We start from the raw sequence: 72,089 nt of genomic DNA on the forward strand, positions 1-72,089 counted from the left end.
TATTCGTGAAAAAGAAAGATGGAACCATGAGATTATGCATTGATTTAGGGAGATAAACAAACTAACAGTCATGAATAAATATCATCTCCCTAAGATTGATGATTTATTTGATCAGCTCCAAGGGACCCACATTTACTCTAAGATTGATCTGCGGTCAGGATACCATCAGGTGAAAGTTAAAGAAGAGGACATTTCGAAGACCGCTTTTCGTACCAGATATGGGCATTACGAGTTCTTAGTGATGTCATTTGGGTTGAGTAATACACCAGCGGTTTTCATGGATTTGATGAATTGAGTGTTCCACCAGTATTAGACCAATTTGTGGTTGTGTTTATTGATGATATACTGGTCTACTCGAGGAGTAATGAGAAGCATGAGCATCATTTGAGGTTGGTATTGCAGGTACTAAGAGAAAGGAAATTATATGCAAAATTCAAGAAATGCGAATTATGGTTAAAGCAAGTTACTTTTCTCGGGCATGTGATCTTAGAAGCAGGAGTAAAAGTTGATCCGAGTAAAATAGAGGCAGTGGTGAGTTGGGAAAGGCCGGGAAATTTTCAGGAAGTCAGGAGTTTTCTAGGATTAGCAAGTTATTACCGGCGCTTTGTGGATGGTTTCTTCATGCTATCAGGTCCATTAACACGACTTACAAGGAAGAATATATGTTGACCTTATTGGTCATGCCCGGTTTTGATTATGACAAATACTCATTGTATCTAATGAGTGTTTGAGTTTTTATGCAGGAACTAAGACTGTTAATATCAAGATGTGCACAAAGCAAGCAAAGATTGAAGACCTAATTACGTTGTGTTGTAATATGTAATTCATTTGAGTAATTGATCTGTAATATTAATTAGGGCTATCTGGTTTGTAATAAGCTCACACACATCACATGTATGATAATACGTAAGCTCAAACAAACCATGAATGTAAAATGACCTTAGCGTGACCTTAGGGTTTTCCCTTCGGTCGACCGACACTGGACTTTTTCGATGTCTTCAAATTAGACCTCAAGTGACCCTAGAACACACATATTTACACATATGTTTGTTAGACACTTGAATAGGGCTTATTTGTTTCGAAACGGAACTGAAATGCACACATAGTGCACTTTCGGTCGACCAGAACATTTAGTTCATTTTGGCCTGATCGACCAAAACTAGGCCTGGGTCAACTGTTGACCAAGGCCCTGGTCGACCGAACTAGAATAATTCAAAAAGCCTCGATCAACCGAAACCCTTTTTGGTCAACATTTTGACCACCTGATCGACTGAAACCTCTCTGGGTAAAAAATTTGACCATCTAGTCGACCGACTCTTTTTGTACTTCAACTACCTGGTCGACCAGAGGGTCCTTGGAAAAATTCCCAGTGGTCTGGTCGACCGAACCAGGCAGTTCAAAATGCCCTGGTCGACCGAGCCTTCAGTTCAAAAGTCCCCTAGTCGACCGAAGCATATGAGACTTGGTCGACCGAAACTCTCGGGTTGCCCTGATTTTTTACCACAGTTAATATTTTTTAAACGGGGTTAAAAAACTTTAAACATCATTAAACTTTCCTAATAATACCCAATAGGTCCTCAACGGTCATATTTTCTCCCATGCCTATATATATGAGTTCATTTGAAAAAATTAGGGGTGATTAGCCACCTTGATTAGGAAAAAATTCTCTGAAAAATAAAAACCCTATACTACTCATTTTCTTACTCAAATCACTCAAGCTTACCTTCTATTATCGCCTACATCATTTGTAAGTGGATTGAGTTTGTGTTTGGGAAGGCTTGCTCTCCGTATTTTATTTGTTAGATATAATTTTATTTGAGAGCAAAACCTAAGGATTCTTAGGGGACTTTGTTGATAAGTCTACCCTAAGAAGACTTTGTTGGATCTTTCAAGCTTGCACCTTCATTGCAATATCCTGAGAAGATCTTATAGTATTTTGTTTGCAAAATCTTTTCAAAATCATTTTCAAATATCTAGTGTGCTTTATATTGATAAATATATTTGAAGAGATATTTGTTTATGAGATAGTGGTCTTTGTTGCAATATTCTTTCACTCATATATTATTTGCTAAATACAAAGATTACGCATCTTTTGCAAACCCAGCATATACTTCATTTGATATTCACATGCTTGAAATATATTGAAATACTTGAGACTAGACATTTTGTGTGAACTTATTTATTGAACATATCTTGTGATACAAAGACCGTTTGTTTGTCACTCTCATGTACGCATTACACTATAGAAAATACCTTTGAGAGTTGAACCATTTAGATCACATTAAGCTTACATATTGAATCATATTTGTGGTGTATGTTATTGCGCGCATTTGGGTACATATCTGCTTTACATGAAAGGACAATCACTGTACCATCTGATTATATACACATTTGTTGTATATTCTAGGCACGGGCCTGAAAAGGAAGACTAGCCCTGGAATAGTCCCGGATTGGCTTAGACCCGGTTAGGAAAGTTAGGTGCGTCGTCCTATTAAGGCGTGTAGGTTGAGGTCAGCCCCGCTAATTGACCTGGTTAAAGTTGAGGTCAGCCCTGCGCTAATTGACCTGATTATAAATGGTGCCGCTCCACCCTTAAGTGAGCTATTAGTGGAATCCTCTAACTTGCGAGCTAGAGGCGGGGACGTAGGCACAATTGGCCGAACCCCGATAACATATCGTATGCCTTGTTTATATTTATGTTCTTTACATTTATCGCACATGTATGTTTTGGTGTGAATGATGCGTTTGATTTAATTTCCACATCATTTTTATCTACGCATTTGAAATCGCATAAAAAGATCCTAGGTTTGTGTAATACTAATTGTAGGATTAGTTGAACCTAGGAAGAAAGTTTAAAATTCCAATTCACCCCCCCTCTTGGGAATACACCAATTCTAACAATATAAAATTTGAATGGACTGATGACTGTGAGCAGAGTTTTCAAGAGTTAAAGCAGCGGTTAGTTTCAGCTCCAGTACTGGCTATTCCTTTAGGGGAGGATGGGTTCGTAATTTACAGTGATGCCTCTTTGAAAGGGCTTGGATGCGTGTTAATGCAGTACGGCAGGATCATTGCATATGCGTCCAGACAGCTTAAAGAATATGAAAAGAATTATCTTGTCCATGATTTAGAGCTTGCTACAATGGTGTATGCTCTCAAGATCTGGAGGCATTATTTATATGGTGGAAAGTGCGAGATTTTCACGGATCATAAGAGTTTGAAATATTTATTTACTCAGAAAGAGTTGAATATGAGGCAAAGAAGGTGGCTAGAACTTATTAAAGACTATGATTGCACGATTAGTTACCACCCAGGAAAAGCGAACGTAGTGGTAGATGCTCTGACCAGGAAATCAGGGGGATCCGTACTGGCAGCTATGGAGATTCAGAACTCGATTCTGGTGGATTTGAAGAGGCTCAGTATAGAATTGGTGGAGGAGAGTCCTCAGGCAGTTATTGCCAGTCTAGTGATTCAGCCTATGCTTTACAAGAGGATTAAAGCAGCTCAAAGCGATGATGCAGAGTTGGCAGAGGTGATGGCTAGAGTGCGGGATGGTTGGGGAGAGGAGTTCAGCATATCAGATGACGGAACTCTGTGATTCCGTACTAGGCTATGTGTTCCTGCAGATACTGAGATTAGGAGGACTATACTAGAGGAGACTTATAGATCCTTATACACGGTCCATCCTGGTAGTACTAAAATGTACAGGGATCTGCGAGAGTATTTCTGGTGGAGTGGAATGAAGAGGGAGATAGCCGAATTTGTTCAGCAATGTTTGACATGTCAGCAGGTTAAAGCTGAACACCTGAGACCAGCAGGACAGTTGCAATCGTTATTTATACTAGAGTGGAAATGGGACCACGTTTCTATGGACTTCGTTACGGGGTTGCCACCAGTACGACAGGGATTGAATGCGATTTGGGTGGTTGTAGATCGTCTGACAAAAATCGCTCATTTGTCCCTATTAAAATCGGCTATTCCATGGATAGGTTGGCAAAGATATATGTTCAAGAAATAGTTTGTGTTCATGGAGTACTAGTATCCATAGTCTCGGGCCGAGATCCTCGGTTTACTTCACAATTTTAGAAAAGTTTTCAGGAGGCTATGGGTACACAGCTAGCTTTTAGCACCGCTTTTCATCCCTAGACATATGGTCAGACTGAGAGGAAAATTCAGACATTGGAAGATATGCTTCATGCTTGTGTACTTGATTTTGGAGGCAGTTGGATTCAATTCATGCCGTTAGTTGAATTTGCTTATAATAATAGCTATCAGGCGAGTATCGGCATGACTCCGTACGAGGCATTATATGGCAGGAGATGTCGTTCTCCTCTTTTCTGGGATGAAGAAGGTGAAAGGCGAATTTTGGGTCCAGAGATAGTACAGAAGCTTGCGATAAGATCTGACTGATTAAAGAAATAATTAATACAGCACAGAGTCGGTAGAAAAGTTATGCAGACACTTGCTGCCGAGAGTTGGAATTTGATGTGGGAGATCGTGTATTTTTGAAGATAGTTCCTCTGAAAGTAGTTATGAGGTTTGGAAAAAAGGGCAATTTAAGCCCTAGGTATATTGGCCCTTTTGAGATACTTGAGAGAATAGGATCAGTTGCCTACAGGCTAGCTTTGCCGCCAACTTTGGCTCGTATTCATGACGTGTTTTATGTTGCCATGTTAAGGAAATACGTCTCAGACCCATCCCACATCATCAGTTATGCAGAGATAGAGCTTAAGGATTCATTGGCATATGAAGAAGTACTAGTACAGATTTTGGACAGGAAGGTTCAGACTTTACGTACTAAAGAAATACAGTTAGTTAAAGTTTTGTGGAGGAATCACGCTATAGAGGAAGCTTTTTGAGAGCTCAAGGAGCAGATTAGATAGAGATACCCGCAGTTGTTCCAAGAGGTATAAAGGTACTCAGGTAAAGTATAATAGTTAGATAGGTTTCTTTTGCAGGTACATGTATTGATTTTGGTTAGTAGATGGTTTTGGTTTTATATGTGTAATTTTTCCAAAACGTAAATGTAGCCACGGTATTCCTCCGCCACAAGTGAGGGCAGGTAATAAAATAAGTAGACCTTTTTTTTTTCCTTCTACGGAATGATGGAGTGTATAGATGGGGATACATATAGTAAATTTCGAGGACGAAATTTTATAAGGAGGGGAGAATGTAACAACCCAGAATTTTTGTGCAGGATTTCATCGACGAATACAGGGGATTTGTCGATGAGTGCATAAGGAAATTCGTCAACGAATACAGGGTTTCGTCAACGAGAAAATACCGAGAGAGGTTTTGGGGCAGTCTGAATTTCGTCAACGAATACAGGGATTTGTCAACGAATTTACTAAAGGATTCGTCAACGAAGTGACGTGTCTCGTCGACTAAGGCGGCAGTATAAATAGTGAAAAACCCAGATTTTTACCCATTTTCAATGCTCTTCTCTCTCATCTCTCTCTCTACAACCCTCTCTCACTTCTCTCTTCGTTTTCGGGTCTGTTTCTCGCCGGATTGAAGATCTGAGACTACCACGACACTCCTGGCGAAGTTCTTTGCAAGTCTACCGGAGCTGATCGTTGGAAAAGTTGGGTTGGATATCGTCCCAATCTCAGGGTAAGGCATTTTATTCAATATTTGCCTTTCACTCAGTTATGAGAAATGTTGTAGGTAAGAAAATACTGATATTTTGTTCTGGGGAATTGTGTTTTCAGGATGTTGAGTTAGGAACCATGCGGGTATAGAGCTAGAATTTTATAAGGGCTTTTCAGAGTTAAGGTAAGGGAAATATGCTATGCTAGAAGTTTTCATAATGTTATTAGAGATTTCATAGACACATATTTATTCTAGTTTATTATACAGTATTTACAGAATATGAATTTAAATGCTCATGTGGCCTGAGTAGATTTTCATGTGATGAAGAAATTATACAGTTTTTATAATATATCATACTATATTGAGTACACAGATATGGACAATATATATAGTTTATATAGTTTTTCCTAGTATATAGAGGTATACAGAATATACAGATATAGATATATATTCACAGAGATTATACAGAGAAATTTACATGCATATACAATTTTTATATGAGTAGTTTCATAAAACAAACATATATATATATATATATATATATATATATATATATACACACACACACACACACACATATACATCTACATGTATACAGTTTTATTCAGATCAGTATATATATCATAGTTTTATACAGAACAGTATATACAAAGTTATAGTATGTCATGTTTTCTATTATCATAACATACAGAGTATACAGACAGAGTATATAGACAGATATATAGAGGTAGCATCAAGATGTTACAGATACAATATACAGAGATTACAATATTTACGGTACAGAAAGATAGCGTTATGGTAATTTTGGAAACATGAAGAAAACAGTAAAAGAGTATATATGTATATATGTATATAGTATCAGATCCCTGTGGAAAGATTACGGACAGATACAGTACAGATATAGAATACAGAGCACGATACCGTTACTAGATACAGATAAAGTGCAACCACATATCTCAGATAATGTGTGGGTGCCGTCAGCCGTGCTCAGAGAGTATGCAGCTCCCCAATTCACTGGGTGGAGGGGGTCGGTTTAATGAGGTAGTAGCTAGTCCCGAGCTTAGGAGAGGATGCAGCTTGGTCGAGCTGAGGTAGTGTAGAGTATATTGACTTATCTAGAGGGCCGACCAGATGAAGTCCCGCCTACGAGCCACACAATCCTGTCATGAGGGGTCAAATCATGATGTACAGAGTCCCAGGGATAAAGCACAATTATGTATACGTATACAATTTTACAATATATGATGAGTATAGTATGATATTATCAATATGAAAAGTAGAAAATACAGACGATACAGTATATTTTAAATTGTGAAAGAAAGATATGTTTTACAAATTATTTAGTACATTACAGTCCAGTTACTATTTAAAAGTATCCTTAACTTAGTTGTCACACACTAGTAATAGCATATTTCTACTTACTGAGTGTCGACTCACCCATTACCTTAACATTTTTCAGGTGAGCCAGTTAAGCGAGCAGATCAGGCTCGCGGATAGAGAGTGTTCTGATTACCCTAGTTATAGGGTGAATTTTTGATAGAGTTGTGTATATTTTGGGTAGATTATGTTGAAAGAGTATTTTTGTATGGCTATAGTCTGTATATACTGGATTCTGGTATTGTATTGTATATATGTGAATGGTTATATGATATGTGTTCCCGCTGCTTAGGTATGGATATGGATACACTTATATATATATATATATATATATATATATATATATATATATATATATAATGGTAAGAATTTTGAGGATGTTACAAGAAGGATGATAGCTTTGAAGTTCATCCCAATAGCCTTTCAATTGAGTATAATACTAAGTAATGGAAAATTGACCTCGAGATAAATCCAAGATAGCTTTCTTGAGTTGAAATATGCGAGGACTACTGCTGTGAGAAAAATGATCATGAAGTTCCAACCAAATTGCTTGTGGAGTGGTCGCATAGATGACACTGGCTACAATTTCCTTAGAAATTGAATTGAGAAGCCATGCTACAACCATGCTATTACAGCCGCTCCATGGATGGTGAATAGAATCAGAAATTGGTGGTTAAGGGAGAGATCCATCAATGAAAGCTACCTTATTCTTTGCATTCAAAGAAGTGAGCATTGATCGGCTCCATATATGATAGTTATCTTTGGTCAAAACATGAGAAACAAGAACATCACATGGATGGTCTGAGGTACTGAGACAGTATGGATTGATAAAGTCATCAATGGTTAATGAAGAAGATGAAGGAGAAGAGAAAGCTAGGACTTCGGCCATTAGAGAAGCTTGAAAAAAATATTTCAAAAACAGCTCTAATACCATATCAAATTTCTGGAAGTGCTTCAATTTTATTATTGAAAATAGTTTACAACATAATCTATTTATGTACAACAATTCAATAACTGAACTACCAACTCTAGAACTGAAAATAACAACTAATTAGAACTACCATATGAACTACTTAACTAAATAACTAAATTAACAATTAAATGAACTAATTAAATTATGATTGCAGGTTGCTGCTACTACTAACTGCTGCGGGCTACTGCTGCTAACTCTTGCAGGAGATGAGCTGCTGCAGTATAATTCATAATATCAAATCTCAAAAAAATTGAATTCGTTGTCTTTGATATTTTTGGAAGAAATTATCTACTATGGGTACTTGATGCTGAGATTCATTATAATGCTATGAATCTTGGAATTTTTATCCATCAATCATCTTATATAGAAAAAATCTTAAAACAATTTTATATGAATAAATCTTATCCATTAAGCTCCGCAATGGTTGTTCGTTCACTTGATGTGAAAAATGATTTTTTCCATTCTCATGAAGATGATGAAGAAATCCTTGGTCCTGAAGTACCCTATCTTAGTGTAATAGGAGCACTCTTGTGTCTTGCAAATTGCACTAGGCCAGATATAACTTTTACGGTAAATTTGCTGGTAAGGTTTAATTCTACACCAACTCAGAGACATTGGAATGGAGTAAAACATGTTCTTCGTTATCTTCGCGGCACATCTTATATGAGTTTGTTTTACCCAAAGGGAGTAAAGTCTGTGTTGAAAGGATATGCTGATGCTGGATATCTTTCTGATCCTCATAAAACTCAATCACAAACAGGTTATATTTTTACATGTAGTGATACTACTATCTCATGACGATCTATAAAGCAAACGATCACCGCTACCTCTTCAAACCATTCAAAAATATTGGCAATTCATGAAGCAAGTCGTGAATGTGTATGGTTAAGAACTATAATCCAACACATTAAAGGGATAAGTGGATTATCACTAGAGAATGACATGCCAACAATATTATACGAGGACAATGCAGCATGTATTGCACATATCAAAGGTGGGTACTTAAAAGGTGATAAAACTAAATATATTTTACAAAAGTTCTTTAACACTCATGAACTTATAAAGAAAGAAGATGTTGACATTTGCAAAATTCATTCAAATGACAACCTAACAAATTTATTCACAAAAGCATTGCCAACGTCAATTTTCAAGAAGCATGTACATAACATTGTAATGCGACAACTTAAGGACATTTCTTAATTGATTGTATTTTTTAGGGAAAGTATGAATATTGTACTCTTTTTATTTCGTTAAGGTTTTGTCCCATAGGGTTTTCCTTAGCAAATGTTTTAATGAGACATATTCATAGTGTATAGTCATCCAAGGGGAAGAGTTGTAAAACATGTATATTTATGTGGATGACTATCTAGATAATAGGTTACAACCTTTGGTATGCTCACGTAATGGTTCATTATGTGATTAACTTTTGGGATGCCAATGTATTTTCCTATATAAGGATATGTTTTACAACAAAATGAGTGAATAAGATAATTAGCAACATTTAGTTCCTGAAGAATTAAACTATTGAATTTCTATAGTTCCAATTTTTTTTTTGTATTCTTATTTTTATTTCATTTACAACAAATAGAAAATTGTAGGGAAATTTTTAGTTGGGAAAAATTATTTTATTTTTGTTATAATTTTTAGAAATTTATAAAACAATTACTTAATTTTTTTTATAATATTTTTATGTAATAAATGATAACAATTAAGTGTTTTGGGACTATTTGCTTGTGTAAATAATTTTATTTTCTATTTTTAATGTTTTGCATAAATATAAAAATACCATCATGTTTTTTTTATTTTTTTCAAATTTATATATAAAAGTTGAAAAATAATTTTTTTAAAAATTTTTTCTAGATTTCTAAGTCATTGTGTTTGAAAATATAGATTTTGAACTTTCATTTTGAATTTGTATTGATTTGCACAAAATTTTCAATGCAATTTTATATCACATTTTATTCAAATCTATCTAAATTCAAATTTAATGTCTCTCTCAATCATAGGTTACTTTGCCTATAATATATGAAATTGGGATTTTAAATTTTAATTTGCATTGGTTATGTGTAGATTTCTTTTTAAATTAAATACAAATTTAAATATTCAAGCCAAAAATTCATGATTTCAAATATGGTGATATCTTTTAGAAATTTTAGAAAAACAAAAAAAAAGTTGTCTCTTTTGTAATTATTTGAAATATATAAGTAAAAAATAAGAAATCATGTTGTACATTTAAAATACTTTTACTTTTGAACCTTTTTTTTCAAATCTCAAAAAAAAATTAAAAATCATTTTTTAATAATTCTTTAAAAAACTAAAAGCAAAAAATGAGAATTTTTCCACAATTAAACATGCCCTAAAATTACTTTTTTTGGAAAAAAAAAATTACATTAAATTCTTTTATGGTTTGATTGAAATAAGGAACTTACAATTACTAATTTTCTTTGTGTTTTCCAAAATTACACCATATAATTTTCTATACTATATTATCATTAAATTTTGTTGATGATAATAAATATTTTATTTTATTTTATTTATTTTTAAGATTAAAAATAATAGTATAATAAATCAATACTCATATCACAAGTACATCATAATATTTAAGATCTAATATTGTTTTAATTTTTATATAAAATATATTATAATATTTAAATATCAATAATGATTAATATTATTTTTTAAATTTATATAATATATACTATATTAATAGAAATTATCATATTATAATAAATATTGTATTTCCAATAACCAGAATTTGATTCTAGAGTAAAAGTCATGAATCAAAATGTAGGCAAAAGGAGAAATCTTGTTCCTACATGGTGTGGAAATTGGAATGAGATTACCGTAAAACAAACGTTAGGAATGAAAATCAATCATTATGATTCTAGTTCCTAGAGTTGATTATCAATTACCAAACACTACCTAAATATTAATTCTTCTATTTTTTATTAATAATAAGTTTTAAAAGACCAAATCGTTGACACAAATAATTAATCGGAATATGACATAATTGATTCGATAACTATTTAGCATTTTGGAATATAGAATTCATATATTAAATTTTAATTTATGTGAATTTGGAAGGTGAATAAATGTGAATTTAATATTTCATCTTTTAAATCCACAAAAATCAAATTTAAAACCCAAAATGCAAGCTCTAAACAGTACACAAATTTGTTAAGACTTAAATAACTCATTCACATTCAAGTACGTCCCATTGCCAACTAAGGTCATCTGGTTATCCACCAATATATCAATAGGTCTATTACTCTTTAAGAACTTGCCCATTGTCGCTGACAAAGTCATTCACCAATGAGCAACAAGCTCACATGTTGGATATGTAGAGTATTGATTTAACACACTTAATTGTTAGTGATTAAAAGAAAGTAAGCTTTAAACTTTGTATTATAATAATCAGATTGATTGATATTCTAATTTGAATAATTGTTTGTGTGATTTTTATAATATTTTTTGTTAATAAAAATTAATGAGATTGTCATTCATATTGTTTTTTAAAAAGGCACAATGACACTTAGCACTAGTAATATAATCACATGACACCTCCTTGTTCTTGAATCAAACCACAAAAAGGGTGTATGTAATTTTATTTTTATTTTTTTCGCATATTAAAAGCCTACATTGGGTCGTGGATACACAACAAGAAATAAGTCGTTTCTCGTAACCCTTTTAACATATCATGATAATCGAACTTGAAATTTCCAGTACAAAAGTTTGAACTTCAACTATTTGAGATGTTTCTTAAGGGTGTATTTGGTTTGTGGCTATTGAGAATTCCACTTGTGAGCTTGTCCCACATTGAAAATTAGAATGGATGATAGGTGTTTATATACATGGTTGGATCCAAGACCCAATAGGCTTAAACTTTTGGGTCAAGTTGGTGTTCACCCATGTGTATCAAGCCCACCCATGAGCTCCTCCGAGTCCTAACAAGTGGTATCAGAGCCGACGATTTGTAACTCTAGGTGTGCGACATCATAAAAAGTCGAGACGTGAAGCTAATTCTCCTGACGTGCTAATAGTTGGAGGACCAAGTATGTGGCTGAAGGCCAATAAGGATCATCTAAGTTGCGGATGGATCCGAATAGGGTCAAGACATGAGATGTAGGATTGGTTTAGAGGTACGTGGAATGCAATTCGACGCACGTAAGGCACCAGTGGTAAGGCCCACTTGAGCAATTGTTGGGGAATCGGGCTTGCTCCCAAAAGGGAGACGATTTTCGTTCAAGGGGGAGCGGTTGGAACTCACAAGTAAGGGGGAGATTGTTGAGAATTCCACTTGCGAGCTTGTCCCACATTGAAAAATTAGAATGGATGATGGGTGCTTATATACATGGTTGGATCCAAGACCCAATAGGCTTAAGCTTTGGAGTCAAGTTGGTGTTCACCCATGTGTATCAAGCCCACGCATGTGTATCAAGCCCGCCCATGAGTTCCTCCGAGTCCTAACAATGGCACCTTCTCATTTGTAATACAGTATAGTAGGGTTGACTAAGAAGAAAGATGTTGCCCATTTACATGGGATAAGGCTTGTGGTTGGCCCTCTCAGCTAGGGATTGGCCAACCTAGTGACAATTTGTGTAAATTGGACATATTTACCAAACCAATTCCACCCCACCCCCTCCCCACCTCAACACCTAAGGTTACTCCATCTCTTGTTTGTCTACTTCTCATGAGGAGTTCCTCATAAAGAAAAACTGAAATATGAAGAACCAATGGTATTTTTATTGGAATAACTGAATCGTGAATACTAAGTGCTTAAGAGGATACAAGCAGGGGTATTTAAACAAGATTACATGATATAAGATTTCTTAAATCTCATGAAATATGAGATAATATGAATCCCATAGAATCTGAAATATTCACAGATTTTATTAGGAGTCTATAAAATCTGCTTTGTTGACATATATGCTCCTTAAAAAAAAAAAGTTTGAATCAATAGGCTCTATGTTGTTAGCATATATGATTCTCAGACAATTGACTTTGGATCTTTGACACTCCTCAGACTTTATTGTGATGATTTGCCTCAGATCTTCGGCATTTAAATCTGTAGCGGATAAAATCGTCTACGGTTTGGTGAAACCATTGATGTAACTGTCAATGACATCACTCTCATTGAGTGTGTCGAGCTGTGATGTATTGTTAACATCTCACATATAGAGCTGCAAACAAATCGAGTCATTCACTAGTGACTTTAGGAGCTTGGGTTGGTAAGGGCTCATTCGGGCTCGTTTACCATTTGATGAGTGAGTTCCAAGTTTAATTTTTAGACTCGATTTGCAAATGAGCCAAGTGTGAGCACATTTGAACTCGACTATTTTTGACTTATGAGCAACTTAATAACTAGCTCGAATGGGCTAATTTATTACTCTTTAAAGAGATTGGTAGTAAGCTCCTTAAGTTGGTCTAATCCCAAAAGTCAAATACTAATCAAATCACCCAAGAAGAAAAGCACATATCCCGACTCAAATAAAAGTAGGCGGATGAAATTGTTTTTATTAGATCATTTATAAAATTTAAGCCCAACTCAAACCTAAGCTTACAAATGAGTCGAGCCTAAGCGGAGCTCTCACTCTGCCAAGCCGAGCCCAAGCATATTGAAGCTCGGCTTGGTTTGACTTGTTTGCAGCCTTACTCACATCGATCACTTGGAAAATTGTTGTTGTGTTCAACATGTGCTCTCTCTCTCTCTCTCTCTCTCTCTCTCTCTCTCTCTCTCTCTCTCCAATTTGTGCTCAAATCCAACCATGAATGGCATATTTTGTGATTACATATATAAAGCTTGTTTCGTGAGTGGTTAAGCAAAGCAAAGTATATATACAAGCACACCCACATACACACACACTTTATACTAAGATTTAATGTCTAATATAAAACATCAAACTTTAACTATTGAAATATCTTGCAAGAGAATTAAATTAGTTATTTCAATTTTCAATATATTGTCTTTTGACATCTTCAATTGTTAAATTTTATTTTTAGGTTAAGTTAAGGACTCTTAATCCATGTTTAGTCTAACACATCAATATGATAAGAATAGATAATAAGGGACTTTTGACTATTTTGTGTAAGATAAAGCTAGCCAATTCCCTCGTTGACTAGCTTGAGCTAGTTGAAAGAATAAGTTAAGCAGATGAGGATGCCCCCCATTTGCCTTTTTTCGGCACATCTCCCATTTGTCAATTGCTACTCCCTAATGCCTTTTGGACTTCATCCTTAACTTCCAACTAAAATAATGAAAGGAGTTCTAGCTTTCAATCCTATTCAAAGTATTATAGAGAATTTTGCTGTTAATCAAAAGTTTGACAACAATTCTTGTCGTTGAAGTGGTGATGCTTATTATGTAGGAATTACCATTTAAATATGGGTCTACTAATAACCATAACCAATTTAGTCTAGTCCAATCTAATCTCATAAATCTTAACTAGTGAACTAAATGCATCCTTATGACCCTCAATACAATATTTTTCATTGAATCTATGCCCTTTGTGTTTTTATGTTTGATGAGATTACTATCATTTTACCTAACCTTAGATGAAATATGTGAACATTTTAAAATCTCAAAAGAGGTAAAGAATTTATCCATTAACCTTTAAAGTATAAATTTTTAAAACTCGCATTTATACAAAAATAGTGTATTTTGTTAAGTTAATTTCGATTTCATTTCAACCTTAATCATGCTAATCACACATAAGTATGATTTTGAATAGAATCAAGTCAACATACTGAACTCAACTTGGTTAAAAAATGTTAGACTCCAAATTCAACTTGAATTTGAACAATCTCAAAATTGTTAATTTCGAACTCAACTTGATTAGATGTTTTTAAAGCTCGACTTGATTAAATTTAATTAGATAATAAAACAATACTACATATAAATGTATATATATATATATATATATAATGTACCTAAAATATTAAATATATTTAGAAATATATATTATATGACAATAATAAAATTAATAAATATGATTAAGTTCTTCAAAGCTTGATTAGAGTTTATTTGGGTACTATTATTAAAGTTGAATTCAAAACTCAAATTATTAAAAAATACTCGAATAGATCGAACTCCAATAAAACCAGTTCGAATTGAGTTGGTGCACGAGTTTAATCCGGCTAACTCGCAAGTAGATCAAACTAACTGAATTTCAGTTGGCTGGCAGGGATGACCGTTTTCTCTCCCTATCATTTCTTGACCAGAAGAAAAGAAGAAAAAGAGAACAAGAAGAATAAGACGACGACGACGGCGACGAAGTGCACGTAGCAATCAATCACAATGGAGATGGCATTGCAGATACTATAGTCTACAAGAGGTAAGGGGAGAACCTTTTTTTTTTTTTAATGTTTCTCCATGACATTGAACTGTTTTATTTTCAGTATTCCGCTGCAATGCGTCAATAGGTATTTATTTAGATGGATTTTTGGGGGTTGGTTTCTGACCCTCGTATGAATAATAGCTGTTGGATTTTGAATCGTCGATTGTTACTGATATAGTTATTTTTATCGAACGCCTGTTGATTTGTTGGTGAATTGAACCTACTTGATCAACGATCCTCTCTCTCTCTCTCTCTCTCTTTCTCTAATTGCGATGAAGTTGATATTTGTAGTCTTTTTTCCAATCATTTGATTTCGGACAGCGAAGGAGTTGTGGTTGACTAGTTTTTCTACCTTGCTTGCGCGCGAGGTTACTTATGCGATTCATATTCCTTTATTATAATATGATTGTGATGAACGTGGACTCTTATTCGCGTTTGAGCTTTCATTTCTCGGAATACCTCTGTATTTTGGGAAATTTTCTGCGGGCTTTCGTAAGTTTCGCATTGATGTCAATGAAAGATACAGAAGTAAACAATATTCTGCGAAAACTTCAAGAACTTGAAGGTCGGCGCTTGTTGAATGGGTCCTCCCAAGCCGCCCTTTTTTGGTCGTTGTTTCATATTAATTTCTACCTATGATTTTTCTCTCTGTACTGCTTAAATACCCGGAAAACTATATCTGGAGTGCATGTTTGTGAATATCTATATTGCCTTGCCACAGATATCACTTTGTGATCCGAAGTTGGAGAAGCTAAGCCAAATTTTGCATTTTTTTTTTCGGTGGTGATTTGAAGTCGAGTTGGCTTGATTTGGTGGACTGGTTTGTTTGTGTTGGACTGTTGGTGTAGTTCATTGGGGAGGAGAGGGACGTAGTTTGTTAAAATCTAAAGGATATCTGTAGATTGCATAGCTGATGGGTGGGAAAGGTTCAAAGGGTACAGGTCGGAGACAATTTTCGTCATTTGGTTCATCTTCATTTAATCATCATGGCTACTCGCAATCACAACCCCAGGGAGGCCAATACTATCCGCAGTATTACACGCCTCAGCATCATCTTGCACCTCCTCCTTACAACTATGAAGCGCAAACACCTCAACCACATCGCAAGTTAGATAGGAGGTATTCAAGGATAGCTGATGATTATACTACCTTGGAACAGGTTAGGCCATCTGCTGTTATTTGTTATATATATATAGGGTCTGGATGTAAAAAGGAAACATCCTTCCTGTCTTCCATGGATTAAGGATAGGGAGGGTTTTTATGTGTGGCATGGTTGTGTGAATTTGTGACATATTAAAGTCACAAAATATAAGATTAAGAATTTATGACATTGAAATAAATAACCTATATCGCACTCTAGTAATCTTAATGAAAACCTTTCTTATTGGAAAGATTTACAGGTAGATAGGTATCCTTTATTTGTATGTTTTCTGCAATGATCATTTTGGATAGAACTCGATATTCGAGACTCTGTGAAAGTTGTTCCCATAATTGATTGCATGTGGTTTTTATGACGGAGTTACACGTGAAATTCTAGCACCATGGAATGATCAATTTTAATTGTGATCGAGTATCAGTTCCACAGCCGTCTGGAGAAGGATTTTTTTTTTGGTAAAAGAAAGCAGCACCTCCTTTTTTTATTAGAAAACCCCTCACTTATGGAGGAAGAAAATCGTGGTTCTAGCAAAATAAGTTACAAATAGATAACCACTAAAAAGCTCTAAACAGGCCTAGAAAAAAAAAATCAAAACCTTAAAACAAATCTAAACTCACCAAATAAAAAACAAGAGGTTGTACTAATGACGAAAGGAAATTAGACCCGACCTATCCATTCGAAGAATACCTTTCAGAGAACGTGGTAAAAGATGTTGTTCTTCGTAAATGACATTGTTTCCCAATTCTCCTTCTCTGGCGAGAAAATCAGTTATACTATTATCTTCTCTATATTGATGGATCACCATAAAGTTCACTATTTTCTGGAGAAGGTTTTTACACTAATAGAATGTTTTTTTTTCATTTCATGAACATGCTGAGGCATTCCCCCTTGTCCATTTGTGCAATCCTTCTATTGTGAAATTTTTTATCTCAATTGTGTATAGAATTTGTCCATGTCCTGCTGTATAAACTGTTGATTCTTTTACCTTTTAATGGTGCTATTTAAAATTTGAATATTTGTCACTGTTCGGAATAATGAAGATGAATGATAGGGTTCCATCGTTACAGGTCACTTCTGCTCTTGCACATGCTGGCTTGGAGTCCTCTAATCTCATTGTTGGTATTGATTTCACAAAGAGTAACGAATGGACAGGTTTAGCCTTGTCTATATGCTTAGAACTTCTCTAATGTCTTGTAATGCAGCATGCTAAAATTTGTTGAAAATCAGGTACAAGATCATTCAATCGGAGAAGCTTACATCACATTGGAAGTGGTCAAAATCCCTATGAACAAGCAATATCTATTATTGGGAAGACCTTATCTGCTTTTGATGAGGATAACTTAATTCCTTGTTTTGGATTTGGTGATGGTGAGCTCTTACATAGATGTGTTCTAGTTATTTATCTGCAATTTTAGTTATTTTTTATCGTCAAGGTAATATGCATCTAATTTAACATTTGCAGCTTCAACCCATGACCAAGACGTGTTCAGTTTTTACCCAGATGAAAGTTCCTGCAATGGATTTGAGCAAGTATTGACACGATATAGAGAAATAGTTCCTCATCTTCGACTTGCTGGTGCCATTTTGTGCTTATTACATTAATGAGTCCCTAGCTTGTATAATTTTGGCAAGTTTTTATAGCACTTGATTTCCAATTTTCTTATGGTAGGGCCCACATCTTTTGCACCTATAATTGAAATGGCCACAACCATTGTTGAGCAAAGCGGTGGCCAGTACCATGTTTTGCTGATAATTGCTGACGGGCAGGTGACTCACTATGTTCCAATTTTTATTTTAGTATTTTGGTTTCTTAATTTTTTATGGTAATTTTTATAATTAGACATATGGATTGGATGACTAACAATGATTCAACATCTTGATATTTGTACACATGATGTGGGCATGTGATGGACGTCTAAATGTTTAATGCAGCAGTGGGCTTGATGAAACATGGTTTCATATAGAAAGTTACCAAGGAGTGTAAAACTAGGTAGCGTGTATCAGATTATAAAATATTAAACCCAATTGAACCTTTCTGATACTCCTTGGAAGTTGGTGATATGCGGAGTCAACCAAAACATAAAACCATGGATGCTGCAAGAAATCAAGCTTACATGAGCAATACACGAGCAATCCATAAGTATTATTTGTTACCATATACAACCGGAGAAAGGAGGAACAAGTGATCACTTGTTTTATAATAACTTGTTCGGTTTTAAAGGAAGCTTACCATTTGAGGCTCTGCTTTGAACTTAAGGAATATGGCATGTTTCATAAAATGAGGCATGTGATTCCAAATCTGTAAGTGCATGTAGTCTTAGTTGGAGGCTTGGAGCATATATAGCTTGTATATGTGCATGTGCTCTGATATGGCAGTGGGCACTGGATTTATCGACTTCTATACAGTAAATTTGAATTTCAGTCCATTTATGTCAACCCACTGCTTGCTTCCACTTAAACCTCTATTGATGTCCTGTGCAAGAACCTCTTTTTATGCATTGCAAGAGCTAGAGGGCGAGCCTTTACCCAATGATAAAGGATGTTAGTGAAGCCTCAAGATCACTGGTTCAAGTGATGAAACAACCTCTCCAAATGTGGAGATAAGGCTATGTACATCATACCTTAGGAACACTCCCTCTCCCCAAATGATTTTGCACTGCATAACGATGCTATTTCAAGACTTTTTTCTAAGCTAACAGAATTTGCATTTCGCCCTAGGTGACAAGGAGTGTTGATCTGCAGTATGGCCAAGTCAGCCCACAGGAGCAGAATACAGTCAATGCTATTGTAAAAGCAAGGTTAAGTCTTTGATGGTTTGATGCCTTTAATGAGTTGCCTGCACACATTCTCATGCAAATGCTGATAACAGAAAAAAATGAGTTAAAAGACTCATTCTTATATGCTTCTTTCTTTGCAGTGAGTATCCCTTATCAATTATTTTGGTCGGGGTTGGAGATGGTCCTTGGGACTTGATGAGGGAGTTTGATGATAACATCCCTGCTCGAGCCTTTGATAATTTCCAGGTTAGCAGCAGTTAGATGTGATTAAAATATTAAAATATAGTATCTTGTTGCATTGAAGTGGAGCTTAGGTGCAACGGTAAGGTTGTCGCCGTGTGACCTAGAGGTCTTAGGTTCAGAGCGTGGAAACAGCCTCTTGCAAAAATAAAATGTAAGCTAAGGCTGCGTACTATAGACCCATTATGATCCGCCCCTTCCGCGGACCTCGTATGCGTGTGAGCTTTGTGCACCGGGCTGCCCTTTTTTTAGTATCTTGTTGCATTCAGGTTTCACTCTAAACACACTTCACTGTTGACGGCTTTTCTGTCTTGTTAGTTTGTGAATTTTACAGAAATTATGTCAAAGATTGCAGATCGATCAAGAAAACAGGCAGAGTTTGCTCTCAAAGCCTTGATGGAAATACCTTCTCAATATAAAGCAACAATTGAGCTCAATCTCTTGGGGTAATAATAGAGCTCCTTAGTTTAGGTGGTTGTTTTCTCCGTTTTTATCCAAACATGTAATTAACTTCTATTTTTTCTCCCTTTTCTGCTAAAGCAGTAATCAAAGAAGAAATGCTGAAGTGAGGGTTCCTCTTCCCCCACCTCTTAGTGGTGTGGCTTCTTTCAGCAGCAACTCAAAACCTTACTGTAAAAGCACTTTTCAGCAAAGTGCACCGCCTTATGCTGCACCAGACACAGCTCCATCTTCAAGTTCTCTATATGACAGCCAGGTAAACTGACTGTTCTTGATAATGCTAGTTGCGTTTTATTTAGTCTATTGATTCCATTTGATTAAAACTGAGCCACGGTTATTGTAGAATTGCGATCATCACTACATCATAATTTATATCTTCTTTACAAGAATTAATATTCCTTCATTGTGTATTGTTTAACCAACAGGTTTGCCCAGTTTGTCTAAGTAATCCAAAGGACATGGCCTTCGGTTGTGGACATCAGGTAAACCATTTTCTGTATTTCCAGCCTGCTACGTGTCTCTAGTGTAACCTTGAGCTTATAGGTATGGACTATATTGACACTCGGGAATTTTTCTTCCCCATCTTAATTTGGTCAGGCTTGCTGTGATTGTGGAGAGTACCTCCAATCGTGCCCCATCTGCCGAAGCTCAATCAAAACAAGAATAAAACTATACTAAAAGGCCCAGATACCTTAGATTTGTGAATTGTGGTTCAGTGAAAGCCGCACGAGTACCCACAGTTCAGGGGAATGGAAAGGTTAGCTATTTTCAATTTCAAATTAATAAACAAATGACTTTCACAGGAGCTTTGTTTAGGACTAACGAGTTTGATGGTGCCCAGATTTCATGTCTTGATGGATATATTCCTGAATCTCAGTTATCGCAAGGCATTATAATGAGCAGTAACCAACCATGTACAAAGAGGAGTGCGTGTTATATAACTGCTAGCCTGCCACCAATTAACACAAGGGCTTTGATCAGAAATGGGCAAATTCCTTTACTTTGTTTGGAGGCATGGGTCTTCACTCGTGAGACCTTTGGATCTAACCAAAAATTCATTAAAATGATATTAAATTTTACAGTTCCAAATCCAAGATTGGATTTCAGTGGAGCTGGCTGCTGAAGGATTGGATTCTTTTATTTATTTATTTTTCTTTTTGTTGGGAATTGCGTGGGTGAGAGTTTGTAAATTCTTGTGGGGTTGATGGATTCTTTTTGTCGCAGAATTTCTTGATTTTTAACTTTGAATATTTTTGCTTTGGGTTAATCTTGTGCTTAGGCTGAAGCAGTAGCACCTTAATTTCTTGATTAGTTTTCAGTTAGACCTCTCATATACGATGAAGGACAAGATCTATGCAACTATAATAATAATAATAATAATAATAATAATAATATAATAATAATAAAAGAAAATAAAAGAAAAGAATCTGACTTTTCCTAAAATATGATAAAAAGACCTTTTTTTAAGTTTTAAAAATTTTCATAGACATCTTTTTAATATTTGATTTTTCAGGACATTTATGCCTCAAAAGATTTGTCATTCTGTTTAATATAAGATGTTTGTCATTTTACTGTACCACAGAAGAGAATTTTAGAATTTTGAAATCTCAAAATAGACCTTTGAAATTTTTAAAACTGCAAGTGTTTTTTGACCAAACTTAAAAGAGGGATTCGAATCTTTTAACTTCATAATAGTTGATAAATAAGGTACCGTAACACAAGCCAACAACAACCTCTTCCTCCCCAAAAGAGAAAGAATGGGAGTGAGTTAATCATTTAACATTCTTACAAAATTGCCATCTTTCCTCATTTATAACTTGGATAAAAACATTTGAAAAATATATTTTAAAAATATAATAAATTTTTTCCATCTTTGATTATTAAAAAATAAAATGAAAAAACATATAAAACATAAAAAATTATGAGCATAAAATTTATTTTACACATTAACATTTAATATTTCTTACTTTTGATCAATATAATTATATTCTTTATAGTATTTAAACACAATGAAATTTCTTCTTTTTCTTCTCTTCCCCCAAACAAAAGCTTTCATCCAAACAAAACCTTAGGTTTCAAATAAATAAATAAAAATATCATTTTCATAAATTTATCAAAAGCAAAGAACAGTGAACATCTTTCTAAATTTTACTAACAAAATATAATATTTTAAATGCCTCATTCCACGTTCTCTTTTTTCACTGAACAAGCTCGTTTTAATCTTCTTCACTTGCGCAAGTAAAATCATACCGAGGCATAATATCAATTTCCTTGGAACCAATCAAACCGCACATCCCCATGCAAGAAATATCGAGCAGCATGTTTATTCATACATGCATATATCTTTAACTAATACCAAAATTTACACACATTTCAACAGAGATGAAGCACAACAGATCAAATACTTTGGCAACGGCCATGACAAAGTTTTGAGTTCTAATGCTTAGTAAAATCTATTGGATCCATCATAATATGGTTCTCTGTAATCTTGACTTGGAACAAGAGAACTAGACAATGCAGAACTTGGCAGCCTCCATCCCTCTGGTTCCTGAAGAAACTGTTTTGTTTCTATGTAAGTTTCTATCCTCCTGATAATCAGGTCCAGCCCTGGATCTCTTTGTGCTTTCAGCATACCTACAAAGTCGCGGGAGACGACGTTCATTATCTTTCGGAACTGAGATTTGTATTTCTTGAAGAGAGCAAATCCAGCCATCTGTATAAAACAGCATTGTAGCTCATGTTGAAAAATTAAAAATGAAAACCCCCGACTTTTTGGTAAACGAGGCATTAATCCATCATAAACTCATTATCTGACTAACTTATGGAGAAGCCATACATATAATAGCTCACACAACCAGAACCAACAACCGGTCAAAGTCCAAGGCAGCAAGACCACTTGCCTTCGTTCATGTTTTTTCTAGTAAATGAGGTATTAATTCACCACAAATTCCAATGGATATCCAACTTCTGGAGCTGTCACAAAAACTCACATGCTCAAAATGGGCAAGGGACAAAAAGCCCACAGCAGCAAAAGAAAGGGAAAATCTTCCACATGAACTTACTTTCAAGAATGCCTCCAACGCCACTGCTGTATAAATATTGGCCGGAAGAGCATTAAGCAACCTTGCAACCCATGCCCAACCTTCATTCAGGCCATACGAATTTTGAACACCTTCAATCTGTGTCTGCCATATAGCCAATATATAATCATTTTGGTCCACAAATTATTTTGTTAACTTGAGGACATTGAAACAAATGGGCACAAGACACAATAACATTAGAAGTCTATTGTCTTATCAAGTCAAGTTGCTAGTAAAAAACTCTTCTGGAGGGGAAAAACAATGGCTGCTAACCTGTACCAGTGCTCCATAAAGTTTCATGTATGACTCTAGCCGTTGCAAATACTGTTTGGTGCTTTCAAGCTTACCATCTTCTTCTCGAAAGCCAATGATCTTTTTATAAGCTTCCTTTGTTTCAAATACTGACTACAGTAGAACCATTTTAGAACCGCCATTACAAGTAGCAATAGCAACAAAAGAAGCAGCAGCAACAGCAAAAGCAACATAAAAAACAGGTCCCTATAAATGTATGACAATAGGAATTTAATTGACTCACCTGCGAGTATGTTATATGCTTTGGGACTGTATAGACGCATGCTCTATGGAATTCGGCAATAATAAGGTCCATTGCAAGTGGGAACTGATCCAGAATTAATGGATAAATGTGTAAAATCAAAACATCAAAATAATCCTTATAAAGAAATGTTGAAAAAATCCCAAACATCATATGTATGATAGCATTGAATATCTTTCTCAATATTTGTGTGTGCACGAGTACATATGCATGCACAATCACATGCACAGAACATTAAAAAATTGTTGGGCAGTACCCTCCCTGACCCCCAATCCCCCCACCCTCACCCTCCAATATATATATATATATTGCATGAATAATTTTTTTTAAAAACACTCATAAGCCCCCTATCCGCATTCTGCAAGACCGCAACATGGGAACGTTGCCTCAATCCAAACTCAAGTAACCCAACACTGAACCAGTGGATTTTTCTAATCAATGACCATGCTCTTTTTTTTCTACAAACAGATAGAAACGAAACGTAACGAAAACGAAACGAAGACAAAACGACACATTAGACTCTTAAATTAGGAAGACCAATTTTGTCAAGTCATATCATGCCTCTAACTAAACGAGGAAAAGAAGCAAACTACATAAATCTCATAGTGGTGTCTTCCTCTCCCTGATGTGCTAGAAGTCTGCAGTCTTATTTCCTTCTTTGAATTGGTGATCAATGGTGAAATTAATCATGGAAAGAGCCTCAAGAAGCTCTTCCCATAAATCCCACAAATACCATACCATACCATGCATCTCCGAGAACGAACCCAATCGACCACTACATTAGAGTCACATTCAATCTCTACATTCATATAACTCATCTCTTTGCACATTCGCACTCCCTCCGTCAGGGCCCTAAGTTCAACTTTATTATTAGTGCCATAGCCAAAGGAAGAATAAGCACCCAGGAAAGCCCACTGCAATCTCGAATCACACCACCCCCTCCACATGTCCCTGGGTTCTCATGACAACTACCATCTACGTTCAACTTTACGGGCCCAACCCTAGGGTTCCCCCTCCTAACAACACAAGGAGTCCGTGCCTTCGGAGTGATAATTGGAATCTCAAGAGCACTTAGTACTTTGCTATCCTGAGTGGAAAGGGATCCGCTTGATCTCATATTCTCTGAAATCCTCCTAACTCATACCTTGATTGCCAACCAAACTCCTTCAGCCGATTCCTTAGCACCTTCCATTCGGACTCTACATCGACACACCCAAAGTCTCCAAGTTATTAAACTCGGCAAGACACCAATGATTACACCCCTCTGAGTCGATTTCTTAGCATAAGTAAACCATTGCTGTACACAACAAATCCAATAAATTGCAGTCATACAACCAATGACTATGCTTGCAATAAGAAGTTCAAACCTGAACTTAGGCAAGTTCAGGCTTTCATTGAACCCTAACCTGCCAAAGCCATGCTGGAGATGGGACCACCATATCTCTCATATCACATTTTTAAGTAACAAGTCATGACTACAACTACAACAATAACCAAATGATAGTCCCACTAGATAAAATCAGCTATATGAATCCTTTTCTTTCTGCACAATCTAGGGCAATATAATTCAAAAGAGTGAAAGTGCTGCCAAATCTTCTTACAGCCTCCAAAATTAACTATATAACTCTTTCTCATTATAGCATTATTTTGCTTTTTGTTACAAGTGTCAGAATGCTCTTAGCTACACCTCCCATATCTTTTATACAAGTAGCACTACTAAACTTTATATTTTAGAGTTTCTTCCGGTTCTTCTATAAACTTTTCCTTCTAATTTTATTTTTTTCGGGTATTTTATACTCACATACATGACAGATGAGTATCTCCATTTTATTCAACTTGTTTTAAATCTATATATCGCGTCTCATTCAATTTTCACAGCTAATCCAAGGTGACAAAACCTACTGCTACCAGGAAATTTCTACCATCAATTTTAATTTCCCAGCCATAGTTTTGTTATAATTTCCCAATAGCACAATAATATTAATTAAACCTTTTTCAATTTATCTTTTTTTTTTTTTTGGATAAAAAGCAAGATCTATTCAGGGAAAAAAAGTACACAAAGCAGAACATGTTTTCCTCCAGAAAATGAGAAAAACAATGACTGGACAGCTCTTTGCAAATCAGTAAAAGAACTACCCTTAAAAGCTCCAGAAGCTAGACAGTGAAGCATGTATTAAAAAAGAATGCTAATTGTTTTCCACTGTGATAAACATTTTTTAGCTCCAGCCTCAAATACTTGTATCATGATAGCAATACAATTGTATACTTGTACTAAGTGAGTTCTCCACAGAAAATACCACCAGATTTCTTTCATGAATGTGCACCAATTCAAATTACCACATCAATCTGACCTGAGCCTGGGGTTGAACTATCGAGAACCACCATTGGTGGGCTTGATTTGGGATGGTCAGACCAGAATGGATCAGAGACAGTGTTCGCCCACAAGAAGCCAGCATAATCCAACTCAACAAATATCCCTGATATCTACCAGGAAATATTGCTCTTATGGCAAATTCAAGTCAACATTTGCCAGATCCACTGTGACATTGAATGATACTTCTGCCATTTTCACTATTCGTCTCTTTGTTTTTTTTTTTAGGGAAATTCATATTTTATATTGGAAATGCATTTTGGTGGAAAATTTTTCAAAATTTCAAGGAAACACCACGATGCCAGGAAAATTAGCGGAAAATCAGGGAATTTGGTTTAGGAGTAGGGTTTGCAAAGGAAATTGGAGAATAGTTAAAAATTAGGGTCATAAATTAGGATTAGAATTTGGTTTGAAGGCAATTAATAAAAAATGACAAAAAAAAAAATGTATAAAATTATTAGCATCACACTAATAGGATCCAGGAATCACTCATGGAAAGAATAAAAGCCTCAGAATTTCCAAGGTTTAAAGCAACCAATTTGCAGCAACAGAATGATATACAGTACTACTTCATTCTGTTCTCCAGAGTATATCAGTACAAGGTTTATATATAACTCTGGTTGGCTCAAACTAACTTAAACACCAGAAATAACTCAAACTTAAGGCCTACAATATCCCTAAAATAGGGCCCATAATAAAATAAATATAACTAAAAAATTCCCGCGTGAAGAGTGCTGCTAAAATACTCAAGACCAATGCTTGTGCTACAGCACTGCAAGTCGGAGATCAATTCAACTCCCAGGTCAGACCTTCCCCATCATCCCACCAAATCCATGTTTATGGGCTTGGGTGGGAGGGAGGGGTTGAAGGCTGATTTCTATGTCACCAAGGAAGCTTAATTGAAAAGCCTATAATTTTCAGTAGACTTGTGCCAAAAGTTTGGAAAAATGAGAAAAATATTCAAAATAATTCCCATATTTTAACAATTTCCAACATTCCTCATATGATTACCAAATAGCTGCAAGTTGCTACAAGTTGAGTTAAATCCAAATGTTTTTTTTTTTGGGAAATCTAGTACTTTTTACTCAATGTGCAAAATTTCCTCATAAATTTTCAATTTGATTGCATATTGTATTCCTTTTCTTCATGATTCTAACAATCTTTAGAACTCAGTTCCCCTTATATGCATGATGCCTGCTTACAGAAATTACCTTTGAAGCAACAAGAACAATGACATGGCCCAAAGCAAAAGCTGCACTACCAGGGTTTTCACAGAGGGAGATGACCTGCCATTTAAAATGCCATAGGTTTACCTTCAAATTGCGTAAGAAGAAAAATGTACACTTGAACATAAAGCAAAAAGCTAATCTGAAACAAAAAAGAAAAAGGGAATTGCACTTTGTCCATGATTATGTCTTAAACAGCACACAAGATTACTAAGTTATTTAACTCCAAAAAGAACAAGATCAAAATTTCCATTCAAAGCAATGACTCAGAACTGTTTTTGGCAATAGCACAAAAGAGTTATATCAATATAATGTCAGAAGTGATACATTCATATTCATGTATTTTGAGAAGAACTGAACATTGAGAGAAGTAAGAATATTTCGGAAAAAAAGATAAATAAATACATAAAAATGAATTATATGCCAAGCAAATGTTCATTACATGAAAACTGTCAAATATTAATTCCCTCAAACCAGGCATTGTCAATTAGGCTGGATGGCAAATGTTTTACTAAAAAATTATAAGTTTTTTTTTTTGTTGTTGGATGGATACTAGAAAATATAAGGTTTTAATGGGCACCAGTGTAAACAAAACTTTATCATAACATAGAGATACACACACAGTTGTTAAAAGTGCGCCTGAATTATCCATAGGCGCAAGGCGCACACGCACTCAGACACCAAGACCTTGTGCCCAAGGCAACCTCAAGTGAGGTAACCTGCATGAGCTGCACACCTAGCTACCCAGGCTTGTGCCTCTAGATCAAGCACCATTAACAGAAAACGTCACCCTAGTATTATTGCCCCCTTCCAACAGAATCAGCAGCTTGTATCTTGTTTCCAGTCAATAAGCAACTTATTTGATTTAAGTAAATGTCATTTTTATTCTTCCTTTCACTAATATCACATATAAATATGGGAATACCCTCCAATTGAATTTAATAATACCTAAAAGTTCAAAAGAAAAGAAAGTCAAGCCTCACTTTCAAGAACAAAATTGAAAATTTTCAGGACCATTTGGCTCACCCACTTACAAGTTTGAAGACATCCCATCAAAATAAGGCTTTCCAAAAAAAAAAAAAATTGGCATAACAATGATTAGAAATCAAAACTGCAGCAAAAGTTAATCTTAAAATAAGGTTTTGGTCAAGATTTGGTGAAGTATACAGGATAGTCAGACTCAAGACAGTCTCGGACTTCGTTAACCCTCTAACCTATACTAGTTTGGTACATAAATTCTCTAAAACAATGTGAAGTTATATTAAAACAAGAATTACCGTTTTAGTGCCACAAAACTACTAAAATTCTAAATCAATAAGGTAGTTCTAATTGTCATGCATTGACATAACCATAGAAACAAACCTTTCCATCTTTCAGGTTTAAAAAGTAAAAGATAAGCTTGTACGGTAAATTACATTAACTCCCCTGAGGTTTTGCATACCTATACTTATGCCCCCTCTAGTTCCAAAAATTATACTAACACCCTCTGTTAAGTACTTATAGCAAGACCCCTTCTTATAATAACATACTTACTTATCATGATATTTTACTACTTTTTTGGTCAAAATCTATTACTGTGAGAAATTGGAAATTGACTCAACTTACTTAATAAGAATGGCACACTATCTAATCCTACATCGAGTGGTGAAGGTGATGTGCTAGTGACTCTTACATTTCATTTCATTACCAATACTTAGTCAAGCCAATATGTAAATCCCTAACTTTCTCCCTCCCCATTTACCATTAGCAGGAAAAAAAAAAGTATTGAATCATAGTCATGGTAATACAATAATGGTTGCTGCTTGAAAACAAAATGGATACCTAAGAGCACATAATAAACAAAAGGTGATGGAATATATATAATCAAAACTTATTAGATCTATATATACGCATACACACACACACACACATATATATATATAGCAGATATCAGGTTTTAGACCACAAAAAAGGTTTCTTCCATGTTTCCATCATAACAATGAGAAATATATATGGTCAAAAAAGGAAAAGTTCATTTTTCATTAATATTTTCCAGTTTTCTTTTCATCTACCTCTTCAGTTCTAAAACCCTAATAAAGGGTTTCAAATGTAGCCGACACTGCTCTGACGCTGGCCTAGTAGTGCTCCTGGGCTCTCTCTCTCTCTCTCGTGAGCATCCCTCTCTCACAAATCTCCCTAGGGTTTCAAATGTAGCCAGTGCTGGCCTAGCAGTGCTCTGACATTGACACTATTCCACAATGGCTTTCTCTCACGCAAAGAAATCTTCTCATCTCTCATATCAATATCGTGCTATGTCAAGGTGCTGGTAGACTTTTATGGTGGGTGTTCGTTCAGTTCAGATCGAAGGGGAATCCTTTGATCTGAGATTAAGGTGGTAGCTCTGTTCGTTCTTGAGAAGAATCGGCTACGCAATCGATGGGTAAGACTTTCATCGGATGCTGCAACATCGTTCTCATAAGGATTTTTGTCTCTTAATGGAAGGTCAAGCAAGGGTGTTCAAAGATCTTGGGTTGGTTTCACTGAATACTGGATGGTGATACATGTGACAAAGGCAGGTAAGTTCCTGGAATTAGGGCATGGTTGGAGAGGCAAGAGATACTGTATATTTGTTCCTTAAAGCTCCAAAGGCGATGGGTGGCTTCAATTTGGGGAAGAATTCAGTGCTCTGGTAAACTCTCTTTATCCTGTCACTAATGGCATTGGAAGTAATTTTAATTGTTCATGGAGTCGGGTAGTTTCTGGTAATAGAGTTGATGCTGGTGCCCATGCGATATCTAAGGGTAAACCAGATAGGGTGTGTGTTCATTGCGCCCCCGCGCCCCCCGGGGGGGGGGGGGGTGGGTGGGATGCAAGAAGAGCTGAGTTCAGTGATGGCTGAGGGGCTGAATATTCTGGGGAGGATTCTGACCAAGGGGCCGAGTCCATAGGTGGTTAGGGTTTCCTGCTTGGATGAACGAGTGATGAAGATTGGATGGGTTGGGACTGGGTCTTTAACGATAACGTTAGACCTGGGTCGACTGTTTGGCAGCAACATGGGCCTTTTAAAACAGATGATAGGCCTTAAAATCAGAATTTTGATCTTACTTTTGGCTTGTTTAATGACAAAGAAAGCAATCTGGTTAAGCCTCAGTTGGGCCAACCATATGAGCAGGCGCCTACTAGCTTTAATAGTCCAGATGAAAGTCAGGCTCCCAATCTGAATGCCACCCATAGTCTCTTTAAATCCAGTGAGGCGGCAGGATTTCAGCTTCCTTCGGAGCAAAAGCAAGCTGCAGTTAGCATCAAATCAGAGCCATGGTGGTCAAGAGGACAGAAGTTGTTCTGATAACAGAACAGAGGAGGTGGGAACAGAAAGGTTGGTTTCTAGAGATTCAATCAATATCATTGAGGGTTTTTTTTTCCTTTCCCATTCAAAAGAAGTATGCTAGTGGGCAGGGTTCTGAGTATGAAATTGGGGGACTGTCATCTAAGAATATTAATTATTATGAGAATGAAATTCAGAATTTTATTGTGGGTCCAGAAGGAATGTCAGATGGTAAGAGAGATAGTGGGCGGGGTTCTGAATATGAAATTGGAAGTGTCATCTAAGAATATCAATTATTGTGAGAATGATATTCTGAATTTTATTGTGGGTCCAGAAGGAATGCAGGATGGTAAGATAGATAATTCAGATAATCTGATAGATCAAAAGGTTTGCATTCGGCATAAGGAGGTGCAAAAGGGTTTTGAAATGAGGAAACAACTTGAAGATATTCAAGAATCATCTAGTAAAATCACAAAAAAAATTTCTGAAGAGAGATTCAAAAGGTGGCTATGTATAGTGGAGGAGCCAATTGGTGAGAGGGCTAGTACATGCAAGGATAGTAAGAGGTGGGGGCATGTTTCGGATGATGATAGTGCAGACAGTGGCGACTTTGATTGTGATGGGAACTTACTTTTGGATCAAATTTGGGATCAGCAGAGTTATTCTTCTGATTCTTCTACTGATCATCTCGGGGATTTATTTTACATGCTGCCTCCTCCTTTAGAAGACTTGGAGGGAATAAATATTTTTGAAGATCATGTTCCTAATGAAGAACATAAGGATGGAATTCTGCCTACTCCAGTTCAAAAAAAATTCAGGGAAGGACCTTGAAACTCAGAGTTTGATAGATGACTTGGGCCTCATGTTGTCTGATCAAGGATGAGATGTAGTTAGGCTTCACAATGGCAAATCTAAGGTGAAGAAGGGTCAGAGGGAAAGCTAATTTGAAATGTTCAGCAAACTATGATGGGAAGGATTAAAGAGGGGTTTTGCAGCATTGTTTTTTATTTCATTTATTTTCTCTCCTTTTGTTTTCTTGCTTTTTTTTTCTTTCTTTTTTTAGGATTTAGTATCCTAGCTATGATGTACATTCTCTTTCCTAATAAAATCTTCTTTTATATAAAAAAAATTAATATTTTCCACAGAATAATATTAGACTTGAGTTATTTATTTTACATTTCATTCAAATCAATAAAATAATATTGTTCATTAATTATTGGCAATTCAATTTTTAGAAAAATGAGGGTATAAGAGTCCGATATAATTATGGCAGCAAAAAGTAACTATTGGAAACTGCATTTAGAAAGTGACTGATATAAGAATCAATTTCTTTTTTCATTTATATCGTTAATTAATATTGATTAAAAAAAAGTTGACTTAATTTTTGAAAAGTGAATGAAATTATGAGAAATGGTCAGCCAGGGTCCATGTAATTTAACATTACGACTTAATCAGGTCCCACCATACTATAACTTAAGAATGCTTATTCTGCAAATGTTTTAGTTCAATGGAAAATCCTATATGTATTTTTAAAAACTTAAAAGGATAGCAATTAATCCCCCTTAAAATTAGATTTCAGCATAGAAACATAGTTTTGTATTCATATCACCATAGAGTGAAGTGATTTAATCATTAAGGAGGCATAAGAAGCGGTAAGGGTCACAGATGCTCTTTTTTTAATCCCAAAATACTTTTAAGACTGCAACTTGGATTAAAAGAACAAAATTATTAAAATCCTCCTTTTTGTTCATTCAAAGCCCAAAAAAATATTTGTAACCTGTAAGCATGCAGGAAACAATGTGTGGAGCTCCCAATTATCACTTTCTTCCAAAAAATTTTGAAAAAATAATATTAAGTGAGAGTAAAACAAATCAGAACAAAGATTGGGTGTAAATTTCTGAACAAAATAATAAATAATACCTTCTCTGCAAAAATCGCAATAGTGATGGATTGAGGACAGTGAGGATCACTGAAAATCTTTATTAGTTCATTTGCTTTTGCTCTGCAAATAGGATTCAAAGATGTGACCAGCTTAAACTCATGAAAAGTCATTCCATTTAACCAGAATCGAATTAAAAAAAATAATGTATTTGTTAGAAAAATAACATTTATGAAGAGAGAAGAAAAAGGAATTTGAACAAATTTCTTACTTCTCAAGCAACAAGTCAAGTGAGATTAATTTTACTCTATATTGACCAGAATGAGAGACTGATTACCAGCAAGTGAACTTCAGTATAACCTACGGCATTGCAACTTGGAATGTTCATTCTCAAATGTCGATCATTTGAGATTTGGAATTGCAATATTTAACATTCTAATAAAATGGTTAGAATCAATGTGGTGGTGTCCCTATCGTTTACAAAATGCTTAGCGTTCAACAATGTAGACAAATGAACCAATTAAATAAGCTAACGTTTGATTCATAGTTGAAATCGGAATTGGAATTCACAAGAATCAGAAACGGAATGTCAGATTCCTCTCTCATGTTTGGTTCAGCAAGAAATTGGAATCAAAATTATATTATGGTGTTTGGTATATATAAACATAGGAATTGTACATGAGTTTAATTTATCAATTATGTCATTATAGTATAAAAAATTTATTCAATTAATCTAATATGGAATAATAACATTATAAATATGTAATTATTACAAATTATTATTTTATTAAGCTTTATAATAAATAATTTTTTACAATAAAATCATATTGATAATTATGTACTCGATTAAAATTTGCATACTATATTTTATTATTATTATTTTGTTTTAATATTATATATTTTCATTAATGATATTAATAATTAATCTTTAATTTTATTTTAAGGTTATACATAATAATAATCACAATTATATCATAGCATTGTACAATTTAATACTATTCTATTACTTTTTGTATGTTATAATATTATTACATATAACATAAATATTAATAATAATGATTAAAATATTTTATATTAAAAAATTATTATATTTTATACTCAATAATGTTATAATATTAATATTATTTTTTAGATTTATGTAATATAATATATTATATTATATAACATTACATTAATTTTATTTTTTTATATTTATGTAGTACATATCTTATTATATTATATATATATATATATAATATTATATTATAATATATATATGTGCAAGTATAAAATATTTTTCTATAATATATCATTATTAAATTTTATTATTATATATTTCTAATTGATGATAATAATTATTTATTTTATTTTATTTATTTTTAATATTAAATATAATAATATAATAAATCAATAATCATATTACAAGTATATCATAATATTTAACATTTAATATTGTTCCTACTAATTTTTATATGTTGTACATTATTATTATTATAATATTAATAATGATGATTTAATATTTATATTAAAATATATTATAATATTTTAAATATTACTAATGATATCATAATATTAATATTATTTTTCAATGTAATATATACTATATTATATTAATATAAATTATCATATTATAATAAATACTGTGTTTCAAGGAATGAGATTTGATTCCAGAGTAAAAGTTAGGAATCAAAATGTAGGTAAAAGGGGGAATCCCATTCCTGCATGGAATGGGAATCAGAATGAGATTACTGTAAAACAAACGTTAGGAATGGGAATCAACCATTCCGATTCCAATTCCTAGAGTTGATTCTCAATTACCAAACACCACCTAAGATCAATGGTAAAAAATAGAAAAATATCAGAGTCTAGTGATTCTCTATGACACCATGACACAGTACTTGCCGTCTCGCTGCTTTGACTACTCCCTTCCCTACTAACCTACAGTATCTGTTCCAGTGTAATGTTCCATAATGATCCATGCTCCTCCTGGCCCCAAGTAACCTTACTTCGGACATCAAAATCATTGAAATGAAAATCTGCCTCATAATTAAAAAAAAAAAAAAAAAGTTGCAAGACCTAGTCCACAGGGCTCCCATGTCAAATCAGTGTTCAGGGAGATATAATGTATGCCGCCTTACCTCCACATTTGGAGACTGATTCCATGAATTGAACTTGCGAGCAGTGGTTTTGAGTGTGTAACATCCTTACCATTGGGTCAGGGCTCACTGTGTAGAGAGAGAGAGAGAGAGAGAGAGAGATAGGGAGGGAGGGAGGGAGGGAGAGAGAGTACAAAAATAATGAAGATGAGGTCCATGTGACAATTTAAGCTGCAAGAGATTGATGTAAGATGGGAAACCAACCAGACATTGGATGGATGGATTCAATCCTATTTGCAGTCTGATTCCGAAGAATATAATCAAGGGTGGGTACGACTATTGGGTCCCAAGCCAAAATGTGTTAAACACTCAAATTTAATTAACTAGTTAGGCTTATGTTCATGTGGGATTTGCTTTTAAATAGGTGAGTCTATGGGGTTTGCTTGTATTTTTATTGTTTTTACTCTTTGCTATACATAAGAATGTTGTAATACTGCACAACATTCTCATCATCTTTTTCCTCATCTCACTCTTCTCCATCTCGAATGCCATTTCTCATCAGAAACATTCAGTCTACAGATATCATATCAGGCCAATGGCCAATCTGTGCCAAATTAATCAGCTCCATGCTAGCAGAATGAATTTCAAAGTTCTGATAAGGACATACAAGCATCTTCAAAGACACCAACATCTTTAAATGGTAGTCAGCGCACACGCTGTACAAAAATACTGGTTACAAGTTGCCTTGCTGCTCTAAGCATTTGCCTCTCATCTGATCATATCAGATTGAATTTTCACAACCATCAACAAGGGTCACCCCTACCCCATGATTGAGAGAGCAGAATTTTTTTCCTTCAACTACCACAAGAAGCTGTGCGTGATCAAAAGCAGGAATCCCAAATTAATATCTAATGAAAAAACATGAATCCAAACTGCACTAAGAGAGGAGAACTAACTAAAGCACACAGATTACCTAATGTTATACGAGGACAAACCAAATCCAAAAAATGGAATTGACCAATAAGAGGTAAGATGAATTGAGTAGACTCTCAGATATCGATCATTAAAATTAGTCCATGTACAATGCAATTTCCTTGTATTTGCATGACATGACCAAAATCACATTAAAATTTACAATAGAATACCAGACTCAAGTGAATTAATGTAAGGAAGAGTTCAAATTCAGCCCACTTGTCAAACTCAACAATAATTCAGGCAAGCCATGAACACGAGACACATGAAATTTTCACTAAATTGAAAGAAAATTTCATCCATGGTCAACATCAATCAAGTCCCATCTTAAATATGGTTGCATGTGAGCAGAACTTACAAAACTTAAGATTAAAACTACTTATTAGTCACTTGGAAAGAAGCATCGAAAACGGCATTTTATAACTACTATTGCTGCGATGGTATATAACTTAAATGAATGCATCCATCTCACCTAACAGCCTCTTTTGTCCCACTTGTTTGTTTTATCTGTCTAGCTATTTTCCGTTCATAGCTCTGAAAATCCTGCACCAAAATGACAACTTGGGATTACAATGTCACCAAAAGTAATTCATCAGGTGGTGGCAGTCTATTAATAACCGGGAAAAAAAAAACCCGAACTTTTTAGATTGAAGCGTTCAACACCAAAATCACAAATTTAAGAAATATTCAAATCAATTTGAAATTTTAAGAAAATAATGTAACACCTAGTGTTTGAAAGTTGCATAATAATAACCAAAACAGACAATGTTAGTATAAATCATAAGAGCAAAATGATTTGCAACTTCCAAAAGCTCATATTCAGTGCATCTGCTGTTACCATATTAGACCCTGATCTCAATGCCTGGTTTCTCTTGACTAATTCATTGTAGTTCTGAAGTCTAATTTCCTCTAACTTCAACGCATTTTCTGCAGAATGTAGAATGTTACCTGCCATCACAGAGATGGATTACCACTTGAAATAGATGCTAAATTAGGTAGTTGAATTACCATTAGAAGTCTATTAGCTAACTGCTAGTCTTGCTAAGCAAAGTCCAAGCAGGGTTAAATTAGATATATCACAACTTTCAATACTTTGCATGCTCCAGACTTCACAAGCAATTGTGCTTGAAATCCTAGGATTTGTACCCTTGCGCCATACAATGGCCTCAAGTGATACCACTATGAAAAGAGGGTATAGGGAGAGAATAGTCTGCCAAAACTCTCAATCTCTCCAATTTATAATAAGATATGCAGAACTTCAATCAAGGCCCTAATAACAAGCGACAGATGACTATTCAGAATAATGCAATTGTCAAGCATGCACCTCACATTTTATAATACTTATACTGGTCAAGTTCAGGGCCGCAGCCTGCACTACAAGAACAGGGATGGTAAAAAGGGACATTAATTAATGAGTATAAAGAGATGGTGACTTCAATTAACAAAATGGATGACTTAGATGCAAGGGATATAGAACCATATGACCAGATGGAATCTATGTTCATTGTTGATATGAAAACTTTATGACAGAAAGAAATGATCATCTTGTTTTAAAAAAGAAATGTAGGTTGTTAAACTGTGGAATAGAAATACCTGCTGACTGCAATTTTTTCAGTGTGTCAGAACCAGATCCTCCAAATTGAGCATTCTTAACACTCAAACTTGAATCTGTTTTGTGCACTTGGGTTTCCACCTCTGCCACTTCAGCAGAAGCAGCCCTTTTTGAAATTTCCTTCACTACCTTTTCTGCAGGTTCTTTTACTGTGCTTCTCTCCACTTCTAAAGCAACAATTTTTGCTTCTTCAGCTCTTTTCTTTTCAGCCACAAGTCGAGCCTGCACAAAATAATATCCTATTATTGACAAAATGCAACTTGCAAGTTCGATATTAAGTTTTCATGAGTAAATATGCCAGAACAACTTCATAGGAAATTCAAATTTCCAAAAGGAAGTCATCATGCTAGACTAGTTTACAGATAACAGAAGTGAAGATAGATCGATAGGATGGACTAATTATGAAATAGGAGAACTGCGCAGTTAAACCCATAACATAAGGGAGCAGTTGAAAAAAATAAATAAATGAATACCACAAAGATATATAATCACAAATGCGTCCAAGAAGAATCAACTTCCAGCAGCAAATAAGAAAGAGAAAGAACCAAGTTCAGTAACAAAGGAAAAAAAAAACTTCCACAAGGCACACTTTCAAGATTCAAAAGTCTTTTCCATATCATCACTATATGGAGATCGGGTAAGAGAAATCTCTAAGATCGAGCATAAGCAGATCCATAGACATCTGTATTTTCCACAAAGAAATCATAACTCAGTTTCTGAGCAGAATGTCATATCTCAAATAGCCTTGGCAAGCATACAGGAAGTCTTTTTGGTGACTTCCTCCCCAAGCCTCATTCCAGCTATGTCATTCTGGTTTGGAGTCACATAGCTATCTTTAATTGGAAAAAGCATTCCAATTTTTCCTTTTCATTCTGATTACCCTTTACCAAAAATGGCCTAAATGAAGCAAACAGTAGGAGACACATGAAAAGCTTAAAGCTTGGTATAGAACTGCCCAGGGCTGCCTCACATGGCCACACCATCCCAGATTGTATTGCTTCTTTTTCTTTTTTTTTCTTTTTTTTCTATCCTTGATATTTCCCTTAAAAAAAAATTGTGTTTCTGTGCGCTATCCGAAACATAGGATAAATATTTAGTAGCTGGAAAATATTTTTCAATCAATTATCTTATGATGTAGTTGAGCATAGTTTGAAGCTGACATAAGTAGACTAGTTCATTGATTTTGTAGTTCATAATTTTTCTTTCAATCAGCAAAGAAAGAATAAATTAGAAAGGGGAAGGAGATGCCAATCCAAAGTACAAGAAATCAACCACCCTGAAAAGTGTCACAAAAATGTAAAATTACGTAAAAAATTACATTGATATTGCAGTTCGATGTCTATTTGATTTAATTTTACATATTCTCGCTTGATCTGCATGATAGTTGAATAAAACAATTAGCTAAAAGTGCTATAATTATTCATGCATTTTCTTGATTTATTAGTAACCTTCAGACTTTTTATTCCAGATCTTATGATTTTAAAATAAAAATATAATTACAACCATGGTCTTAAATTTATACGAAATTATCAAAATTTCCACTTTCCGCCACCCTCAAAATCGAAATGGCAACCAGTTTTTGTCTTGCATAATTTGCATCGAAATTTCAACAAATCATCCGAAATTTATCAAAATCTCGAAATTTTATCGTAATTTGTCAAAATTTTAACTATAGTAATAGAATAAGATTTCCTTGGAATTCAAATGTGAGATTTAGACAAGAATTGAAATTCCACTGTTAGTTCATTTTTTTTTTTATTGAAACAAAAGATTATTAATTTGGAAAAGTAAACCAAACACTATTTAAGTATTTATTGACACAAATACTTAATTTAAGTACTTTTCATAATAAGTACTTATTTTTTTAAGACGTTCCAATGGGGGCTTAAGAGCTAGAATGTTGGGATAGAACTATGGTGAGTATTCTAAAGCAGACACTTTAATTCTTGCATGCATGTTATTAAATGTTTAAAGAGACCACTGTTTGAGATATTGAGCCACCGATATAATTTTGCAAGTTTGAATTTTGTAAAGTTTTGAGTTCAGTATACTTGTCCAAGTACTGAAGCCTGAAATTTTTACCAAGTACTGGAAAAGCCAGTTTTAGAAACTTAAAAAGTATGATTTGCAATTTTTCAGGATTTTGATAATATTTAGCTAAACGAAACCGTTTTAACAGATTTTATGAGCAAAGCATGTTTGAGGGAAACTTGGTTCTCTAGCTTTCTGAGATCCTATGGTTAAGGTGGCTAGGTGTTTGGATGGGTGGAAAGGTTCTTTATTTTCTTCAGGTGGCTGCATCACTCTCATTCAAGCTAGTCTTTCTACTATCCTTTTGCATCATTTGTCTTTGCTTAAGACTCCAGGTGGGGCAGTTCAAAAAATTGATAGGATCATGGGGGATTTTCTTCGATCAGCGTAGGTGAGAGAATGGATCATTTGGTTAATGGGGAGGTTGTGTGTAGGTCTAAGAAGCACGCCCCGGGGAAAGAGGGGGGGAGGGGGAGATGAGGTCTTGGTAATTTGATCTCTTAAAACACTGCTCTTTTGGTTGCAGCTTCTGTTAGCGGTGAGCTCCTTTTGGCACAAAGATGTAAGGTCTTAAATTTCAATTTCAACTCAAATTTCGAACCTCCAAAAGTACGGAAATTTTGAAGAAAATTTCGATTTGAAAAAATAACGGAAATCAGTAGTAAAGCATGGAATTCTTTGTGAAACTTCAGAAATGGTTGACAAATATAATAATGTACGCAACAAATATAATAATGTACGCTTTGTGAAACTTTAGAAATGGTTGACAAACATAATAATGTAAGCTTTAGGAAAAATATTTACAAGTTAAATACATCTATGTTGTGTATGAGGTGGAAAAGTTGTAATATAGTATGTGTATCAAACATATTTGTAAGATATTATACAGTAAATATATTCAGCTAATACAAATGAAATTCATAAATCATTTAAATATTATTTATTATACAAATAATGATAATTTAGACATAAATGGTTAAATAAAATCCTGCTATAAGTTTATTTTTTCATATAATTTCAAAAGCATTTGTAATAATATTTTGCTTCGATAAAAATAAATAAAATAAATTAAGATAGAAATTTCACTTCACTCCTAAATCTCTTGTTTGAATTTCAAGGAAATTTCATTGCATATTTAGAATTTCGACAAATTTCGGGATGATTCGTTGAGATTTCAATGGAAATTATGCAAGACAAAAATTGACTGCCATTTCGATTTCGAGGGTGACGGAAACCGGAAATTTCAACGGAAATTTCGACAATTTCATGGAAATTTAAGACCAAGCCTGTCGTTTCTTTCTTTCTAATTCCAGAAGGTGATTTTTTTCCTCGGGATTTTCATTTTAAAGGGATTTGAATAAGAGGGAGATGGAGAATATTTATTTTTTGCTAGTTGTGCTTGTGCTGGAGGATTGCCATATCACTAACAGGAGAGGTGTTGGTTTGAGGGTTTTCGATTCTTCAGTTGATTACTCTTGTCAATCTCTTTTTCCCCTTCTTCATTGCATTTGAGTAGCTAAAGTCCCTTCTAAGATAACATTTGTCTACCAATCTGCTGGAGGCCTTCAATAATTGTCACCTGATTTGAGCTTTTTGTGTTGTAGCAGTTTGGGGACTGATTCTAACTCTTACACTGTTTGTTTGCTTGGGATATGTGGAATAGACTTTTTTTATTATTTGGTGAGGCTTGGCTGCAAAGTCAGTAGAAGAGTTTTGAGTATTTCCTTTTATCTATTTGTTTTCCTTGTTTTTGAGGATTCCACGTCCTTTTGGATGTACTTTCTCCTTTCTGTTCAAATAAAATTTTCTTTTTCTATCAAAAATAATAAGTAAAGCATGCTTGATCAAAAAGGGGGGGGGGGGGTGCCATTTGAACAACTTTTAATTCTTTTAAAATTTGAATTTTATCTATTTTCATTCAATACTTTTATCCAGCATAGGAATATATTCTTTCTTTACATGCAAAATCATAAGTACTAAATAATGTTACGCAGAAGTAAGTTTTCCATTTTGTTTTTTTTAAACTTAGGGAAGAGCATGGTAAAAGACCAGATAACCAACCAATCAAGGTCTATTAACCGAACTACCGAACAGTTCCATCACGTAGAAGCATAAAAGCATCTATGGACCAGTCAAGTAAAAGGAAAGGATTTGTCAAATGATCCCCAGGTAAGTTGTCAGATTTCCTCGTGACTCCTCATACATGTAGATTGAATTTGCAGTTGTACTGATCTTGAGGCATATAGGAACATGTACTTCACTTGTAACTTGTATCATTTGTATTTGCAAATCATATAAAAATAAACTGAATTTGAATGATATGTGTACAAGACAGAACAAGTGATTTTTCATATTAAAAGATGAAATGCATTATGGGTTTGTAAAAAATGGTGCTAAATTAACAAACCTCAGCCTCAGCTTTAATTTTTTCTTGGCGCATCTTTTCTTCTCTAAGAGCTTTTTCTTTTCTTTTGGCCTCTTCAACAGCAGCATCATTTCTTATCTTCCTTTCTTCAATTTGTGACCTGTGCTCATGCTCCCTCTGAACAGCAGTCAAGTGACTATCAAGCGCTTCTGCACTGCAATGTCATAGATAAAATGTCCAAAAAAAAAATGCATGATTATTCGAATTCATTAACCATAAATGAAATGCATAAAAGTAATTTATCACATACAGTGGCGCATGTTTCAAATCCTATTGATAGTTTGATACCAAAACAAAATTTATCATGATCCAGCAATACATACCATTTTCTACCAAAATGAACTACAAAATCAAATAATATAATGCTAAAGTTTCTAATGCTCTCAACACCTCATTCAGAAATTTTTTACAATCATAATGCTCAAAAATCCAACTTCCAATCACAAATGAGAAAGAAAAGATCCAGTATTGCACATAAAATATATTTTGATCAGTCTTAACTCATAGGTCAACTAAAACTAAACTTGTTAATAAAACACGTACCATTTCCACGAAAGCATCCTCATGACATGGTTCTGGAATCAGTGAAAAATAGTTGCTATATTTTGCTAAAATCCTCATCATAAATGTGAACAAAGAAACATTGCAACACAAGTACCCATCAGCATTAAAATACTGTTTGGATTGCACCCAAATAATACTTACTGCGAAAAATACTTCGCCAAAATTATTTTCTTCCGGGGGGGGGGGGGGGGGGGGGGATGTAATGAGGGATTGCTTTTTGGCCATTATAAGTGGTAGCTGTAGAGAGGTGGTGGCAAACATGTAATTTTCACATGTTTTAATGGCAATGTCTTAATTTTAGATAAACTTCCTTCACTCTCTTTTCCCTTCTCTGTTCCTCCCAAGTGTGACCTAGTGCACAGGTGTTCCTCCACTGTTGTGAAACTGGTGAACAAATCAGGTTAAGAGTACAGATACGAGCAGATGGGTGTGCTTCAGTTCCCCTGTCACGTCATCCTCTTTGAGTGAGTCCTCAACGCCCACTGCCTCTGCATCAACACCCCTAAACTCCACGACCTAGTGCATAGGTGTTCCTACTCCTCCACTGTTGTGAACTGCTGAACAAATCAGGTCAAGTACGGGTACGAGTGGAAGGGAGTGTTTCAGATCCCCTGTCAAGTCATCCCTTTCGAGTACATCCTCAATGCCTACTGCCTCGGTGTCGACACCCCTAAACTCTACAAACTCCTCAATGATCAACAGTTCCACTAGGACTGATTTTTAATGAAAGCCCAGATCTCTTTGTTTGACTGTTCTATCAGATCAATAGGAGTTCAGATCTCTCCAATTTTTATCCTCTTACCATGTGTGCTTGCTTTGAGGAAATTTAAGCAGGCAAATGATTAATTAAAACTGTTAATTAATTTTTTTGTTAATCTGTTAAGCAGACATTAAAATTTGTAACTTAAAAAAATATCAATTAAAATGTTAATTAATTTTGTTAATAAGAACATACTAAAATGTTAATTAACATAGCTATTAATTAAATTTTTAACTAGAAAAATAATTAAAATGTTAATTAAAACATTAATATAAAAAATTCAATTAAAGATGTTAGTTTATTTAATAATATTGACATAATTTAATATATGCTGATTGCTGAGAGATAATAATAATATCATCATAACAAATACTTTCTAGATAAGATAAAATTCTATTAAGGACTGAATCAATGTGCAATAAAATGAGGACAAGGTGTCCTCCAAGAACAAAGAGCAACAACCAAACAAATTACACCAGTGCTGCCTTCTAATCCCTTTGAAGGATGGACATCGATGAACCCCAAAAAATCCAAATGAATGGCCCCAAAAAGCAGCCAATAACAACAATCTATCCCATAACAAGCAAGGAAAAGTTGTACAACCCTTGTAAGTTCCTGCACTCCTCTCAATCCAAAGAGTTCATAAGGTAGCAAGAACCATCCCAAATCATAAAACGCAGCCCCTTTCTACCTGGGCCAAAATCCCAATGCCTCACAAACAAGAGATCTCCCACATTTTGAAGTGCCACCCAAACTTCACCAAAGCAAAAGAAGAAAGCATTTCAAAGGTTGGGTTGCCACCTTTCAATGGAGGGAAAGATGAGCATTCGTTTCATTGAACTCGCAGCACATCAAGCACATGTTAGAACTGAGAGACATATAAAGCCTTTTGGTCAGTAATAAATCATGCTTATTAATCTTGTTCAAGGTCATGGTGTAGATGATGGTCTGAATCTTCAAACGGAACTTAGCCTTCCAAATGATGTGGCTCCAAGGAAAAATAGGGAGTGAACCAAAGCGGACAAAACCTCATCGGAGTTGGGACTAGGACCGTTACATTTGGTCTCAGAGCCTCCCTGGGGTAATTATCATGTGAGTGGATCCGCCCTGAGGGTACTATCATGTGAATGGATCTACCCTGAGGGTACCATCACGTGAGTGGATCCTACACAGAGGTGTAAGCCATTTTGACGAGGACGTCAAAGATCAAACGAGGGGGTCTATCACGATCACACATCATATGTGTACTAGGGAGATCACGCACGAGAATGTCAGAAATCGGATGGAAGAGGCTATCATGAACTCACATCGAATGTGTACTAAGGAAAATCATGCTGACAAGGACGTCAAAATTGGACGGGAAACCAAAGCGGTAATATCTCATCGGAGTTGGGCCTAGGACCGTTACATAAGGGGGTTTTAAAAGGGGTAAGAAAAAATATTTTGAAAAAATACCCAAAGAATCACCTTCCCAAACCCTCTCATCTTCCCTATTGAAAGTGATCCAAGGCAGAAAGCAATGCAGTATGCTCATTGACCTATCTTTCATTGAGATTCCTGAAAAGTGTAAGTCCTACGAAAGAAAGCCCCCCCTCAAAAGAAAAGAACGAACCAAATAGGTGCATTGTGAAGGGAATAGTGCTTAAAGAAACAAGGCACCATCATCTCCAAAAATACTTAAAATAAAAGTGATTATTCAATCACCACTTATTTTATGAATACTTATAATCAGCATTCACTTTTAGACACAACCAATCAATATTTATGACTTTGAGTACTTTTCTAATTTAGTACATTTTTGGAAACAATCCCTAAGGACATGATTATCCATATTCTAGCACAAGTATTCAAGAACATCAATGATAATTATTATTCTATTTCTCCTAAATTGAAGAAAATTGGTGACTTTGGACGTGGGGACACCAGCTCATAATCCAGGCGCTACAACCATTACATACTTTAGAGCAACAACATTTTGATAAGATTTCAATATTATTTTTTGTGGGTATTTTATAATTCTTCACAATGTTTTAAAAGGCTCATTGAGACTCACATTGATGCAAGCCATGCCTAAAACGCCTTGAGGCTCAATCTAAAATACCAAATACCAAAAAGGCTAACACAATAGACATTGAAGCTTGCACATTTGGGGTGTGTGATTCTCAAGTTAGATTTGAGTAGAAAATACTAGAAAAGTCTAACTACATGTTTATATAAAAGGAATGTTGTAATATGAGTTGATTTCTTCTTTTTTTTTATAGCAAAAGAGAATCTATTAATGAAAAGAATAATTACAAAGAATGGAGGATAAGAAACCCTCTCGGAAAAAACTGAAAACTAACAAAGAAGCAGAGTTGCGTTAAAGCTGCCTTCCAATCTCTTTGGATATCAGACAGCGATAAAACCTTAAAAAAATCCCAAAAAGAATGTGCCCAAAAAGAGGTGTAAAAAATGACTTTCTCCCAGAGTAGAGAAGGAGGGGCCTTCTTATCTCTGAAAATTCTGTCATTCCTTTCAATCCACATCACCCACAGCACTGAATGTAACTGCGCAGACCCAAAAATTCCTCTCCGTTTCCTAAAACTCTTGAACCTGAACTATACCAAAATAATTGAGACTTGTGTTTTAGCTCTTGAAATTAATTTGAACTTTGTAATATTGTAGCCATATCTTGCCAAAATTTACATAATGAATTCAAATTAGCAATTTTTGAATGGCTAACAAGTAGTTTACAAATTATATTTAATTTCGTTTTTACATTTTATTTGTGATTTTCAAAATTTTTCTTTATTTTTTAAATTACATATTTTTATCCAAAAATAAATCCTCAAAAAGCTTATGCCTCACCTCTTAAGGATTAAAACGCCTCTCCTAATTGATTTTTTATAAATTACAATTCAGAAAAGAAGTTCAGTACAATGCAACTATACAGTTCTAGAATCAACAAGTGGTTGAGCCAAGCAAGAGTAAACTACAAAAATTCATAAAATGTCGAGATGGAAAAGAAAAATAAAGCATGCCTTTACTGAAAAAGGAAACAATCTGGACTGAAGCCTGACAAATTTGGTCTCCACAATAATATTCTTAATCTAAAATAAGAAAATTTTCATACCCAAATCTCAATTATGGCCTCAGGATGATTTCTTAGTGGCACCATTTAATGGATCTCAAAAAATAAAAAGTTAAAAAAAAAAAAGATAAGGCTTCTCCTACCCTATCTCATGCTTTTAACACAATATATCACCAAAACTAACAAAATGCATCCAGTTTAAGCTGGAAGCCAGATGGTTTCCGCTGAAATTCTATGTCCATGGTGTCAGTTATTGTTGGCACTGGCTTTGTGGCCCCTCAAGTCCAATTTGTATGAGCAGAAGCATCCTGTTTCAGTTGATACTTTAACCCATGCATGCAAAAAATACACAAAATGACAACTTGAAAAAAGTTGCAAAACCTACGTACTTATTTTTGTATCATAAATAAAAGAATGTATCAAAAGCATCAAAATATGGAGTCTTACATCTTACGCTGATATTGTGTATCAAGCTTCTTGTCCATTTCGCGCCTTGATTCTGTATACTTCTCAACTCGAACGAGTGAAGAAGTGAATTTGTCACTTCCATTCAATAAATCTGTCTCCAGTGCTGATATTTGGTTTCTAATTTCATCCTGTTTGGTGAAAACAATTACAACTGTAGTGGTCTAACACGATTTATGAAATAATTTTTTTTTTAAAAAAGACATCATTAAAGAGGTGCACAAGCATGTGAAGAAGGGATGAAGCAGGGGGAGGACAGATGGGACAACATTTTATATACAGCTACCTCTATTCATACTACAGGATTGTAACTACATTATCTAGCTGACCATGCTAACTCAAAATAGAGATTATCATGCAAGAGAAGTCCAGAGAATGCTGAAATATTGCCAGAATGCTTGACAAAACATTTCAAATTTGTGACCATGAACAAGCAATCTCACCATGCTTTGAATGTGCCAGTTGAGCGTGTGAGGGACTGGGCCATTGAAGTAGGGTGTGGTATTCTAGATTAGTCTTTGAATTACTTAGGAGTCCCTTTGGGATGGGGGGCAGGGGGGGTAACCCTAGAGTAATAGATTTTTGGAATCCGGTAGTGACAAGGGTGATGAAGAGATTAAGTGGTTGGAAGGGAGTCCTCTTATCTTCTGGGAGTAGAATAACTTTGAACCAGGCTTGTCTTGCTAGCATCTTTGGGGATTGCTAGCAAGTTTGAGAGGATTATGAGAGACTTTTTGTGGTCTAGTGGGGGAAATCATAAGGACCATCTAGTGAGCTGGGATAGATTTGTAGGCCTAACAAGGAGGGGGAGTGGGGTTGGGTCTTGGTAAGCTGGTGTCTAAAACATATCTTTTTTAACTAAATGGCTATGATGCGTCTCTCTAGAAAAATCATCCCTTTGGCATAAAGTAATAAGAAGTAAGTTTGGGGTGGATTAGAACAAGTGGGATTCCAATGTTAATTTAAGATGTCCTTTGGGGAGCTCATGGAGGTCCATTTCTCAAATATACCCTTCTTTGACCCCTCACACTAAACTTGAGGTGAAGAGGGGTTCTCATATCTGCTTTTTGGAAGACCCTTGGCTGGGAAAAGCACCATTTTACACTTCTTTCCCTCGTCTATTTATCTAAGCTCTAAGCAAAATGAATCCATATCTTTCTTTGTTGGTGACTTAAGCAGTCTTTTGATTTCCTGGAATCCCCACTTTAGGAGACCTCCTCCCAATGACAAGGAGATGGTGGAATTGTCATCTTTGTTATCTTTATTGCATGAGAGTAACTTTTCTTCCGGGAGGGATGTTCATTTTTGGTCCTTGGACAAGTCAAGTGTGTATTCTTGCAGATCTTTTTTTTGAATTTTTGATTCATTCCAATTCTTCTTTCCCGCTCTATTTTACTATTTGGAAGGCCAAGGTTCCCCCTACAATAAAGGCTTTCACTTTATTGGTTATGCTTAATAAGATAAATACTAATAACTTGCTGCAAATTAAGAGACCTTTGAAGGCTCTCTCTCCTGATGTATGTATGCTTTGTTACAAGAACTGTGAGACAACTTCTAATCTTCTTTTGCAATGTGAATTTGCTTAGAGGATTTGGAATATGCTTTTTAGTATTGTGGGAAAGAGTTGGGTATGTCCTCCTTTGGTGGAAGACTTGTTAGATATATCTTTGGTAGAAGAAAGGATACGACAACTTTATATAAGTGTGGTTTTTTTTTTTGTGATTTTATGCAGAATATGGATGGAACGTGATACTCAGATATTTTCTTGGAAAAAATTAAACTGGATGTCGGTCTGGAAAATATTCAGTACTCAGCCTCACTGTGGTAGTGTAGTGTGTTGGTCATGGATTTTTCAGAGGGGCAAGCTTTCAGGAGTTTCAAAGAGATTGGAGGAACACACTAGCTTAATGATTTCTTCTCTCTTGGATGTTTTTATTTATCTATTTCTAGATTGTCCTAGTTTTTCATGAGAGATTTCTCATTCTTTCTATTGTAAATTCTTTATCTATTAATGAAATCTTCTTTTGCTATCCCAAAAAGGGAAAAAAAATTCCCTGCTTCCTAAGAAGCATAATAACTTAATTTCTCTAAAACAACCATACCACATCTAAAACAAGATCAGACTCACAAATGTACAAACAAAGCACATCTTCAAATTATTTGGTGGGAGAAAGATAAAGTATTGGAAAGAAGGCAATACAACTAGGATCATAGGACATTTCTTTGTATGCTTGGGCTGCATCTCTTACATTTTTTAAAGGACATACATGTTTGAAACATTGTTTTATACTTACAGAAGAGTCCAATAGCTTCTAAAAATTGTGCAAAGAAGCCTCCTAATCATGTCTCGCTGTATCCTATAATAAAGCTTCTATTTTGTTTTTGTTCCTATTAATTATTCTCCTACATAGGTGTCGACACTAGATTCTGTCCAGGGGGTGCCAACTAATGGGAGTTGCATGGCCATCCCCCAAATAAGAAAATAAGAGGGAAACAAAGACTTCATTTACAAGACATAATGATTTTAAAAGCAGAGTCGCCACCTTTATTTTTTTAGAGAAGGAAAAAGGGCAGCCCAGCTGGGGAAGGGGTGGACCACGATGGGTCTATAGTACACAGCCTTACCTAACATTTTTACAGGAGGCTATTTCCACGGCTCGAACTCGTGACCTCCAAGTCATACAATGACAACTTTACCATTGCACCTAGGCTCTCCTTTTTTTTGAAATGGGAAAACGAAAGAAAAAACCCTACGAGATCTACAAAATAGAAAGAGACACCCTAACACTAGTTTTCAATAGTAATCACCGATCATGATCCAACAGCTGCATAAGTGAATAAAAAAAAAGGGCATAAAATGCCCCCTATATACTTTCTCTTAATCATCAACAAAGTTTGAGCTTCAAGTTCACCTCATTGTTCTAGATGCATTTACAAATTAACACAAGCGTGGTGTAGGCCAATCCAATACTCTCAAGGAGAATGGGATGAATTCTTTACATTAGCTGTTTGGATGTAAGTGTTGCATTGATAAGTGCCTGAGATCCCAAATGCTTACGGGAGATGTGTCCTCTACATAGCATCTTTCGAAGAGTAGACTTATTAAAACATCTATTAACAGCAGTCTCAGAACCATATATATGTTCAGTTGTTTTTTCCTGATAAAAAGGATCTTTCAAACAATATTAAGATGAGTAAAAACGGCTAATTCCCAAATTCTACGAACTTCTGAATCCATAAAAAGAACAAAAAACAGAAAATCAAACCAAAGAAACCACACACCTCAACTCCAAGCCAATGTTCATGAGTTAGCTCAACCAGTGCACCTTCTACTGTTCCTGCTTTGTCCATCAAGTATAACGGCTTTCCAATGGCTGAGCCATACTCAGACTCATCACTGTCACTGAGAACCAAAACAAAAAAAGAACTTGGGAGTAGCACTCACCATCCACTAATATATCAAAGTACAAGTACAAATTGAACATCCATTTGAATCAAAACTTTTCTAGAATTAAAAAGTGTTGCAATGTATCTCATGTAAATTTTCAAAATAAATGAACAAAGCAATCTGAACAGACGAAGGCAACATGTATAACCATAATATGCACCTCAAAGACAGTTCATCACAAGAAAATCGCCTCCCAGCAACTAAGCTTTGATTGTAAACCTCTTGGCCATCACTGTCCATATCATCCAGCTCATCATCCGAGATGTGCATTACAAAAGCATTTGCACTCCTATCAATCTTCCTAACAGGTGAAAACTCACTAGACAAATGGGAAAACAAAATTTTAAAAAAGAAATGACAAAGAAACAAGTAAATGTAGAACAAATGAGAAATTCAACCAATTTAGGAATAAAACCTTTTACCGGGATCTCGTTTTGGTAAAAGGAACGGGAACCAATGAAGATGCATTGAGCGTGTGTTCCAATGCATTAAGTTCCAATAACAGAGTATCAAAACTCCAATCTGGCTTGGGGTCAGCCACAATCCCATTAACATTTTCTGGACCGCGAAGTTCCAATTTGACAGCTCCCCTAAATTTTAGGCGGGGGGAACCACAAGTAAGAACAAACCAAGGGAAAACTGCAGGAACAAAGCATAACTCACATGCTCAACCGCTCGAGACGAGAGCTTCAAATTAAGACCCAATTCGGAACTCCAACTTCTAATAACAACCAGGGTTCATCAAATGCAGTCGACTACGCATCAAATTCATACGAGACTAACGACGTATCTGCAACCAAACCAACGCAAACTCATGAAGTAGAGGGACCGAAACCCTAACCATCTGCACTTCCGAAATTTAGGTGATAAATAGGTGTGTGTGTGTGTGTGAGAGAGAGAGAGAGAGAGGGAGAGAGTGAGTTGCCAGTTGCCACAGACCTTGGTCTATCGATAGATTTTTCTTCGGACTGATCGTCCCAAATGATTTGCTCTACCTGACGAGTGAGCAAACAGATCACAGAATGAAGTAGTGTACAACCCGACGATTCCGTCGCTGATGTTCGTGCGGTTTCCTCGTGCTCCGACCGTGGTATGGTCATGCGTGACCATGTGAAGGAGCGCTTGCGCTCCGCTAATTTGGAAAAGGGCAAAAAATAATTAATAATCCCTTTCTGTAATGAAAAATAAGATTTATGGGACCATCCGCCAACTCATGCTTAAAATAAGTAAGAAATATATAAAAATAAAAATAAAAGATAAAAAGAAGGTGGAAATATTTTGTAAAATGTCGGTTTCATATCATATTGTAATTCTTTTCGTGGTAGTAAAGTTTTTATCTTATCCGCCTGTAGTGTAGAATAGGCATAGTCGAATTACGTAAATTTCTGTCTTGTCTCTATTTATATATTTTCCTATTTATTTTTTACATCTTTTATAACACGTTATGAGTATGAGACTCTAACCAACTAACATATTTCTTTAATTTTTATTTAATTCACGAGACTTAACGTATATCACATTGAAACTACAAATGAAAGCAATAAAGAATTTTTTTGGTAACGCCTCAACCCTTTTATACGAACCCAAAGTACTACTACACATATGGTATACCTATATCTAATAAACATGCATAAACAATTCGCTCAAAATAGGGACAAATGGGTGTATCTCATCCATAATTAATCTCCATTAAAAAAAAAATACTTTACTACCCTGAAAAGTGATCATTATGGTTTAATCTAACTAGCCTAAATTCTTGAATCAACACTAGGCTAATACTTATTCCCAAAATTTAAACTATATTGTATCTTATTCCAAGAAATAACTATTTTTCATAGCATAATTGTTAGCCTAACTAGGTTTTTTCAATCTTATTTTGATGATAACAAATGCATGATATATTAACATGTGTTGTTAAGTGATAATGTTTCAAGATTGAACAAAGTTATCATGGAAGGAAGCTTAGAAATTAAAGTCAATCAAATGAAAGCTTACCGGAATATAAAAGCAATACATGTCAAACATAAAGCTTAAAGGCAATTGGGACTTGAAGTCAAGCTGAACCTCAAGAGATATATAAAAAGCTAGAAAACTTAGTGTTTAAAGAGTTCATGTTTAGAAAGTCGTTTGTAAGTACTTCAGTTTAAATATAATTTAGAATTATGAAGCTCATTAGGATGCATTATTGACTTAGAGACCAGTTTTTAAAAACCGTAGAAAATGATTTTGAAAATTTACATTTGAGTCTTTTAAATAAAAAGGGTTTAAAAATAAAAAAATGAAAGTATTTCAGAAAATTGATTGGTCAGTCGACTAACCAGAATACACTAAATTTTCCCGCCCGACTGACAAACATACCTATTGAATAACTGCCCAGTCGATTGACCATTTTTAACTGAGATCAGTCAGGCGACTGACAAGCCCAGTCGATTGACTCTTTTTGAACTGTGTTCAGTCAGCTAACTGACAATTTCCTGAAATTTATTTCTGGCAAATAGAAGGGTCTCAGCCGCCTGTCCAGCCGACTGACTCTACGGGATTTTTAAATTTTGAACTTTAACGGAAAAATTCTAAAAATTAGTTTTTAAAATATGAACGTTATAAAAACTTGGTAGATACTCCAAATAACTTAGGAAATAAGGAAACTCGTCCTAAAAAGTCTATAAATACTCCTTTAAACCCAAGAAATCAAATCACCAAGCAATCACATAAGCATTCAAGCATTTAACTCTCAATATTTCACAAAGCTCTTTCTTGCTCACACTCCATATGGAAGAATTCATCTGAATTGCTACTGATTCATAAGCCTACAGTTCTAATACTGAGTTTTCTCAATCACTAAAGAACCCTTGGTGATCTCTAATCTTGAGCTTCATACTTTCTATCTTTATATTTGATTGAAGTATATTTAAGTGCTCTAATTTGTACAAATTTGCTCTATTTTAAGAGTTATCTTGTACACATTTTCTTGTACCTTTCTTGTTGTACTTTGACAGTTTAAGACTGATTTGGATTGTTGAACCAAGCGGAGGTTGGTCGCTTGGAGAGGTTTCTCTTCCTGAAAAAGAAAGATTTTTGTAAAAGATTTTTGTAAAAGATTTGCTCTACCCGGAAAGGAGTGTTCATAGTGCAATCCTTTGGTGGTATTGACCAAAGGCAAGGATGTAGGCTAAGGATGAGACGAACCTCGTAAAAACGTGGTGTTCTTCTTTCCCTATTCTTTTAAATTTTTGTACTTCATATATTATGTGTGTATATGCTAAGTGCAGGTTGCAGGGCTCCAACGTTGAATTAAAAAGAAGATTCTTAATTTAACGAAAGTGTGTTTCAATTAACCATTTTTGGAAACCCACAAGGAAGTACATTGGTTAATTTGCGAAAATCTTAATTTAGAGAATGCAATAAAATCAATTAAAAAAAACAGGGCTTGCAATTTACTTACAGGGCTGCTTACAAAAGCAAAAGTTGAAATTCCACAAAGGTCTTCAAATTGTGATTGGTTTGGTATTTTTAGTTGGTTACTCTTTAATTGATTGGTTGTTTAAGTTTTCAGTTAATTTGTGGGTTGTTTGAGTTTTAATTGTGAATCGATTGGTTTACTTAAGTTTTGTTGTGTGTATTAAACAAGTAAGTAAAAATTTGTAAAAGGAACTTAAAGATTTTAATAACCCAATTCACCCCCCTCTTAGGATCACTATTCCACTTTCAATTGGTATTAGAGCTAAGTAGTAACAAATCCTAAACAGTAGTTACACAAAGATCTACATGGAAAATATAGGAGTAGCTCCCTTCAGAGAGGGTCAATCCTCAACACGACCACCTATTTTTTGTGGACTGAATTATACCTTTTGGAAACAACGTATGAGAATCTACCTTCAAACTACGGATTGGAAGGCTTGGAAGGTTGTCACGGATGGTGACTTAATTCCTACCAAGTTGGTGGATGGAAAACAAGTCCCAAAATAAGAAAAAGACATAATTGAACTTGATCATAAAATGCTTCAAGTAAATGCAAGTGCAACTAATGCTCTATATTGTGCACTAGATATCAATGAATTTAATAGAGTCATGACTTGCAAGACAGCTAAGGAAATATAGGACAAACTTAAAGTAGCCTATGAAGGAACCGAAGATGTAAGAGATAATCAAATAGATATGCTAACCAGTGAATATAAGGTCTTCAAGATGAATCCCGATTAATCCATCACTAGTATGTAAACTAAATTCACCCACATAATAAACTCCCTAAATGCTTTATGTAGTAATCGGGAAAAATAAAATTTTAAAAAATAATAATAATAAAATAATAAAATAAAATTAATTAATTAAATTAACAAGTAAAATGAATAGTATGATAAGGAATATATATATATAAATATTGAAGCAAGTATATATATATATGTGTGTGTGTGTGTGTGTGTGTGTGTGTATATATATATATATAAGTAAGTTATTATGATATGCATTTAATATATAGGTTAAAGGTATATATATATAGGAAGTGTGAAAGCTTCTTCAAGAAGCTTTACTTTAATTAATGATTACTATATATAAAATATAACTCAAGCTTCTTCAAGAAGCTTGCTTAGATTTTTTGGAAGTGCTCTCTCTCTCTCTCTCTCTTCTCTCTCTCTTCTACGACTCTCTCTCTCTTCGATTTCGGGCCAGTTTTACGCCGGATCAACAAACCGAAGCCACCACGACACTCCTGGCGAAGTTCTCTACAAGTCTGCCTGAGCGGATCGTTAGGGAAACGAAGTTGGATTTCATCCCAAATCCAAGGTAAGACTTTATATTCAATATTAGATTTTTGACAGTTGAAAAAAGTGATATACGTGTAAAAATACTAAACTTTAATACTGAAAATTTTCAGTTCCAGGGATGTTGATTGGGAACGTTGGGAATCATTCCTAAGTTGAGGTAAGACTTTTTAAGTCGAATTTGATTTAGTGGTAGTTATAGAAAATGTTGTACGTATGAAAATACTAAACTTTAATTCTGCGAGTTTTCATTTTCAGGGTATTGTGTTGAGAACCTTGTGGGTACGGGGAAGATTTTCTTAGGGGCTTTTCAGGAATCAGGTAAGGGGATAAACTAAGTTAGTTTGTTTTGAGAAAATGCATGTATATATATGTAGCATCTGGTTTCAAGAAAAATAAATATATTTATATATATGATTTATATTTGAAAAATACTGTTTAAATGATTATATGTTGAACACGTGGAAAATTTGTTTAGTGTGGCATGAGTATAAAAATGTTGTGAAATACTATGTTCTGGGAATGGGGATGATATGGATTTCTATGATGAAAAACCAGCGTACGAGCCGAGATATTTATATATATATGTGTGTGTGTGTGTGTGTGTGTGTGTGATTTGCCGGCGTATGGGCCGTGCTATGTGGATATGTTTGCCGGCGTACGGGCCGTGCTATGTGGATGAGATTTGCCAACGTACGGGCTGTGCTATGTGATTTGCCGGCGTACGGACCGAGCTATGATAAAATGTGTAATTCTGGCGTACGAGCCGATGATTTTCATGAAATATGTATATGTGAAAAATGATATGATTGATTTGATAATTATTGATATGAAATATCCATGTATCACGATTTTAGTATATGTATATGATATCAGAACCTGATTGGCTTGGTCTTGGCTAGCACTTGCACAGTACCGTTGCTATATGTCCATGGTCCTCGTGATCATGATATATGTGTTAACGCCGCTGTACGGAGTGGTGTGAAATTGGATGGTCGATGTGGTTATTTTCAAGAAGTGTGCTGTTAGCGCCCCTAGTGTACGGACCAGTCTGGGTAGACCCATCGGACATACAGACTACTGTTTGACTTGGCAGTAGTTGGCCAACCATTGTCAGGTCCCGCCTTCGGGCCACACAACCCAGTCATGTGGGGGCAATACATGACTACAGCCAGTTAACGTACCAGGATTGTTTTTATGTTATTATTATTATGATATGAGATGAGAAATGTTTATGAAAATGTAATATGTTCTGCCATGTTTTGATATGCATATGTTTTCCCAGATTTGATAAACAGTATTGAATATATTATGTATGGTATATGTAGAACACAAAATACTTATGTTGCCACACACTGGTATTAATTTATTTCCCTTACTGAGAGGTGTCTCACCCCTAAATCTTATACATTTTTCAAGAGCCCCTGATAGGAGAGCGGGAAAAGCTCCACTGATCTAGATCAGTTGTTTGCCCTCTTTGGAAGGGTAAGTTTTTGGTAGGGACAGTTAGGTTTTGTGGGGGTTGTCCCTAGATTTCATTTTTAAGATGTATATACTGTGAGATAGCAATTGTAGTGACTCTGGTATGTGTTATGCACATTATGATGAGATGTATATGATTTTATACTTTCTGCTGCGTAGGCTTCTACTGTATGTTTTGTTATATCCCTGGTGCCCACGGGCCTAAGTGGATTGTGACCTGCTGAGTTGGAATGTATGATGTGATGATAATTTATTTATATAAAAATATATATATATGTGAAAAGGGAGCAGGTCGTTACACTTTAAGAAAAACTTATTGTAGTGACCTGAAAAATAATAGTATTTAAATAATAAGAGAGAGAGAAATAGATACAGAAATAGAAGGAGCTCGTAGACTTCGTTGGCGGACACAGGGTTTCGTCAACGAAGGTATAAAGGATTTCGTCGACGAACACAAGACTTCGTTAACGAGAAAATACCGAGAGATGGTTTGGGCTACTCTGAATTTCGTCGACAAATATAGGGTCTCGTCGACGAATTTTATGAAGGGCTTGTCGACGAGGTGACGTGTCTCGTCGACGAACCTGACCTTATAAATAGTAGAAACCCGAGATATTTATCATTTTCACCGCGCCTCTCTCTCTCTTCTCTCTCTCTCTCTATGTCTCCCTTTCCCTTCTCTCTTTAATTCCGGCCCCACCAATTGCCGGATCGACGATCCGAAGCTACCACGACACTCCTGGCGGAGTTCTCTGCAAATCTGCCAGAACGGATCGTTGGGAAAATAGTGTAATGACCCAAATTTAAAAATGAAATTTAAATAATAAGGAAAGGGAAATGGAAACCGGAACCAGAAGGAAGCCATAGACTTCGTCGACGACATTGCATTTCGGAAGGGAAAAACAAAAAGGGGGAGTTTTAGGGCTTCGTCGACGAATCCCCTGTATTCGTCGACGAAGGCTTAAGGGAATTACTGAGAGAGGTTCTAAGGCCGCCTGAATTTCATCGACGAATACAGGGTCTCGTGGACAAAATTTATGAAGGACTCGTCGACGAAGTTCGGGCTCGTCGACGAAATCCTGTTTTATATATATACGAAAATCCGAGAGAAATGTTTTTTTTTAAAGAAATCTCTCTCTCCTCTCTCTCTCTCTCTCTCTCTACAGTTCTCTCTTCCTTCTCTCTACGTTTTCGGCCCCACCAGTCGTCAGATCGACGATCCGAAGCTACCACGACGATCTTGGCAGAGTTCTCTACAAGTCTGCCAGGGCGGATCGTTAAGGAAGTGAAGTTGGATTCCATCTCAAATCCAGGGTAAGCCTTTTTACTCAATTTTTGGATTTGTGATAGTTGTGAAAAGTGTTTTATATGTTAAAATACTGAAGTTTAATACTGGGGGTTTTTGTTTCCAGAAGTGTTGGTTGGAAATGTTGGGAATCATCCCTAAGTTGAGGGGAGGCTTTTAAGCCGAATTTGATTTAATGGCAGTTATAAGAAATGTTATACACGTTGAAATACTAGAGTTTAATTCTGTGAGTTTTCATTTTCAGGGTGTTGATTTAGGAACCCTGCGGAGGCGGGAAAGATTTTCTTATGGGCTATTTAGGAATCAGGTAAGGGGATAAACTAAGCTAGTTCTTTTTGTAATATGTATGTATATATTTATGACACTTGTTTTCAGGAAAAATACGTATGTTATGTATATGTTTTATACTTGAGAAAACCCTGTTGAAAATAATATGTTGTATATGTGGAAAACTGGTTTAGTGTGGCATAAGTAGTAATGATTGTGACATACTGTTGTTCTGGGAATGTGGTGATATGGTTATTATGATGGGAAAATCGGCTTATGGGTCGAGATTTTTATGATAAGATTTTGTGTGATTTGTCGATGTACGGGCCGTGCCATGTGATGTGATTTGCCGGCGTACGAGCCGTGCTATGTGATGAGATTTGTCGGCGTACAAGTCGTGCGATGTGATGTGATTTGCCGGCATACGGGCCGAGCTATGTGATGTGATGTGCCAGCGTACGAGCTGTGCTATTGTAGCTGGTGTACGGGCCGAGCTACAATATAATGTGTAATACCAGCATACGAGCCGATGATTTTCATGATACCCTTATACATGTAAAATGATATGATTAATGTGAAAATGAAAGATATGATATACCTCTGTATCACAATTTCAGTATATGTATATGATATCAGAACCTAGTTGGCTTGGTTTAGGCTAGCACTTGCACGGTATCATTGCTATGTATCCATGGTCCTCGTGATCATGATATCTGTGTTAATGCCGCTATACGGAGTGGTGTGAGATTGGATGGTCGATGTGGTTATGTTTGAGGAGTGTGCTGTTATCGCCCCTGGTGTACGGACCAGTCTGGGTAGACCCATCAGACCTACAAACTATACTATCGACTTGACAGTGGTTGGCCAACCATTGTCAGGTCCCGCCTTCGGGCCACACAATCCAATTATGTGGGGGTAATATATGACAACAGCCAGGTAACCTACTAGGATGTTTTTATGTTATTATTATGATATGAGATGAGTTATGTTATGAAATGCAGTATGTTTTGCCATGATTTTGACATACGTATGTTTTCCCAGATTTGTTAAACAGTATTGGATATGATATGTATGTTATATGTAGAACACATATTACTCATGTTGCCACATACTAGTATTAGTTTATTTCCCTTACTGAGAGGTGTCTTACCCTTAAAATTCATACATTTTTCAGGAGCCCCTGATAGGAGAGCGAGAAAGGCCCCGCTGAACTAGATCAGTTGTTTGCCCTCTTTGGAAGGATAAGTTTTGGTAGGGATAGTATGGTTTTGTCGGAATTGTCCCTAGATTTCATTTTTGAGATGTATATATGGGAGTACAGTGACTGTAGTAACTCTGGTACATTGTGATGTATGTTATGATGAAATGAATATGATTGTATATTTTCTGCTGCATAGGCTTTTTCTGTATGTTGTGTTTTATCCCTGGTACCCATGGGTCCAGGTGAATGGTGACCTGCTGAGTTGGATGTGGAATTTGTGTTATTGATATAAAAAAAAAAATATATGTGAAAAATGAGCAGGTCGTGACAAATAGAGTTAAAATTCATCCCAAATTCAGGGTAAGGCCTTTTAGTCCCCTTTTGGCCTTATAATAGTTATAGGAAATGATGTAGGCGAAGAAATACTGATATTATGTTATGGCATATATTATTTTTAGGGTGTTTTGTAGGAGGCCCTGCGGGTGTTAGGCTGGTATTCCGTAGGGGCTTTCTAGTAGTCAGGTAAGGGAACTATGCTATGCTAGGTATTTTTAGAAACATTATACAGCTTATTTAATTATGAAAAATTATGTATTTAAGTATGGTGTGGCTTGTGAACATGAATATGGTATGGGTATATGTTTTACGAATGCTAGTTTCATGATTTTACGAATTTCGGTACCATGAGTATGTGAATTTCAGTACTATGATTTTATGGATTTTAGTATCATGATTATACAAATCTCAGCATTATGAATATGCAATTTCAGTGTTATGAATAGATAATTCTTAGCAGTACGACGTATGAATTACAGTACAGTTTATGTAGTATCGTGGATATTTCAGTACTTCAGAATCATGGTAAATCAGATATATATATATATATATATATATAGAAATGTACTATATGATATCAGACCCTGTTGGACTTACAGCTACAGAGCACGGTACCATTGCTACAGATACTATGTTACTTTATGAGTGCAACCACCTATTTAGATAATACGTGGTAAGATCGATCACCTAGGCCCTTGAAGGGGTCAGGCTCCCCATCTAGATATGGGTTTAGGTGGGCAGATCGACTGACGGAGTTCAGTAATTTATTCCTAGTTGGCCAGCTAGGGTAAATTCTGCCTACGGGCTGCACAACCCTGTCATGAGGGGGCAAGTCATGACACATAGATAGCCACAGGGAACAATTTCAATTACTATTACATACGTACGGATTTACAGAAACAGGGACCATACTTATGTACATTAGAAGTACTTTGAATTATAATCTATAATACTGCTATGCTAAGCAAAATGGAAAAGGGGTGGTGTATTTTATTATTGGTACTGTACTTTGTATTCAGTTATTCATGTTTATATGAAAACAGATTTCATGATATCTATATATATATATAGTAGCTCATTTGCCACACACTAGTAATAGCATATTTCTTCTTACTGAGCGTTGACTCATCCTAGTGTTGGTATATTTTTCAGGTGATCCTGGTAGGCGAGCAGACCAGGCTCGCAAATAGAAGGGCTTCAGTAGTGCCCTGTCAGGGGAGAGTGAGTATATTTCTGGGAATGATTTTGTAAACCCTCGATAATTGAGGGTATTTTTGGGAACAAATATATGTACATATTTGGGAGAAACATGGTAGTACTCTGGTATTGGTATATATGTTATGGACATGTTTATTCAGTTTATGCTTTTCCCTGCTTAGGTTAATAATTGGGTTTTTCTAAAGTATGGTATCAGAGCATGTTAGAGATCATGGTATTTAAAAAAAAAAAAACCAGTTAATTAAGCAGGTCATTACACTTATTATACCTATGAGATGATCCGAAAAATACTTAGGGGTCTTCCATCCATATGGGAACCAAAGGCTACGGCCATTATCGAAGTAAGAAACCTCAAAACCACATCTCTAGACGAACTCATAGGATCATTACTCACTTATGAAATGACTCTAAAAGAAAAAAATCTTGAAAATAAGAATAAGAAATCCATAGCTCTTAAAGCATCAAAAGAAAGCTCAAATGATGAAGATAGTGAATCAAGTGATGTAGATCAAGATGAACTGGCCTTTATTACTAAAAGACTTGGAAAATTCTATAAAAGAAACAAGAAGTTCTCTAGAAAATTCAGAGGATCAAAAACTGGAAAAGGTGAAACAAGTAAGAAGGAGAACAAAAATAGGAATGATCCATTGACTTGTTATCACTGCAAAAAGGTAGGACACATCAAGTCGGACTGTCTTCAGCTCAAAAAGGAAAAGAAAAAGAAGAAAACTGCAATGAAAGCCACATGGGATGACACGAGCTCGAGTGAATCAGAAAACAAATCAAATGATCAAGAAGTAGCCAACATATGCTTCATGGCGCACGAAGATGAGGTAAACTCCTACTATTCATCTAATGAATCTAGTGATAGTTCATGTAGTGACTCTAGTGATAGCATGCCATCATACAAAGAACTTCAAGCTGAGTTATTTGCTATTCACAATAGATTTATAAGAGTTACTAAAAGGAATATAGCCTTGAAGGAACAAAATGAAAATCTTAAAAGCTAACTAGAATCTTCTAAATCCATTGAAAAAGAAAGAATCACATATTGATAATCTAATGAAGAAAATAAATGATATGTCATAAGACTTAGTCAAGTTACAAGTGAATGATCAAAGTAAGAAGAATTTAGAAATAATTGATCTTAAAAAGACAATTGAGGATAAAGAGATGATCATTTACAACTTCACTAAATGTAAAGAAAATTTTGAGAAGATGGTTGGACAACAAAGAATAAATGGTAATAAAGAAGGGATCAGTTTTAATGGAATCAAAAATAAAAGAAAGAAGAAATTGTTCATTGGGTATTTTATAAAAGAGGCAAAACACTATGCTAGTACATCCTCAACTAACATACATGAACATACCACATGCTACTTGTGTAAAAACAAGGGACATATCATGTTTAATTGTCCTCTTAAAAAGAAGTATGTCAAAGTTAAAAATGAACGGAAAGTAAACAATAGAATTAGATATGATTTAAAGAAAATTTATAAGATTTGGAAGGCTGAAGTGGAGAACCAAACAGGGAGGAGAATCAAATGTTTAAGATCAAATAATGGGTATGAGTACGCTAATTCTTGGTTTATGGAGTTTTGTGCAAAACAAGGCATCAAGAGACATTTTACAGTTTGCTAGACACCTAAACAAAATGATGTGGTAGAACAGATGAACCGGACTCTTGCTAATAGGGTTCGGTGAGTCAGATTGAATGCAGGGCTACCGAAGAACTTCTGGGCTGAGACAGTTAGTATGACTTGTTTTCTATTAAATAGATCACTAAGAGTGTCACTAGAGGGTAAAGTGGCAGAAGGGGTGTACCAACTCGAAAAATAATGGTATTTAAATAATAAAAAAGAGGAAAATGGAAGCAGGAACATAACTTGGGATTCTTACACAGGGCCTCGTCGACGAACATAGGGAATTCGTCGACGAGCGCATAAGGGGACCTCATCGACGAAGCCACGCCTCGTCGACGAGAAGATACTGAGAAGGATTTTTTGGGACAATCTGAAATCCGTCGACAAGGGAGGAAGTTCATCAACGAAATTATTGAAGGATTCGTTGACGAGGTGACGTGTCTCATCGATGAATCCAGCCCTATTAATAGTTAAAATTCGAATTTTTAATCAAATTTCAGCGCAAAAACCCTTTTCTCTCTCTCTATTACGACTCCCTCCCCCTCTTTCTTCGATCTTGGCCCCATTTCTCATCAGATTGAAGATTCGAGGCCACCATGATGCTCCTGGCGAAGTTCTCTGCAAGTCTGTCAGAGCAGATCATAGGGAAAGTTGATTTGAAATTCATCCCAAATTTAGGGTAAGGTATTTTATTCAGATTATACCTTCCTTATAGTTATAAGAAATGTTGTAGGAAAGAAAATACTGATGTTTTGTTCTGGAGGATATTGTTTTCAGGATGTTGAGTTAGGAACCTTGTAGTGACCCGAAGAATAATAGCTTTTTTTTTAATAATAATAGGGAGAGAAAATAGATACAGAAACAGAAGGAGGTCGTAGACTTCGTCGACGACATTGCATTTTGGGAGATAATATTAAATAATTATAATTTTAGGGAAATTGCCAGCTTCGTCGACGAACACATGGTTTCGTCGACGAGAAAATACCGAGAAAGGGTCTAGGGGCGGTCTGAATTTCATCGACGAATATAAGGCTTCGTCAACGAATTTTGTGAAGGACTCATCGACGAGGTGACGTGTCTCGTCGACGAATCTGGCAGTATAAATATGGAGAAAATTGGGATTTTTGTCATTCTCTCACCGCTTTCTCTCTCTCCTCTCTCTCTCCTACGACTCTCTCTCCCTTCTCTCTTCATTTCCGGCCCCACCAGTCACCGGATCAACGATCCGAAGCTACCACGACGCTCCTGGCAGAGTTTTCTATGCATCTACTAGAGCAGATCGTCGAGAAATTGGAGTTGGAAATCATCCCAAATTCAAGGTAAGACCTTTTAGTCTCATTTTGGCCTTGTGGTAGTTATAGGAATTGATACAGGCAGAAAAATATTGATATTTAGTTTTGAAAAATATGGGTTTCAGGGTGTTGTGTAGGAGGCCCTGCAGGTATCAGGCTAGAGTACAGTAGGGGCTTTTCAGAGATAAGGTAAGGGAAATATGCTATGCTTGAAAAGTTCTGAATATTATGCAGTTTATTTATTTACGAAAATTATGTATTCTAGTATGGTGTGGCTTATGATTATGTATATGGTATGGGGATACGTTTATGAATTTAGTTTCATGATTTTACAAATTTCAGTATTATGATTATACAATATTTCAATACCATGATTTTATGATATTTCAGTACCATGATCTTATGAGTTTCAGTACCATGATAACACGAATTCCAGTATTATGAATATGCAGTTCCATGTTATGATTATTTAGATTTCAGTACATTATGCAGTATCATGGTTATTTCAGTACTTCAGAATCATGGTAAATAAGGTAGACATGTATATAGAAATATATTATACGATATTAGACCTTGTTGGACTTGCAGCTACAGAGCACGGTACCGTTGCTACAGATACTATATTACTTTATGAGTGCAACCACCTATTTAGATATACGTGGTACGGTCGACCACTTAGGCCCTTGAAGAGGTTAGGCTCCCCATCCAGATATGGGTTGAGATGGCAAGTCGACTGACGGAGTTCAGTGATTTATTCCTGGTTTTCCAGCCAAGGTAAATCCAGCCTATGGGCCACACAACCTCGTCATGAGGGGCATGTCATGACACAAATAGCCACAAGGAACAGTTTCAATTATTATTACTTACGTATGGATTTATAGAAACAGGGATCTTACTTATGTATACTAGAAGTATTTTAAATTATAACCATAATACTGATATATTAAGCAACAAGGAAAAGGGGTGATGTATTTTATTATGGTACTGTACCCTTGTATTCAGTTATTCATGTTTATATGGAAACAGATTTCATGATATATACAGTAGTTCTTTGCGACACACTAGTAATAGCATATTTATTCTTACTGAGCATTGGCTCATCCCAGTGTTGAAACATTTTTCAGGTGATCTAGGTAGGTGAGCAGACCAGGCTCGCAAGTAGAGGAACGTCTGTAGTGCCTTGTCAGCAAAGTAAGTACAGAGTCGGATTTTTGAATTAACCCTAGCTAGTTGAGGGTATTTTTGGGGAAGAGATGTATTTATATTTTTGGAAAACAGTGATATGTATATAACTCTGGTATTATATTGTATGTATATGTTTATTATGATTTACACTTCTTGCTACTTAGGTTAATGACATAGATGGTATCTGAGTCTATATATATATATATATATAAATCATGTTAATTAAGCAGGTCGTTACAAACCTTGCAGGTATAGGGCCAAAATTTAGTAGGGGCTTTTCAGAGTTAAGGTAAGGGAAATATGCTATGCTAGCAGTTTTAATATGTATACAGAATATTATGAATATGTATTTTCAAGCATGCAGATAAGATTATTTTCCAGAGAATTATAAATATTATTTTCATAGTAAAATACAGAAATTGAGCATGAGATTGTGTTTATTCAAATGTGTGGCATGAGTTTATTCCAGTACAATATATATAGATTTGACAGTATTACAGATACACAAATATTCAGATATTTCAGAATATTAGAAATGAATGAGACATACAATATTTTCAGAGAAAAACATGATTTTTAGACCATAACACTCAGACAGATGATGCAGTGATAGCATCAAGATGCTACAGCAGATATACAGAATATACAGATATTATATACAGAGCATACAAATATTATATACAGAGCATACATATATTATATACAGAGCATACAAATGATATATACAGTGCATACAGATATTTTATACAGATATTACAGATAGTTCAGACTGAAAACACAGATGATATAGATAGAAAAAATATATATATATTTGAGTCAGATATCTCAGATAATATAGCTCAGAAATATAGTGTTATGGTTGTTTTTGAAATCATGTTAAAAGCAGCAAGATGAGTATATATTTATATATATGCATACAGTATTACACGATATCAGATCCCTGTGGAAATCACAGACAGATATAATTACAGTAGAGCCGGTACCGTTGCTAGTTTCAGACACGTGCAACCACATGACTCAGATAACATGTGGATTCCGTCTAACCGTGCTATGAGAGATTTGCAGTCTCCCCAGCATGCTGGGTTGAGGTAGCCGGTTAGACGATGACAGAGGTTTGAGATAGCCCGGAGTGATTGCAGTGGGTTAGGATCTACATAGATCATTACAGATTGGCGGATGATAAAAATTGACTTACCTGGAGGGCCGACCAGAATAAGTCCAGCCTACGAGCTGCACAATCCTATCATGAGGGAATATATCATGATATACAGATCCCAAGGTATAGCAGAAGTTCCTATGTACAGATATATATATTATTATACTAGTAGTACCTTTAGATAGTAAACTCAGATACACAGTCATGTTTTAAAGATTACATGATAGATAGATATATTATGTTCTGTTTATCAGTTTTCTTAGATTACAGTATTATTTCAGTATTTTAACTATTTAACTTAGCCGTTACACACTAATAATAGCATATTTCCACTTATTAAGTGTTGTCTCATCCCAGTGACTTACCATTTTTCAGGAGATCCAGCTAGACGAGCAGATTAGGCTCGCGAGTAGAGATTGACTTGAGTTGCCCTTGTGGGAAGGGTAGGTATTTTTGAGATAACAATATTTTTGGGATAGTCTTCATATTGTAGTGACGTAAGTGGGTATTTTGTATTGTAAATATATTATAGAGCAGTATAGTTTTCTGGTATATTGTATTGTATTTAGTAGTTCCCAGTTTTATGTACCACTGCTTAATTATATATGACAGACAGAGTTTCCTCAGCGCTCTTTGGGCCTGAGATGTTATTATCAGTATTCAGACAGATGACATTTATTATATCCGGGGGGGAAAAAAAAAAAGAAGAAAAATGTTGAATAAATAGTAGGTCTTTACAAGAGGTATTGACGGGAAATGTAGTAGACTATTCCGAATTGAAAGTATTCGGGTGTCCAACCTATGTCCACGTGTCTAGTGAGGAGAAGTATAAGCTTGACCCGAAATCTCATTGTTGCATCTTTTTGGGGTATCCAATAGGTGTAAAGGGGTACAAGCTATGAGACCCAGTGACAAATAAGGTGGTGATCAGTAGGGATGTAGTCTTTGATGAGAAGACTACGGTGAAGCGTACTCAAGAATGTGATGAACATAAACAGGAGCCAGAAAGCTGGGGCAGTGATGAACATATCGTGCAAGTGGAGTTGGAAGCTTAGGGCAGTGGAAATGATCATGGTCTCGTGGTTACAGGGAGCTCTAGCTTAGAAAGCCAGACGCACTATTCAGCCTTCGCCAAGGTATAGGTTTGAAGAGTTAGTGTCTCATGCTTTTCTTACTAGTTTCAACGATCCAACTACATTTCAAGAGGCAGTGCATGGCTAGGAGAAATATAGATGGATGAGGGCAATGATTGAGGAAATGGAGTCACTACATAAAAATCAAACTTGGGAGTTGGTGGAGCTTCTAGATGAGAAAAGACCGATAGGTTGCAAATGAGTTTATAGGAAGAAGGAGACAATATCAGAAAAGGAATATGAGAAGTTCAAGGAACGGTTGGTGGAAAAAGGATACTCACGGAAGAAGGGGATAGATTATGATGAGATATTTTCTCCAGTGGTCCGATATACTTCTATTAGAATTGTGTTGGGGTTGATAGCTCATTATCATCTTCATTTGGAACAAATGGATGTGAAGATGGCGTTTCTTTACAGTGACTTGGAGGAACAAATCTACATGGTTCAGCCGGAGGGATTCATTGAACCGAGAAAAGAAAATTTTGTTTGCAGGTTGAAGAAATCTCTTTATGGGCTAAAACAGTCTCCAAGACAATGGTGTAAATGGTTTGATTCCTATATGATAAAAATTGGCTACAAACGATGTGAGTATGACTGCTGCGTATATGTAAATAAACTTGATAATGACTCACTTATTTTCTTGTTATTGTATATCAATGATATGTTGATAGCTGCAAGAGATTTAACTGAGGTGAATCAGTTAAAGGACCTGTTGTATAAGGAATTTGACATAAAGGATCTTAGTTCAGTCAAGAAAATACTTCGGATGGAGATTTGCCGAGACAGGATTGCAGGGAGATTATGGTTATCTCAGGGCGGTTATGTGTATAAGGTGTTGGAAAGGTTTAACATGGTTGATGCAAGACCAGTGAGTACACCTCTAGCGAATCATTTTAAGTTGTCTATTGTAGATTGTCCAAGTTTGGATAAGGAAATATGGGACATGTCAAATGTAACGCCTTGCACCTGCCATGTGGAGCTCGGAGTGTTAAGAGACCAAACACACATCTCTGATACCATTCACGCAGTGGAATCAATTAAATAACCTCAAACAAAATACCAGAGTTCTATATTCACATAAGCAAACCCATAAAGTGCAACCACATTCTCTATATTACATGACCAGAATAATTAAACATAAAACTATACATATCTATTCTTTTTATTTACTCACAAAATTACCCCACCCTGGAGCTTTCTAAGCTCGATCACTTGGAAGACCTAAAAAGATTAATAAATCGACGGGGTGAGACATGTCACGTCTTGAACCCGCAGGTGGGTCCCAAGTGTGAATTTGAGTAATTAACCTGTCTCTGTATCAATTTAAACGTACATGATACAATACAAATAGAGGGTCCGACCCCGTGGGGTGAACGGATGCCCACATACATACATACAAACATCCATACTCATCCATAATACGCAGCGGAATACAATCTTTTATACATAAACATTATCATACCAGAGTTTATAAAAGCTAGGACATACATCCCCATAATACAAAACATACCCCAGGTGTCTACAAAACTATCCTAACAACCTGGATACCAAAACTCGTACCTAATAGGTACTGGTAGTAGCTACGACACCCTTGCTCCCTGACGCTAGGATGCTACTTACGGCTACTTGAAGGACCTGAAAAACATTGTACGTACATTTGGGGTGAGACACCTCTCAGTAAGGAAGAAAGCAGGTTATATTAGTGTGTGGCATACCAGTGTTATTTTACATACTTCATAACACTATAAAATACGATACAGTTTAAAACATTTACATACAGTTTCATACATATCCATACAGTTCCAATATTTTCACAAAAACCATTCCAGTACATACGATACCTAAAACATATGGTCAGTGTCGTCACACTAATTTGCAACTACACAAGGTCACCTCGTCTCATAGCGATTACATTGCTACATACGCAACTACGTTGCAACAACCGAGGCCCAATAGTGATTACATTGCTCCATATGCAACTACACAAGGTCACCTAGTCTCACATCGATTACATTGCTACATACGCAACTACAATGCGACGACCCAGGCCCACGGTGATTACATTGCCACATACGCAACTACACAAGATCACCTAGTCTCATAGCAATTACATTGCTACACACGCAACTACGAAGCGACGACTCAGGCCCACAGTGATTACATTGCCACATATGCAACTACACAAGGTCACCTAGTCTCACAACGATTATATTACTTCATGCCCAACTACGCTGCGATGACCTAGGCCCACAGTGATTACATTGCTACATACGGTGTAGAACACACCCTTCGGTGACCAGCTGGAACACACTGGTGATATCTCACACCTTGGATATAGAGCCGGCCACTCTCGCCCATGGTAGTTAACCGATACATGGCTATTTTACAAATCCCTGGAATCATTTTGGAACTCACGTTCCTATACATTTCAGGGTACGGTAATTAGTCGCCACATAGCTGTTTTACAAATACCTAGAACAATTACATACAATCATACATACCACACTTATTTGGTTTATGGCAAATCATATCATTTACAATTTCAAGTATACAGTTTATGCAAATATGAATTATGGTCATCTCAATAATACATTTTTAACACGATCAACAGTTTTCCAAACAAAATAGAGATGATACCCAAAATTCCTAATTTTCCTGAAAAAACTGTAACCCAAAAATCCCGCATTTTTACCCAATAGATTTCCCCAATAAGTAGCCAAAACATACATACGATCGTAACCTACAAGCTTACCGATCCCGATTTCGAAAATGAACTGATATAAACAGAATCCCCTTACCTTAACTCAAATTCCAACTACAAACTTTACGGTCCTCAAAACTACGAACAGAGACTCCAAAACCTACAAACCACAGTACAGTACATGCTTACAATTCATTCTACTACACATATACTGAATCAGAAATGAAAACCGAGTCTTACCTCGATTTTGGTTTGAAACCCCAAATCCCTCGAAATGAGATTCAAATTCGCTAGAAACGTAGAGAATCCTTCCATAATCCTCACAGTAACTTTGGATTTACGAACCGGACAACGATCAGCAAGGAAAACTAGAGAGAGAGAGAGAGAGCGTAGGGAGAGTTCTAGAGAGAGAGAAGGAGTTTGGGGGAAAACTTAGCCCCAGAGCAACCAAAATATCCTTTTATAGGACCTTTGACCTAGGTGGATTCGTCGACGAATTCTCCGCTAGCCTCGTCGAAGAGCCTCTGAATTTCGTCAACGAGAAGCCTTCAGCCTTCAGCCTTCGTCGACGAATTATGGCCTTTTCGATGAATTCTATGCAAATTCCATTTTCACCTCTCTTTTACGTAAAACGTCTATACATCACGGTTCGGGTTCTTACAAGACACCTTTTAGTAAGGAAGAAATAAGTTACAACAATGTGTGGCTGAAGTGTTTAATATATAATTAAAATATACATACAGTTGTATTTCACTACCAATAGTAGTCAAGAAAACACATTTATAATCACACCATTGTCAACTTCTTTGTCTCCCAATCACATACACACAACATAATTATTTTTACTGATAATTCCCAAGAATAGGGAAGTCTACCCGCCTATACAAGTAGATTCCCTCTGCTCTAGTGCTAACACTAGAGCACTCACCTTTCTCAGTAAGCTCTCGGGTTATGTATCCAGATAAAGTTTTCGAGAATAGGGAAGGTCACCCACCCATACAAGTGACTTTTCTCTACTCTGGTACCCACAAATAATTACCAGAGCACTTGCCTTTCTCAGCAAGCCCTCAGGTGGAGAATTCAACTTTACCAAAAATACTTAAGTAATTAAAGTCAACCACAACCAATAATAACCATTTCACAAAGTTCCACATGTACACACATATCACAATCAATCCACACAAGATATACAAATTATCCATTCTCACCCACACAGGGTCCATATCCACACAGAATGTAACGTTCACATAGGACTCTAGTACACACAACATACACGTCCACACAGGACTAATCAACCACACAGATCACAACACAAACCACCATCTTCATGGTAAATAGGTAAACAAACTCCTCATACCACTGCCAACGTTATATGGCGGTTATATCAAGTACGATATAACGACCTCTTCACACCACTGCTAATGCTATATCGTGATTTACATGAACCACAACACAAATCAAAAGCAAATTCAACCACTTAACACATCCACACATTTACCACAGTATACACAATCAAACAGTATCTACAACCAACCCTATTTCCAGCCAAATAGAAATCGTAGACCAACAATATTCACAATCACAATAAATTATCATCTCACAGTACTCGCAACCATTTAATTTTCAAAGTTATTTTCATGTCACACAATTTTTTCCCCAATATATTATATATTAAAAAAACAATATTTTCAATACCTGCACGATTTAGAAAATTATACCTAAATTTGTAGAGTTTATACCCAAAATTAGCTGATTTAAAATTAATAAAAATATTGTTATAAAATATTTCCACCTACCTTCCTTGGGATTCCTGCTTAAACCAAACAAAATGAGACTCTGTATTCCAAAAATCTCAATTTACTAAAATCTTAGAAAAATACCCATTTAATACTTCCTAGGCTCCAAATAATTATATTTATTAAGAAAATTCCAAAATAACTTACTTATTCTGATTTTGGGATGTTTCCGAAATAATTATATTTTGATGAGACACATGGACTCATCAACGAGTCCAAGCACACTGTTCGTCGACGAAAACGGAAACTCGTTGACGAAATTTAATATGAAAATCCCTCTCGATAACTCCTCATCGATGAGACCTGTGTCCTCGTCGACGAGCCAAGGCAGAACGCTTGTCGATGAGACCAGTTGGTTCGTTGACAATTTCTTACTGACACCCTTTAAAATATTTCTTTCTCTTCCATTTTATCTTCTTTTATTATTTTTATTAATTAATTTTTTTTTCTGGGTCGTTACATCAAAGGTCCCCTATGCTAGTGTTGTGGGGAGTTTGATGCATGTCATGGTGTGTACGAGGCAAGATTTGGCTCATGCGGTGAGCATGTTAAGTAAGTTTCTTTCTAATTCAGGAAGGCAACATTGGGAAGCCGTCAAATGGATACTTAGATACTTATGTGGTACATTGGGATATGACATCATATTCGGTAAGCAACAAGGTTGTCCTTCAATTATGGGGTTTGTAGATGCAAATTATGCTGGAGATATAGATGACAGAAGGTCTACAATGGGTTATGTATTTACCCTTGTAGGAGGACTGGTGTAACGACCCAGAAAATAATGGTATTTAAATAATAAAGAGAGAGGGAAATGGAAACAGAAACGGAGGGAGGCAGCAGGCTTCGTCGATGAACATGAAGCATTCGTTG

General features: G+C 35.5%; 2 protein-coding genes across 6 annotated transcripts; one reads left to right on the plus strand and one right to left on the minus strand.

Annotated features, from left to right (window-relative positions):
- The first annotated feature begins 15,099 nt into the window (after nucleotides 1–15,099).
- LOC131144323 (E3 ubiquitin-protein ligase RGLG2-like) lies at nucleotides 15,100–21,175 on the plus strand. Of its 3 annotated transcripts, XM_058092886.1 has the most exons (13): nucleotides 15,100–15,273; nucleotides 15,998–16,435; nucleotides 17,500–17,584; nucleotides 17,660–17,800; nucleotides 17,895–18,008; nucleotides 18,102–18,199; nucleotides 19,151–19,230; nucleotides 19,350–19,455; nucleotides 19,768–19,895; nucleotides 19,993–20,164; nucleotides 20,334–20,390; nucleotides 20,506–20,665; nucleotides 20,750–21,175. In XM_058092886.1, the coding sequence occupies exons 2-12, from the start codon at nucleotides 16,190–16,192 to the stop codon at nucleotides 20,584–20,586; spliced, it is 1,308 nt and encodes a 435-aa protein (XP_057948869.1). In that variant the 5' UTR covers nucleotides 15,100–15,273; nucleotides 15,998–16,189; the 3' UTR covers nucleotides 20,587–20,665; nucleotides 20,750–21,175. The 3 variants fall into 3 exon arrangements, with proteins under 3 accessions (XP_057948869.1, XP_057948870.1, XP_057948871.1); XM_058092887.1 differs by lacking the exon at nucleotides 15,100–15,273 and having other exon boundaries at nucleotides 15,679–16,435; nucleotides 20,786–21,175; XM_058092888.1 differs by lacking the exon at nucleotides 15,100–15,273 and having other exon boundaries at nucleotides 15,965–16,435; nucleotides 19,798–19,895.
- A 1,032-nt stretch (nucleotides 21,176–22,207) lies between these two features.
- On the minus strand, nucleotides 22,208–50,927 carry LOC131144294 (mRNA export factor GLE1). Of its 3 annotated transcripts, XM_058092848.1 has the most exons (17): nucleotides 50,683–50,900; nucleotides 50,407–50,533; nucleotides 50,166–50,333; nucleotides 49,904–50,062; nucleotides 49,578–49,698; nucleotides 46,278–46,426; nucleotides 41,419–41,590; nucleotides 36,962–37,202; nucleotides 36,207–36,316; nucleotides 35,841–35,911; nucleotides 32,363–32,444; nucleotides 27,124–27,198; nucleotides 23,524–23,607; nucleotides 23,262–23,393; nucleotides 22,971–23,093; nucleotides 22,809–22,881; nucleotides 22,488–22,621 (listed from the first exon to the last, which is right to left on the minus strand). In XM_058092848.1, coding segments are annotated over exons 2-16 (1,725 nt in total). In that variant the 5' UTR covers nucleotides 50,409–50,533; nucleotides 50,683–50,900; the 3' UTR covers nucleotides 22,488–22,621; nucleotides 22,809–22,845. The 3 variants fall into 3 exon arrangements, with proteins under 3 accessions (XP_057948830.1, XP_057948832.1, XP_057948831.1); XM_058092847.1 differs by lacking the exon at nucleotides 22,809–22,881 and having other exon boundaries at nucleotides 22,208–22,621; nucleotides 50,683–50,927; XM_058092849.1 differs by lacking the exon at nucleotides 22,809–22,881 and having other exon boundaries at nucleotides 22,208–22,542.
- Between the last annotated feature and the right edge of the window lie 21,162 nt (nucleotides 50,928–72,089).

Source organism: Malania oleifera, chromosome 12, assembly GCF_029873635.1.
Source record: "Malania oleifera isolate guangnan ecotype guangnan chromosome 12, ASM2987363v1, whole genome shotgun sequence".
In the NCBI taxonomy this organism is placed as follows: domain Eukaryota; kingdom Viridiplantae; phylum Streptophyta; class Magnoliopsida; order Santalales; family Ximeniaceae; genus Malania; species Malania oleifera.

Coding starts and splice junctions, on each gene's coding strand:
- LOC131144323 (XM_058092886.1), top strand. CDS start 16,190: ATGGGTGGGAAAGGTTCAAAGGGTACAGGTCGGAGACAATTTTCGTCA. Junction 19,456..19,767: donor GAGCCTTTGATAATTTCCAG/GTTAGCAGCAGT, acceptor CTGTCTTGTTAG/TTTGTGAATTTTACAGAAAT. Junction 19,896..19,992: donor ATTGAGCTCAATCTCTTGGG/GTAATAATAGAG, acceptor CTGCTAAAGCAG/TAATCAAAGAAGAAATGCTG.
- LOC131144294 (XM_058092847.1), bottom strand. Junction 50,063..50,165: donor TTTACCAAAACGAGATCCCG/GTAAAAGGTTTT, acceptor CCATTTGTCTAG/TGAGTTTTCACCTGTTAGGA. Junction 37,203..41,418: donor AAATTAAAGCTGAGGCTGAG/GTTTGTTAATTT, acceptor TATTTTGTGCAG/GCTCGACTTGTGGCTGAAAA.